General features: G+C 38.6%; 1 protein-coding gene across 1 annotated transcript; it reads left to right on the forward strand.

The window, feature by feature from the left end:
- The first annotated feature begins 26,326 nt into the window (after positions 1-26,326).
- ptbp2a (polypyrimidine tract binding protein 2a) lies at positions 26,327-43,678 on the forward strand. The gene is made up of 14 exons (XM_053342263.1): positions 26,327-26,410; positions 27,912-27,939; positions 31,303-31,363; positions 33,455-33,627; positions 34,986-35,126; positions 35,201-35,356; positions 35,821-35,931; positions 36,050-36,260; positions 36,912-37,027; positions 39,626-39,659; positions 40,264-40,356; positions 41,604-41,820; positions 41,962-42,039; positions 42,168-43,678. The coding sequence occupies exons 1-14, from the start codon at positions 26,403-26,405 to the stop codon at positions 42,295-42,297; spliced, it is 1,557 nt and encodes a 518-aa protein (XP_053198238.1). The 5' UTR covers positions 26,327-26,402; the 3' UTR covers positions 42,298-43,678.
- Positions 43,679-72,089: the final 28,411 nt, after the last annotated feature.

Raw genomic sequence — 72,089 nt, forward strand, 5'->3', positions numbered from 1 at the left:
ATAGTAAAGCATAGTATAGTATAGTATAGTATAGTATAGTACAGTATAGTATAGTATAGTATAGTATAGTATAGTATAGTATAGTATAGTATAGTACAGTATAGTATAGTATAGTATAGTATAGTATAGTATAGTATAGTATAGTATAGTATAGTATAGTATAGTATAGTACAGTATAGTATAGTATAGTATAGTATAGTATAGTATAGTATAGTATAGTAAAGCATAGCATAGTATAGTGCAGTGCAGCATAGTATAGTATAACACAGTATAGTATAGGAGTGTACATAAATGGTTACTGTATAGTATAGTTTTGCAATAATAATTTACAATGTGGATATATGAATTAATATAAGTTAATGTAGTTATAAGCAGTATTAAGCATGAAGGGACACGGGATGAAATTCTATGGTCTATCATTGATTTGTTGACCTTTACTTCATCAAGTAGAATCACTGACAACACGTTCTCTTTTACAGTGACGACCTGATCAAAATGAAATCAATGCATTAAACTTCAGCAAAGCCAACAGAAAATAAAATAAAAGGCAAGACATTTAGTTATGAACTATTTGTTTAGCACCTTTCTTACAGGAAATGCAGCTCAAAGAGCTTTACAACCAAGAAATGACACACACCAAGTGCTTCACATGAAAAAAGACATCAAATAAACATGTCCAAGAACATTCATTTAATATAAGATGGAAGATTAAACCCACTGAATAAAGATAATACATTTTTTTGAAGCGATAACTTCTAGCTGTGGAGCATAATTGATAAAGTCTGCATCCCCTATTTTCTTTTGGCAGTTGCTGTGAACCTCCAATAAACCAGCAGCAGGTGATCACAGTGTTCTTGAAGGTAAATAGTTTACAAGGCAGTAATAGCCAAGCTGCAGAGTTCTGAATGAGCCAGTAAAAAGTGCATTACGGTAATCAAGTCGGCTTGAAATGAAGACATGAATCAGTTGTTGAGCATCATTTTGATTTATAAATGCTTGTTACTCTAGTTATGTTTCTAAGGTGGAAAAATGATGTTGTCACATTGTCACTTTGTTAATGTGAGACTTGAAGCTCAGATTCACAACTCAAAACATTAAAATGTCAGCACCTGTAAATGGACAGCACTTCAACATGCAGCACCAAAGCTTTTACACTAAGTCAATGGAGTGCCAGACTAAAGGGAAAGCACCACTTTCTTGTAATTTACGTTATTTTGCATTTAAAACCTGAAACATGAAATTAACTGTTTAGTTACCAGTTAATGGGCGTCAGCCTATTAGAAGCCAAATTAACCCAAACTTACATTTTAAGTTAATAGCATCTTCATAAAGTAATAAATCATGTATAAATAATATCTTAATTAACATAATCACCATTACTAAATGATTACTAGACACATCAGTTAACTATTAATTACTGTTAGTTAATTCTTTCTGCATTAACTAATGTTAAGAAATGTACCCTTATTGTAAAGTGTCACCACTTTAGCATTATATAGTATAATGTTACTGTAGAGTACAGTACAATACAGTACACTACAGTGTTTTATGTTACTATAGTATAGTAGTTATGTTATTATTACACATAATACAAGCAATACATACACCCCAAAAAACAAACAAACAAAAACATAGGGAAGGACAGGCATTAATAAATACAACAGGCTACATCATACATAACCCTTTAAAAAAATGATATATATGCACTGAGATTTGAATAGGTTAAGGCAGTTAGGGACATGGCCTGGGAGGAAGCGAGAGATGTTTGAATGTATTTTCAAGAAAGTTGCTTTGTTGGTGCTACAGTAAATCAGTATTTGAACAGAATTTACATTTGATGATTTTATATCAAAATCCAGTGTTTTGTGAGGTTTGTAAATCTGTTATTCTGATTTGATTAGTTGAATTTGCATTCATTCTCACCACTGCAATATCACAGTTCCTGAAGAAACTGATTAACCTGATTGTGTTTAACTGCAGAGAGCAGTATACTGAGCAGAAAACTGACTTCTGTCTCCTTTAGATCTCTTCCAGCCTTAATAAAGAGCAACATATGGATGTGTGCTTGGCGAGACAGAGTGGAGGGAACAGAATGAGGAAATGAACAGATTCAATATAGACACCGGGATGAAAGATTGGAGGAAGTGAAAAACAACAAACAAACAGCAGCAGCAGCAGCAGCAGCAGCAGCGACAGCAGCGTGGATGTGTTCCGGCTCAGCTTCCTCTCACACTCACACACATAAATCACAGGCGGGACTGTCCTTGCATGATAGAGCCAAATTATTATGGCTAAACACACAAGAATACGGGATGATTAAAGTGTCTGGGGCCTTCTAAGAGGAGATGGAGACATGATTTATTACCTTCCACGCAGCAGCAGACTGAAATGTAAAAAAACACTGAATAGTCTGAGTGTTTCAATGAAAACATAGTACAGTAGGTGGGCAGCTGTGGGAACAGGAGCTTACTGTTTATGAACGCTGTTGGGATTTTAATATCGTTCATGTCACACTTCTGCAGTTCAGAGTGTCTTCATGCTTACCTCTTTTATTCAGAAGTGGATGGAGTAAAAGTAGTGTTTACTGATAACAGCCACGCAAAAGTCAAAAGAAATAATTACTTGTGAGAATCCAAAAAAATAAACTTTTATTATAGTTCTGGTCTTCGGTGAACTTCCTGTACCGTTGTGTTTAGCTGTGGTGCAGTCTTTTCATCTGTTAGTTAATCAGCGCTGGTCAATATATCATCCGTCCCTGGTCAACTGTGTTTGTGTCTCAGTCTTCCCCGTCTTCTACTGATCCTCCTCTTTTCTTCACTGGTTCTCCATCACCATCACCAGGCTTGACCACCACCCAAGATGATAAAGTTGCTTCTTGCAAACGCTGTGATGAACACTGTGATTTCAACTGAGCAGTCCACCTCCATGCCTCTCTGTAGTGATGATCTGTGTGATAGTTAGAGGCCTAACCATTCCATTTAATATGATTCCACCTGTCAACAATTCAATTGCACGATCGCATCCTCAGTCAAATAAATCTGAACTTTTAATGTATAAGTATGTTAATGTTGAACACTATATTCATCAGATGAACATCCAACCTATTTTGCAGCTGGATATCAACACAAATGCTGTGTCTCAAATACTTCTGTACTCACTCTTCATATTTTTAGTGCGTTCACACTGACAAGTATGGCAACATGCAGCACTATGAGTACCTACACTCAAAACAGTTAGAAGGTTGAGTGTGAAACTATGGATACTTCTCACCCTCAACGGTCGCCATCTTGGCTACGTAGCAGTAGGGGGAGGGACCATTTCTCAAGCAGGAAATGGTGGCCGAGGAGGTTTTAACTACAGTGTACATCATAGTGTTGTACAAATACAAATTCTACATGTGTTTTTGACACTAAGCATCAATAAACCATTGTCACATAGCTATAAGCCATCAGTAGTTTTATTGGGTTAATTTAACAGTCTGTAATGATTTGGTACCGTGAAAAATAATGCAAATGCAAACGCTAACTTACTAACGCTAGTTTATTAATACTAGTTTTTTACCACTAGCTTATTAACGCTAGATTTGAGACAACACTAACCCTGTCTAAATTTGCGTACTCTACAAATAAATACACAGTGTACTAACAGAAGTGTACTAACAGAAGTGTACTGACAGAAGTGTACTAACAGAAGTGTACTAACAGAAGTGTACTGACAGAAGTGTACTAACAGAAGTGTACTGACAGAAGTGTACTAACAGAAGTGTACTAACAGAAGTGTACTGACAGAAGTGTACTAACAGAAGTGTACCAACAGAAGTGTACTAACATAAGTATACTGACAGAGGTGTACCGACAGAAGTGTACCAACAGAAGTGTACTAACAGAAGTATACTGACAGAAGTGTACCAACAGAAGTGTACCAACAGATGTGTACTAAAAGAAATGTACTAACAGAACTGTGTTTTGAGATGCAACAAAATATCATAAATGAGTCTTTCTGATGTCATCCCTTATGGAGTCTGTGTAATGTATAGCTGATATATTACTGTATTGTTTTTTGTTTTTTTATACTTATATGATGTTATTATATATATTTATTGACAAATTGGCATTTACGCCCTTAATGATACTATTTATGTATGTGATTGTATATCCTTAACCTGAAATGATTTATTTTCATTTGGAGGCTGGAGACACGTAGGCATATAGCTCATAATCCATTTGTTTATTTTAATTCTGTGACATTTGGAGAAGCTGTGGGGTTACATGGAGGTTAGGATTTATCATTGTTATATTCTGACATTTGGATACCCTTCTAATCCTTTATGTATTTTTCAAATCCTTTATATGTTATTGTCTGACAGGAGACACGCATACATTTGCATTAGCCCTAGGTACTCACATGTATCACTCTAGTCCTATTGGATGATTGAGGTAGCGCCTGTGTGTATATATGTAAGTGTTGTGATGCTGACCACGATATGCCTGATAAAGGACGGACAGACAGAAACACTGTGACTCAATAAACATATAGCAGTAAGAGAAACAGTGTGCAAGAGCTTTTTTCATTCTATGATTGGATATTTACTGTGTGCAGAGATTTCTTTAAAAAATGTATAAAGGCTCTAATATAAAACTGCATCTTTTAAATAGCAGTATGTGTTTGACTTACCTCAATACATAAACATCACACAATCACACATGTAATACCTACAGTACTCAATCTGATGAACTCATTGATTCCATTACCTGGGCTTTGGTGTTGCTGTAAAGTGCAGAGTTATTAACATTGAGTATTGATTGATTGAAAATCATACAAAGTAGCTATTAATTGAAAAGTCTTATTAGGTGCTGTAAATGGTAGAGTAGTATGGTTTAGTATAATATAGTATTGCTTAGTATAGTATAGGAATCTAAAGAGTAGTATAGTTTGGTATGATATAGTATAGTATAGTATAGTAATCTAAAGAGTAGTATAGTATAGTATAGTATAGTATAGTATAGTATAGTATAGTATAGTATAGTATAGTAAAGCATAGTATAGTATAGTGTAGTATGCTGTCATATAGTAATGTGGTCTGGTAGCTGTAGAGCTAAAACAATTGCTGCCAGAAAATTAATCTGCAACAATTTTGATAATGCTTTCATTATTCTGAAAACAAAAAAGCAAACATTCACTGATTTAAGCTTCTTAAATGTGAGGCTTTGCTGCTTTTGCCCTGCCTTTATATGATAGACACTGAATATCTTTGTGTTTTGGACTGATTGTTATTGTACACCACCTTGACATTTTATGTGTACAGACAAAAATATGAACTTACTAATCGAGAAAGTAACCATCAGAGTATTAATTCATGAAAAGTGAGGCCAGGGGTGTTTTATCCATTATTCTACTGAGATGTGAAGAGTGTAACAAAGTGGCAAAACAGACCTGAGATCAACTGACTACAAACCAGCTTATGCAACATGCAAGGCTGAAATAAAAATATTGTGTAACAGAGTAAGAGTATACATTTTTCTCAAACTAACCCAACACTTAACTCAAAAAATACAAAGTGTATGTAAGTCATTATTAGCAACTTTTGATCTTATCTACCACAGTAAATCACAATCATTTGACACTTATTTCTTACAAATCTCCACTTCTCCACTTGTCTGATATCTGAAGTTTTCTCTGTCCTAAACTAGTAGAGATGTGATGGTCTGCCCTTTATAAGGTCATAAATGATCAATACGTGAAATGTCACAGGACGCTTAGAGAAATGGTGTATATTTAAGCCATCTTTGTGGCCTATCGGATAAACACTAAACACACCCAAATTGTAAATAATCTGTGCATCACTGCTGCCTGTTCCCATTGCAGGTGAAGATTTGTTAAAACATTACGAGTGCATCAGACAGTGTCCTGCATCAGCTTCAACAAGGGCGATAAAATATCAGACCAGGTGCTTTTCAAGTTCAGACAACAGTATTAGAAAAAGATTTGAAAAAATATATACATATTCAAATTCAAAGTCACATATTTACAAGACTCAAAGAGAAAACAACTGGACAGCCTTGTCCATAGAGTCCAAGAGTGAGGTATAAAAATTGATACCAAATAGGAAGCTGGAGCCTGAAGGCAATTAGCTTAGCTTAGCATAAAGACTGGAAACAGGGGGAAACAGCTAGCCTGGCTCTCTCCAGAGTTAAACAAATCCAACAAAAACCTCATCAGACATGTGATAAGGCTTTTGTTGTTGGGTCAAAAGTGTCAAATAAAAAAGTCCATCAGTAGCCAAGACAGTTTCTCCACTTGACTTGTGTGTATAGACTAGAGGAAGGAAAGTATCCAGCAGCATGCAGTTCAGCCACACTTCAACTATTTTCAAGAATTTCAGGCCCATTTTTTTTGGCTTACTCAAAATATGTGGATGATTCATCAACATAAAGCCTATGTGACAATTTACTCCAAAGATGTGACAACCCACTAACCAGGCATGACGTGAACTGGGGAGAACAATCCTAGCTTAGCTTAGCCTTAGCTTTCTAGAATAGTTTGGAGGCATTTTTTATGACTTTACTAAAGACAATAGATCATTAACAGGAAATAAGGAAGAGAGAGATGCAACACAGGTCTGTAGCTGGACTTGAATGAAGAGTTTTGAGATGTATTGATGGTATCTCAACCCCTAAGATACATGAGCATCACATGTTCTTTTAGGAGGATAAATGTTGTTCTCAGCTTTAGTCAACAATTCAAATTTTTGCTATTAAATTATTTTGACAAATGTTAAATTTGAGGTTGATGTTTTTGGGCAAAACACACTCATGAAAGCGAGTGGTAGAAGTGGTGTGGTGTATATAGTATAATGAATTTATGTATATTGTAGATTTATATAATCCAGATTATTTTACAAATTGTGTATTGTATATAGTATTTTATTTTAATTTTATGTTGTTCCGCCATTACAATACTACTGTATTATCAATTTTGAATTTCCCCCTATGGGGATCAATGTTTACTTTACCTTAAATTAGCTTAACTTACCTTAATTAGTTTTAGTTTTATTGTATATGCAAATATATGTTCCAGTTATGATAACAGGTATATCTATTGACCACATCCCATGATCGCTGCAGTTTGGATTCCAGCTGAACCAGAGATGTCAGAAAGACTGGTCCTCTGTTCTCTCAGGGCCATTTTTTCAGTTCACACTCAAAATAATGCAAGTTTGAATTTGGAGTATTGTGTAGTGAGAAAGGCTTCAGGTGTCAGGATGGAATAACTCAAACTGCATTCCTATATAACTTTAAACTACTGACTTGTTTCTGATGCTGTTTGTATGAATGTGTTTTTGTGTGACTGGCTACAGTGTGTGTGGATGTTTCTTCTTTTTTAGATGATCTAATTAAAGGTTATAAGAAACCCTTCATGTCAGAATTACATTATGTTATAATCTATAATCTAGTGTAGTAAAAACACACTCACGGACCAATCAAGGCTGCAATTTAGTGTCAAAGCAACTAGTTTCAAAGCAATATTTGGCAGAGAAATCACACAGTGACTGGTATAATGGGCTGCAGGTGTTGAGAGTTAGCCTTGAGCGCATGAAAATGGAAGTGTTCACAAGTACAAGAAAATATTTATTTTGCAAAGAGCGCTTAATGGCAGTGAGCGAGGGGGAAGAGAAACAGTACTGGTGGCACCTCGCCACGAGGGTGCTTCATATGACTGTGGTGGGATTTAGATGTGCTTCCTTCAAATTTCGAGGACAGCACGAGGAAGAATAACAACAGCAACAACAACACAAAAACATCACCCGGGTGGAGATGCAAATTGCACTTTGGAAAGATTATATTGTGCAGGATCACTTGCTTCTTAACAGATTGCCCTTATATCCTTAATTTTCTTTATGGGGAAACAATAGCAGAGATCACTTACACTGCTGGAAGCCATCGTCCTCACAGTGTTTTCTCTATTAGAAAATATCACGTTTAAAGAGGAGCCAATTGTACTGAGAGTGCTCAGGATCATTTCCAGCACTGAGAGAAATGTTTATGCATAAATCTCCACACACACACACACACACACATACACACACACACACACACACACACACACACACACACACACACTTTCTGTCTGATGCTCCGGGAATTCTTTTTGGCATTATTCAATTTTACCCTTCACCTCTCATTAACGTATGGCACTCTGTACATGAAGGAATTCAAACCTCCAATTTGCAGTTGCACTGATGATTTCTCAATTGGCATCTGGACGCACCTGCATAGAAAACACATGGAAATAAGTCTTATGATTATTGATGCAGTTCACGCGTGTATGTGTGTGTGTGTGTGTGTATGTGTGTGTGACACTCCTCCACAGACTTATATGGTTATAAGTCTTGGACTGAGAGGTTAGAATAGGAGTTTGGACAGTTTGAATTGAATTATCCTTTTTCAGGCAAATAAATTTGGTTGTAGACTTTGCATTAGCCCTAGGTTTATGTATTTATGTAATATTACTACTGTTTTGTTTTTTTCAATGATGTATTTATTTTGTAAAACGTATTGTAGATCTGTCATTAGTATTTGTATGTTTATATTTTATCTTTTATGTATCTGGTTCTATGTCTGTATGTGTTTTATATATTGAAATATTTCAATAAGAAAAATATATATACATATATTCAAAACCTCCAAAATAGCGTCCCCATGCCTCTCTGTGAGGGTGTCGAACCATATGGATATTTATATATAGACTTTTTGGAAAATGTTTTAACATAGACTGATGATGAGTCAAAAAAGTCATGTAATATGCCTCAATAAGTCTCTAGGGTTGAAATTCAATGAGGTACAGTATATCAACTATGTTACTGTACAGCAAAGTCTCCTTTTTATCACCGTTATGAGTAATCAAATAATGACGTGTGGAGCTAAAAGTGTGCCGCCACACTGCTCAAAATGAAATCATAAGCTCTCAAAGTGGATCATAAGCTAAAACACAGAGAAAATGTCATTATCAGGCCTTTCCTGCATCAGCCTGTCAACCCAGCAACTCAAACATAACATTACTTTCTGAGAGATAAGTCAGTCACAGTTAGATTAAATGTTGGATTGATAATAAACCAGGCTGATAATAAAAATCATATATCAGCAGGTTATTGACACCACCGCAGTGATGGATAGGATGATATTTGTTTAGAGATATTGTATATTTGCTGAAGAACTGATTCATATTTTACTGTTTTCTGAAATGTGACTGAGTGGTTTGAATTAATTACACTGTTATGACATTCTATGGACAGTTTGATCAATCATATTTGTTGTTCTCACCAGTAAAACAATACTTAAGGATACGTTTTCCTCTCTGTAATCATTCCTCCTGTTCATACTGACTATTAAAAAATCTCCTTCAAATGTGCTTTCAATGTAAAGTGATGGAGGACTAAATCCACAGTGTGTCCACACAGTCATTGAATGCATTTAAAAGTTAATCTATGTCAAAACTTGTACACAGTCTGACAACAATTGGCAACAAACAGTAGAAATAAACAACATATCCAGACTTGATGAGAAGAACATGTTGTAAATGATGATAACTAACGCAGTCTCATAAACTGTAAAAAACAGTAGCTGATTGGAAGGAAAACCCTATTCCTTTTTCAGTCAATTTATCTCAAACTGTGGACTTTATTCCTTCAAATAACAACATTTACCATCAACACATGTATGTCTGCTTTTACTTCATCATATTTCCTCTTAGTTGTTTTATTATTTAATTTCTTCTCATCTTTGCTTTGACCCACTTTTATCGTGACTTTATTTGATTATTTCTTCATTAATCTTTTATTTTATTTGGGTATTCAGATTTTTGACATTTTTATCCTACCTCTAGTGTTTCTCCATTGCACATTCATGAGAGTTATGATAGCATTTCCTCAGTTCCTGCTTTTATTGAGTCATTATTTATTTCTTCTTCTTTTTTGTCTTGTTTTGTTTGTTACATTACTATATATGAAAAGTGCTATACAAATAAAGCCTGATTGATTGATTGGTTGATTGATTGATTTATTGATCAACACTAATTGGTAAAACTTCCTTTTAAAGCAGGACTATTTCATTTTGGAAAAAGAACAACACAATCTTCCGCTAAAAAATGAAATTAGCCTAAAAGAGACATTCTATTACTACTTACTACTAACTAAAAGTATACTAGTATAAATATGGTGCTGGTTGATTGAGATGTTAAAGTCTGTGTAAAGTCAATTCATTGATTTACTTCTAAACATATTATACATGTTGGAAAATGGTTACAGAAAACATGTGAAAAGGCTGATAACTATGCAGTACTGAATTATGGAGATAGAGCCTTAAACTGTTTCTCACCCTCTCATTTTTCCTGATTTTCTGAGCCTGCAAAAAAGGGCTACTCCATGATGTAGTGGCATACTCGCGTGACCTTGATCCGTCCCCTACTATATAAGACCGATAGTCCGCTCTCCTCAGTGGTTAACCTGCCTAGTGGCCAGTTATTGTTACTACATCTAACACTACGACTACAACAGTCTACAGTTAGCCAGTTAGCTGAGTTAGCCGCCGAGCTAGCGGCTGAGCTAGCTGCCGAGCTAGCGGCAAAAACCTCTCAAACATAGCGTCCATGTTTCTGGTAGAGGTGGTGACTGATTGACAGGTGACAGTTGGTAGGAGGCGGGGTTTCAGCGAACTCGGCAGCTACGCCCACAGCGTTTGGGCTCAGAGAAAGAGGCTGATTTTAACACAACTTTGAAGCCTAATTTCATATATTTGGCGATTTTTTTAATCATTCATTGTGGATCACATATGAAGTTGTACTGAGATTGTTGGACTACACTTGACACACAGACATGAATACTGATCATTTCCATGTAAAAGAGACATTTTATCCTTGTGTGGAATAAGCCTGAGGTCACACAGAGAATTGGTTATTTTAGTGCCCAACTTGCTCTGATTGCAGCGTTGAGTGAAGCTTATGAAGGTCAGCGGCCTCATCTAGCCTCTGTCACTACCTAATGGCTCTACTGCTGCTCTGCCTCTGCCTCACACGTAGCACCCTGCTCTCCATACGCGCAACAGAAAGTCAGAGGTGGTAAAATGTAACAGATGGTGGCAAACACGATCAATACTGCTGCACAAAAGAGATCATTTACGAAAAAAAAAAGATAATAAAATATCTGTTATCTTGCCTTTTTTTTTCTCTTTCCCTTTTCAGCCAACTATTGCATCTGGAACATTATCGTTACATTCTGTTTGTTAGTGTTGATGTATATTCACGAGGGAGTACCTCTTCCAATTTTAAGGGCTGTTATCATTTTCCTTGTAGATGTTTTTCTGTCTTTCTCAAATCTCTGAAAAGGAAACATTTTTAGAACTACAAAATACTGTCACCTGAAAAGCTTTAATAGTAATAATTATGTATGATTTCTTTCAGCTAGAAAAAAGTGAGGGAAATAAACCTCATCCTCTTCACTATTTTATTCTTTTTTTCATGCCTGGAGAAAGTGTGTGGGATCACAGCTCTCCCATGATTTGAGCTGAGGGTTAGGGTTCACCCAAACTATAAAACTACAACCAGTTTCTTTTTTGACCTCCTGTACTTTCTGTAGTTATGTGCACAGTTTTTAAGTACAGTGAAGTGAAGGATTATTAGTAATAGTTAAGGTGTGCTCACTTTCACTTTGACATCCAAATGAAGTGCTTTAGATCATCTGGATAAACTGCTGGCTGAGATGGAATAAATGTACTCTGAGTCCCTCAAAGCAACATCTATCACTACCACCATCAACACCACTCCAACATTAGGTCAAATTAAGGGTTGGCCTTATGGGTTAGGGTTTCTTATTGTAATGATGCATATCTCCAAACATATTTCCACAAATTTCCACACACTGAAACTATGGCTTTTGTTATTCTTTTTTTTTTTTTTTGATCATCCAACTACTCTTTCAGACATTTTTTTTTCCTTTTAGAAATTTTGCTATAACATGTTCCCAGATCTTAACACTTTGGTGAGTAAAATGGTTAACCCGTACACTGTTCATATTCTACATCCTAGCAGTATGTTCTGGGTCAATTTTGACCCGGTCTAAGAATAGTCACACAATATCATGTCCTATTTGACGTAAGACATGAAAATATAACATAGCAATAATGATGTAAACGTATTTTATAACTTTATGGAAGTGTGGGGTTTATTGTATAACCATTAGAGCCATCAGTTTTCACTGCTACATCATAAAAAAGATGATGATTATTAAAACTATTAACTATTCATTTCACTAAAACACATGTCAAATTTGACCCAGAACAGTCTCAATGGACAAACATTTGTAGCATCTATACAAAAGTATAACATTTTAACATATTTTAATATTTGTACATTTATGAAAAGTCATCAAATTTCAGAGTAAAATACATTTTGGGTGTTTTTACAGCTGTTAAATGCCAAAACGGGTCAGATTTGACCAGAGTGGTATGTAAGGGTTAAAAAGCCAAAGCTCCAGCAATACTTATAGTATGCAGAACAACTTTATTATTAGACCAACACGTTGGGGCCTGTAGCCTTCATCATGTAACACATCACAAACAGCATTTAAATAGGGTCGCTAAAAAGTAGGAACAATTAAAAAAGGTTAAAAAATACACAAAAACAACCAAGAACCACTGAGATGGGTTGGGTATATGGTCATGTGACTTCAGGCCAATCATTGCACCAGAGGGGCAGGGGGGCAATTGGAGTATCCAATACATGACTTGGGTGACACCATACTTCATCCATACAGTAAGCCAGAAAAGTGCAACTACTTGAGTTAATACAGAAGAGGCTTAAATCTAAACTGTGTCTATTTGATATGACATATTTAACGTATATATACATACATATATGGTGAGTACAATGATGAGCAAATATAAATGATGGACAATGGTATGAAAATAAGATCAAATAAGAGGACAATGAACAAGAATTCATTGACACAAAGCTGCAAAACTACTCTTGTGCATCACAGCAGCGGGGCTTAGAGAGGCTAACTGGAAAAAAGATAAAGCTCTTTCCCATGTTTCTTATTGAATGATCCCTCTGTATGACAGAGCTACAGTGGGTAGTCACACACTGACCTTGGGTCTTGGTTTAATTACCTTACATAAGATCATTTGTTGTCAAAATGTATCAAACCCCAGGATATGGGACAGTTACATCACATCCTGTGCTTTGGTAAGGCACATTCAATTAACTTTGGTTTGCTGTAGAATATCTGCTGCAAAAAGCCTGTCTGCACACTATCACCAGGCTCCGCTGGCTCACAATGACTGCTGAGGCTGAGGTCTGCCCCGAAGGCTCCGCTATCACAAGACACCCAGGGAGCCTCAGCAGGATCCTCAGGCTCAATGATCAGCACACCTGGAGCTCACCTGTCACATGGCCCTCTGTGTGTGTGTGTGTGTGTGTGTGTGTGTGTGTGTGTGTGTGTGTGTGTGTGTGTGTGTGTGTGTGTCTGAATAGAATCTATAAAAGACTGAAATGGTTATTTCATTATCATTCTGGGGATTTTTCTTTTTCAAATGCCTTTTTTTGTCCAAACAACCATCCAAAACCTAAAGATGTTCCCTTTACAATAATACAAAGGCAAAAAGTAAAGAACCTCACATTTTAGAGGCAGGATTTAGCACATATTTGATATTATTGCTTGAAATTATTATTATTTTTTTTTAATTATTCTTAATTCTCAAAATAATTGTCTGGGGGTTTTATGTTAATTCACTAATAGATTAATCATAATCATTTTAGCACCAGCTTTTAAATTAATGAGCTACAACCTACAAGTAACGCCAGTGTATTTCAGCAGCTTACAAATCTTATAATAACTGCTAACACCAGTATTATGTTGATCAAATTATCAAATTTGACTTAAAGTGTTACTTATGAGTCCAGTTATTTTGGGCTCCCCTTTAAAGTTCCCATACATATTTCAGTTTCAAGTGTGTGTGAGGCTGGATTAGTAGACCTAGCACTGAAACTTATGTTCATTCCACTAGTTGATGACTTTTTCCCACACACAAACTAATCACAGTGTTATCGCCTGCTAACCAATCATCACTTGCCAAGCAAACAATCTATCATGACACTTATTTTCCTGGAACTTTTATTTTATTAAGATTGGATAACACTGCTGTTGGGTGAAAACCTTGTAACTCCATCTTTCATTTTTGACATACTAGGTTTCCAACAGCAACGATATCTATCATCAAAATAACGGGTCAAACGTTGTGTGGAGCCTGACCCAAAAAAAGGTGCACTTTTATTTTTGCACTGGCACCGACATTCATGGGTAATGTAGTGTTTAGAGCTGTACTCCATGTAACCAGATTATCATAGCCTCCTTTTACTCATTACTCTTATTTATTTGAATGTTTGGACAGATGACCCAATCAGAGGATCCCAAACCTTGTGCATCACTTTTCTTTGTGTGTAATAGAAATATTAGATTATGGTGCCATGTATTCAAGTGTAGCTGCCTGTAACCTTATTTTCAGGTATATTCATTAATCTTACATCTGTTGATATTCTGACTCATAATTAGCCTCTACACCAGTTCATATTCATAAATCCCCCAGTCAGTCATGAACACATTTTAATGAATCCGTAATGAAGCAAACAGAGTGTATTCTATTTGTTTAAGGGGAAAGAAAAGACATTCACAATCACTATTTTATGATCCAGGAGAACATTTTATAGAATGTCATGGTTCTTATAAAACCTTACAGTAGCTGTGTGTCATCACTGTAAAGCACGAGTGTTTTTTTCTACGTGCATTTTTTATTCATTTTTGGAGTTTTGAAAGGTGGCAGAAGAGGAAGTGATTGGGTCCCACACACACACACGAGCCAATCATCAACCGGGTGCTCCGTGCGGCTGCAGACTGCGATGCTTCAAAGTTGGAGAGGCACGCACCGGCTTCGTAATTACAGAGGTTTGCGATGGTGCCTGGGTGATTATATTACTCTATAAGCTTTGGCGCTCAGGCTTCTCTGCCTGTCTCACACTGGAAACGGGGAGTGGAGGGACCTTTGAAAACAGGAGGCTTGAGAATTATGGAAATTGGATCAAATTTTGAAAAATTGCTCTCAATTCATATGCCCCGCACCCCGAGCCCACCCTCCCTCACTTTTCATTCACTACCCCTACGACTCGTCTGTATTCAGCCCTGCTGGTAAACAACCTAATAAAGAAAGAGAGAGACGGGAGGAATATGAAATGCAGCAGCCCTCAGCACAGACACTTGCAAGCACATGTTCACACACTGACACGCATACATCACCAAATACTGTACGCTCTGAAAACAAGGGATGGAACAGGTGGCTGAGTATTGTGTGTTTATGGGTGACTTTCATGAGTTGATGAGACGAGCTCGTTGGTATTCTTCTGTTGGTCTGTCTCAATACATCTCAGTACTTTCTGACTTCTCTAACCTCTGACCTCTGAGACCAAACCCATTGGTTCCAACTGGGGATAAACATCTTTAAAAATGAGAAACAAATATGTATATGTTTTATAAAGGCTACCTTTAATCTTAATGTTGATGCATTACATGCTTTCTGTTTTAGGATAACCAGGGCTGAACAAACATTGTCATGAGTAGTTTCAGTAATGATGTATGGTGGATTTATTAAATGTAAAATTTACATTTGCCCAGAACGATCCAGTTACAAAATAAATGTATTAGAACTATGAGAGTCTCAAATATGACTACTCTACTTGACAGCTTGAAATATGCACCACGAAAGATAGATGTTGAAGATGTTGTATATTACTAAAAAAATGTATTTAATCAAATTATCAGACCATAAATCTGCAGCTAAATAATATTCTTCCATAAAGAAGCTGTATCGAGCACAGGGAGCAGGATGAACAGACAGAAGAGTTAACAAGAGCAACTGTGAGCTTACAACAGAATCTTCCTAAATATGAATATCATAAAGGTTCATGTGGCTGCAGGTTTTCATTCCAACCAAGCAGGAGCACACCAGGCTTGATTCATTTAATCAACTGATCTTCACAGCTGATTGGTTGAATATAGTGTGCTCTTGATTGGTGGAACCCAAACCTGCCAGCACATAAACCTTTATGGAATAGTTTATTAACAATAGGTATAGCTTCAGGGGAGTGGAACACAACTACATGCTTGGGCCACAAAAGCAAAATGCATGAAAGCTTTTCAAGCTCCTTTTGCTTGTAAAGGGCCTGGTATACTCCTTCAGAACAGCTTGTCAGACAGTCAGTTAGCTTCGGAAACCTCCTTCCCCCACCGAGCCGACGTTCACATCCACTTAATGCCGTGATTGACCAGCCTGTCTAGCTCTGCTCTTTCATTCTTCACACATCTGTCTCTGTCACTTTTTATATGAACAATCGATTGCAACACTATGACTGTCTTCCAGAAGAGACTGTCTGAAAATATGCACTGTTACCCATGGATTTAAAGAATATCACCTCTCCTTCCTCTACATGAAGATCAGCTTTACACTCTGCCTTTGAGTGTGGCAGAACAACTTCAAACACATTTGATATCTGACATGGTCATACAACATGTTGTAGGAACCACTTCTGATCAACCTTAAGAGCCAGAATGCTGAGTGACAGCTAGACCAATCAGTAATGTGTATGTCCACACCAATAACTAACACCTAACCCTAACTATAACGATAACCATAAATATATAGTTCTAAACTTTCTAACTCATGTGAATGACAGAGTCCACACCACAACTATAATAACATTGACAACCAATAATAATAATAATTAAAGCTGCAAGCAGCGATGAACAGGCCCTCGCCCCCCCATGCATGTCGGTTTACAGATACAATAGGGCTTTGCGCCGGTCAGCGCTCGGGCCCTAATAATAATAATAATTCTAATAATAATAATACATTTTATTTATGGAGTGCTTTTAACAATACTCAAAGACGCTTTACATGAGTAGGGTCAATTCAAATGAATAAAGCCATACAGAATAAATAAAAACAATAAAAACAATCAAACATTAAAAGCAGATTTATCAGTGATAAACAATATCATTGGATCAAAATGTGTATACATTTACAGTATGACTTCAAAACCTGCAGATATCATCTTAATTATGGAACCCCACTACTTTATTTATTTAAATTGACTTATTTTAATGCAGCTTTGCTCCTCTCTCACCTCAAACTGACGCACTGTAAATTGTAGCAGAATGACACCCAGAGGTGATTTCTTTAGATAGGTTTGACTCTCTTTGTTATACAAAGCTGCTGAAACTTTGTGCTCTATTGTAATGTGAAAAAACAACAAAATAAGTGCACTTTTTAGGCTTCAGGTCCGTGCTCACAACTCACAAATACTGAAACATCACAGCAACTAGTGTCTGAAATGCTTCTCATCAACACACTACATCAGCACCCACCTGTCAACCCTTCTGCCTTTATTTTCTTTTTTTCCATACAACGTACAGCAGCAACAGCTCATCAATATCCACTTTCATTAGCTGGAATATGCAGCACATGCTTGGCACCGCTGTTTACAGGACGTTCATAAGTGAGCTCACATCGTTATCTTTATAGTCATTGTTATAGTTATCGTTCTTAATGTCGACGGCCCACTGTGGATGCACACACAATCATTGTTCATAGTAGAATGAGTCAAGAGATCAGTTGGTATTCTAATTGGATTTGTTGACAATAATAGAAACATACAATATTGCCAGCGCTATCCTTTAATCAGTAGAGTGATAGTGCCTAGAGCTAATAGCCATGCTGTTACTTTATCTACACTAATAATGTTGAGATACTTACAATAAAGGCTTTTTAATTAATCATTTAACAAAAAAATACATTGAATAAATTAGAATCAGTGACTATTAGATTCAATTTTTTTGCAAAGTGGCACGAGAAGCTGCGGAAACATTTTATTTTAAGTGCATTGTGATGTCTTGCCAGCAGATTATAAAAGCTTTGGAAGCAAAGATCAACTTTCATCACACATCAGGGAGAACATCATCAGCAACATAAGAGAATCCCATTCACTTTAATATTGTGTCATTAACTAAACAGCTTCCTCATAAACTATTCAGCTTCTTACAGTTTTTTTTTTTTTGCATATTTTGTTTATTATATCTCATAGTACCAATTATCATTATGTGCTTATTATCCCATGTAATGCTTTATGAGCACCACTTTAAGTACAGTGTTAGCAACATTTCTGTTTGATGGCTGCTCTCCAATTTTTGGCCATCAATGCAGCTCCACAGCCAGCTGCAAATACAAAGTACTATTTAACACTGTTCTATAAAATCTACTTTAAATGTTGTTTCGAAGGGAATTGCTGGGCTTATTTATCAAATATATTCAATTATGAAAGCTGTTTTAATTGATTTATTGGCCACTTGGAGGCAGCAGAAGCTGAAAAAACAATATCTGACATATTATCAAGATACAACGTGGTTATGGCTAGCAGTTTCCTAATTACATATCATCTAGCAGTCACACAGCAACATTTAAGCATTTAAATAAACAGACGTAGTATTTAAGCATGACAGTTCATTCCTGGAAGGTCCATTTACTTTCTTTTACTAGAGCTTTCACCCTTATCTCAGTCTTTCCAATGAAGGGGCAACATTTCACTTCAGATGATTCATTTCAATTCAGTTCAAAAACTTTACAAAGGACACGTGACATGTGTGGTAGACCTGCCACGATAACTGCTTTTGTTGGACTATGTATTGTCTCAGAAATAATCGAGATAAACAATATTATTGACATTTGAAGATCATTTTTATACCACTGATATAATGATGATATAATATCATAATCAAGGGGGGGGGGGGTGATATTGATAATTACGTTATTGTGCGATAAGTCAATAACGTATTCATTGTAACAGGCCTAATCAGGGGTCCATATCACAATAAAATACAACAGAGAGATAAATATAAAAGAGAGAGAGAGAATCAATAATACACTGATCAGAAGTGCTTTCAGGCTATAACATCTATGGTTCCACAGTCTAGATGAGAACCTGGCAGAACTCAGCTCAGGGTTGGTTAAAGACAAAATAATACCACCAGAATCAGATAATCTGCATGAACACCTATATATAAAATGTAAATCATATTTAAGTGATGACACCTGAGCCAGTTCCATTTGCTGTTAAGAAACTGTGCAGTTGAGAGCACAAGCAAAGGTAGTCAGTGAACCTTGAGTTGAGATTATTGTGTGGTACAGGCATTGGGTTTGTGTCCACCTAGTGGATATAGGTCCCATATTCACTGTCCTATTAGCTCTGCTTTGATCTCCACCATCTCCTAAGGGGGAAACAATCTGGATTTTTAGCTGCTACCAAAACATACATTATGTGTGCATTGGTTTTTGTTTTGTTTTGTTTTTTTGTTGTTGTTGTAATACACTGCCTTGGCTTATCATGTCAGAGGTTAGAAGCTTGATAGAAGGGAGACCAAGGAGAGGGGGGTTCCATGTTGCTGTATATCATACATACATATATATAACAAATATATAATGATGTTACTCCTCTTTTATAAATATTATAAATAAATGAACACAAAAATTGATTAAAAAAACATAGAGCGGTGGGGATCTGCAGAGATAATACTGTGTGGATTCATACTGTATATGAGCTACATCTTCCGCATTGTATGTAGTGATTCAATCCATTGTTAATACAAATATATTGACTTGTGTAATAGTGCTGTCATTTTACAAAAGTGTGTATTTTAATGAAACTCAGTGGCGACAAGAATCAATGCTTGTGTAACCGCAGCGGAGTACAAAAGGAACTGTGAGGACAACAACAGGAGAACACGCAGCCCACTCCAGTACCCAGAGGCCCTGCTTGCACTCACAATACAAATGCATTGCTGCTTCCACAGGCCAATGACCAGTGGATAGACTAACGTCCCCACTGACAGCCACTCTCTGTGAAGACAACTGAAGAATGATGTCTCCAATCGAGCACCAAATTGGAAACAGAGCAGGGGAGAATATTGAAGCTATTGCCTGGATAGCGGCACATTGATTCAGTACAGTGTAGAGGCAAAAGAGACAGCTCTCTCTGAGTCTGTATCCCCATGGAGAGACATAGCAACTTCTATGCAGTCACATTGGAAATCAATACATGTTTATAATCACATGTGGAATGTGAGGGTGTTTTAATGTTGGAGTCAAGATAGGAAGGCTGGGAGAGGTAAGATATATATAACTGTGTGTGTGTGGTGTCCAATGTTGTACAATCAATGCTAACGCTAACATAACAGTAAAGGCTGTGTGATAGGATAATATTAGATTGTTGTACTTCATCATGATCTCTGTCTGTAGTAACACTAGATTCATAATTGACCCCATCTCTTTTAACTGTTCCTTCCTTCCTTCCTTCCTTCCCTCTTTCTTTGCTCCCTCCTCCTTCCATACTTCTTTCCTCACTTCCTTCCTCCCTCCATCTTTCGTTGCTCCCTCCTCCTTCCATACTTCTTTCCTCACTTCCTCCTTCCTTCCTTCCTTCCTTCCCTCCTCCTCTCCTTCTCTCCTTACTTCCTTCCTCTTTTCCTCCCTCTGTCCCTCTTTACTCCTTTCCTTCCTTCTGTCCGTCCGTCCTTCCTTCCTTCCTTCCTTCCTTCCTTCAACAGGAGGGTTAACTGATTAGAAAACATTATTGATCTTGCGCATTTACGTAATTATGATGATGGTGATGATGATGTTATGTAGTTTTAGTTTCAGTGTCTTATGTCTAATGTCTCAAAACACTGACATGAGTAAGAATCTGTAGGCAAAGTGTTAAAGTGAGAGTGTGACTTTCTCTAAATAGCGGACACAAGTGGATAATGACATATTGAATTTCCCAGGATTCTCTTGGGTCAGTTGCTTTATAGCTGTGCTAATTAACCCTGTAACACTGAGGGAATCATATGTGATCCATGAGTGTTAGAGAGCTCTACATCATCAGTGTAAAAACCTAATATACGCTGATGCATTGGTCTATCACATAGTGTACATGCAAGCTCACATTCCTTTGTAATGTGAATGCTGTTTACCTCATGTTGAAAGATTGAAAATAGTTGCCTCCATGACATCCTACTTTCTAGATTTACAGTCCTGTCTCTGAGTATTAAAAAGTTGTGTGCAGTGTTTCAATATCAAACAAATTGCAGATGTGTAACTCAAACTGAGCTTCCTGAATTGTATTTCATATCTCATCATGATCTCAACTTGCTTTGTTAGACAGGCCTCATCTTCTTCTACCTTTGTTTTACCTTAGTCATAAAATGCTGCATAGTCATAAAGTCAGTAATGTTAACTGTACAGCAATATAAAACAGAAATGTGCCAACATTAGCCTCCATGAGCTTCTGTTCAAATCAATCCAAATGGTTGTAAAGGTAGCATTAAAAGCTTTTCATTTGTCAGAGGAATATGGCATTCTTCTGTCTTTCACAAATACATTTTGCTTTACATATTTTTTTGCAAGGTTTGTCCATAAATAATCACAGAGATTGTCAATATAAGCTCACATTTTCCAGAATCAGCAGCTTTAAGCTCTTAAAAAAAGGTTTGTGTGTCAGGCCTCCACAAAGCCCATATCAGTCAGAATTTATCTGAAAGCCTCTTTGCCTTCGCTGTCAAAATGAATGAGTTTGCCTTGACAGTAACTTACGGGTTTGATCAAATAAAGTGGGAAAGTCTGCCGTTGCTCTCTCCTCATCTCCTCATCCTGCAACTCAGAGTGCACGCTTTTATTTATTTATTTATTTTTTATTTTTTTTGTGGCAGGCATTCAAGCAAACAGGTCAGTCCCACACCATTAGTTATTCAGCACAGTGTCAAAGCACATAAAATTCACATTCCGCAATGCACCGCAATCCATGAATGTTTGTGATATTCCTGCTGAATATATTTGCATAATATCACATTGACATTCTTCCTACAGCTGTTGTCAGCAAATGATGGATCGTTCAAATGCATGTAGACATGAAGAAACGCGGTTTTGAAAAGAGCATTTTGGAGTCGATATCCTCACACCCACCTCCCCTCCCCCATCTCTCTGGTGCCATCTTCAAGAAGTCTTCAGCTTCACGATCCTCCACCAGTAGCAGTGGGGCTTGCCTGGCACATCTGCCAATCCTCCTTGTCACCGGTGGCAGTGTTGGCATCCTGACACTTCTGACATTCATTTAGGATGGGCAGCTTTTAGTCAATAGAACACTCACACACACACACACACGCACACACACATGCGTAAGGCCGTGCGTGCTGTCACTCCAAGAGGAAACTGGAAAGGACAAAATGAGAGAAATCAAAATGTCAAGCTGGAGGGTCACACAGAAACATGACAGGGAATACTGTCTCTTTAGCACACAGGGGCACCGACGCTATGATTTTAATAAATGGGTTCTCTGACCCTGCAGAAATATTCATTCTCAGACAAGATGACATTTTATCTTTCTGCCGGTTGCCATGACACAAATGACATTTGACGACATTACCGTTCTCTGTTTAAATGTTTCAATTTCAACAGCGTGGTGCTAAATTACCAACCTGGATACGGACTGTGCTTCAGCTACAATGGCTTACTGAGGAAGCTCCACTGTAGCCTAGTGTGTGTGTGTTGTATGTGTGTGTGTGTGTGTGTGTGTGTGTGCAGCAGCAGCGTGTATATCAACTCACACTCAAAACTAATGTGGCTGATTAAAGGTGAGGGAGATATTGAAGGCGACACCCACTGACACACATCTCACACCTCCAGTAACACATCCAGTCCCCCCCACCGCACCGCCAACAGACAGAGCCGAGCGGGAATGGGGGGCCCCTCGTGCTCACAGGTCGCGCTGTGATGACATCACCTCCGACTGAGCCTGTCACCATCCTCCTGGCGACGATGCCTTTGCTGTCACACCTCTGTCAGCGAGAGATGAGATGCTGCGTGTTCGTGTGTGAGACGGAAACACACGGAAAGAATCTGCATACATATTCCCATTGACATCCTATTTTCAGACTGTAAGATAATGTAATATAGATTTTAATAATTTATAATCCCCCAAGGCCCTTACTTTAGTAGAAAAACAGAGTAGAAAATTAGCTCTATGGACAAAATTTCTCAAAATCCTTGTTGTAAAAATATTTTATTTACTTTCTGACAGTAATCAATACAGTAATGAAGCATGAAAAATGAATTACCGTTCAAATGTAAATACGTTTTGAATACCTAGCTGCCTGGTGAAGTTGTCATTTTTCTTAAAGTCTGCACCTATAAAAGGGGCATAAATTAACAGCAGGTCTATTAGAAAGGAAAATGGAAAAGGAAGAAAAATAAGATTCCATATGTGCTTATAATACATTATAAGAAAGCAATATGAGCAATTATAATATTACAAGCAATTTAATATAAAGTGACTAGAAACAATCTACTATTTGAAATTGTACACCAACATTAACACCTTTAAATAAGTCTCCCCTTATAAAGGCTTTGTGAATGGTTTATAATTGGTTAATTAGATTGTGAACCATTTCTAGATCATTAATAAGATGTTATAACTCATTGGCAAAAAAGGGTAACGGTGACCAGTTGCTTGCCAAATAGTGATCCCATATTGATCTGTGTTGTTAAATCTCACATTGGATTCTTAGCTTTGTCTCCATCAGGCAGCATCCTTGGTTTCCATTGTTTTTTGAGAGGATGCTATTCATGTTAGTATCCGATTGAATAAATGAGCATTTAATTATTAACACTAAAAGGAGCCTTATTCTGAAGTGTGTAAAAGCCATCACCATTTACTAATGACTTTTTAACATGCATACCTTCCAAAAGGGTGCTTTATTTTGAAGTGTAGAGCATATCACCAACATCTATTTAACCTAGATGGATAAAATTGCAGTAGTACACCTTCCTTCATCTTGCCAAATAGTGACCATGCATTGATGTATGTCTAATTAGGTTATAAGTGTTAATTAATGTTTTTTAAAGTGTTTAAAAACGAATGAATAACTCACTTACAACCATTTATAAACCCTTTATAAGGGGAGTCTTATTGTAAAGTAGTACTATATTGTTCATACATTCAAAGTTTAAGCAATGCAAGCGATGTACTGGTGTTTACAGCCTGTTACTAATTGGTAAATATCTTTATGAAATTTAAATAATGTATTTATTTTGACATCATTCCTTTGCATATGGAACCTAGACAGCTTAGTCACCTAACATTATTGGCCCGTATACATAAGCCAGCACATAAAAATGTTGCAGTGCTCCATTTTTTAAATGTTCAATCTGCACCTGTAATAAAAACTGCACTACACCGCAGCCTAATTTCTTCCCTCTGGCTGTGAGACAGTCATAAAACGGTGACATCACACACACACACATCCCTGACAGAAGTCGTCCTCTCTTGCTGAAAGTCGGCTTCATCAATAACTCTCAGCTCTGCTCTGAGATAGGACTGGTTTATACCTGGGTGGACTTTTAGTGGGACTTCTAGGACGGATTCTCAGACGCTTGATAAATAAAGAGCAGGGTCCTGTTCTGCAGCATTTAATTTTCCTCCCCTGTTTTGTTTAATTATGTGAAAACTCACAATTTGAGTGGCACTCATTACAAAATTCAGAGATTTTGATTCATAAAGTGTGCCTTTGTTGTGGTAAAATATGACTTAAGAGCTCATTTCAGCAACCTTTTCCCCTACTTAGTCCAACCACATTGTTTGTCTGCATATCACATTTGACAGGCTTGTTTTTTTTACCTACCCCCTCACCCCCCCCCCCCCCCCCCCTTGTTAATAACAATACGACTTGTATCTGAGGTGCACCGGGCGCCACGCAGGATGTCAGTCCACTGTTATTTCCTGAGCAGCGAGCAGGACTGATAAACGGCAGTGATTTGCTGAGCGTTTGACAGTTTGCTTATTTCCCTTTTGCTCAGAGGGCCCCTCATCAGCTAATTTCAACATGGCAGCCTCAGAAGCGCAAGTCTTTGGGGAAATGTCATTTTTAATTAAATCCCAGGTCCTTTAAGATAAGCAGTTAGGCGTTAATTTCACCCAGGGCGTGACGTTGTCAGGAGCCCAGGAGCATGACGTATGTCTGTCAAGATTAATTATTATGCAAAAACTGGCCTGTTTTTCCCCCCCTGCTCCTCTCCTTCCCCCCCCTGCATGCAGAAGGAATGCCCAGCTAATAAAAAACATCATCTGAATGGACCAGATTAACAGTCCCTGCATGGTTGTTAGTGTATATGGTTCCCTTGACGCCCTAAGATTGTTCTTCATAATACATGTCAAACATTTTGAGAAAGTTCGAAATGTCCAGGAGACAACTTGTGGATTCATCATGATGTTAAAGGGATATTTTCATCATCAGACACATAAAGCTGGTGAACACAGAGGAACATTTAGCAGAGGGACAGAAATTTAACTAAAGACACAGAGATTTTCCTCAGGAGGTGGTGAAGACCAAATTCAGAGCTAAAAGGAGCGTGAACCTTTGTTTGTCAACAGAGACCAGAAGCACAACTCTCAATGAATGCCAATGTTGCTAATGGTAAACAATTTTGTCTAAATATTGTCTATTGTAATAAATAAGGCATCTTTGCTAACACGTTTGCAATATTAACTTCATTATAGCTGATATGCAAAATTTACAGTGTATTTTGCTCCTTCCAAGTGGCCAAATAAGTCATTTTTATCGAATGAATGTTGTTTTATAATGAAAAACAATGAAACAAACAAAACAACAGACAGAAGTCCACAAAAAAGTAAAGGTTTGAGGAAAGCTTGCCTTTAAAAAAGAAAAAAAAAGTATATTCTAAAAAATTAGTAGCCATATGTTCACTATGTGTAATGTTACACAATATAACTTACACAATTTGCATGTACTAGTTAGCTTTAAAATAACTGAATAGAAAAAATGATAATGCAGTGGAGTTTAGTTGTCCCACATTAGTCAGTGTCCCACATTACCCTAATCCATCCTAGTAAAAATATGGTAAAATAGCCTAATAGTAACCTTATATTATAATATATATATATATATATATATATATATATATATATATATATATATATATACACATGTACCACAAAACACAAAAGTAACACAAGGCAGACGTGACTATACTTAACATCTGTCTGTGAATAAACTACATTCAGTTGTGTTTTCTGCTCGCTGCGCGCTCAAAAGATTTCGTCACTTTCCGCCTGTTTCCGCCATTCATCGTCTCGGTAGTAAAAAAAAAAAAAAACAGCATTGCCTCCATTTTGCCGTCGTGTGTGTGTGCGTGCGCAGCGTCGGTGTAAACTGGGGAGAAAACAGGACAGAAAACGGACGCACCGAGAAAATCCCTACAGAAATGGACGGGTAATATTTTATCAATGTCACTTGACACACACACACACAGATAGCGCCGAGTGGGCGAATGCATCGTTTAACGGGGAAGTTAAGCAGGAGTCGTTATGGTTTCCATAGCCACGCGTTCTCTGCCATTAAGGAAGTGCCTTATGTTAGCATGCTAGCATAACTTAGCCAAAGCCCGCTGTTAATAACAGTTGTTGCGGTGTTGCTTCATTTTAATAAACATTTGCACGAAGGACGACGTGCTATGGAGAGGCGTTGAATGCAGCCCTCACCAGTACTCCATATCCTACATAGTGATTTACAGCTGGGTGCTAACTAACGTACAGTGCCGTTGGTCCTTTGTGTTGTAGCTAGGTAGCATTAGCTGCTGTATGTGATAAGCATGAGGTCTGCGCTGCTTTTAATACATATGTCTTAGCATAGCTTAAACAAACACCTGCGTTAACTAACAGGAATGGGCTTAAATATTAACATTAGTTGAATTGTGACTGCAGTTAATATAACATTTGAAAAGCACACTTGTTAATATAATGCTTATTCAATGACATTTTATTGCCATTAGACATCGTGCAGGGACATACATGACATAAGAATAGACGGTCTATACATAATACTGGAAAAGAGACACGTTCAGTTCAACTATATATGTATATGTATGTATGTATGTATGTGCGTATGTATATATATGCGTATATATATATATATATATATATATATACATACACACACACACACACACATATACTTATTTATTTATTTCTCTTTAAATCTGCAATAATAATATGAAACTCAGGTATGTTGTCACTCAACACCAGTATTACTATTGTACATAATGTTATCATTATTTTTACTATTGTTGTTTTATTGCTTTTATACCTACTTATTATTTATTGTTCTTTATTCTTTTGTATTGACACTTTTCCATTTTTTCTATCCACTACTGCAACAATGTAAATTATTAATTTCCCCATTGTGGGACTAATAAAGGAATATCTTATCATAATAAAATGTAGTCAAAAATAGTAAAAGCAGAGTCGGAGAAATGTCAGTATATATGCAATTTTGTGTTATATATGACACGTATGTATACACATAACGAATGTGTGTCATTCATTAGAGGTTGACTGAAGCATGATCTCAGTGTTACTTTAAGATGTGATGAATCATAAATGAGCCCCATGAGAAATGAGAAGTTGTAACCTGACACCTGATGATGTTGATACCATGAAGAATAGAACACATACATATGAAAATATGTATGTGTTGAAAATAAGCATGACTTAGTAGAAAGTGGTAAAGTTGTCTTGTTAGATTGTGTTAGTTTGCAAAGGTGTGATTTAATAAAGAGCTTGTTGAGTGTATGTGATGAACATGGAACATTATATTATCACTCAGCCACTTAGAGTTCGTAATAGATGCCAACTCTAATGATGGATTGTGTAGAAAAAACAAAAAAAAAATTGTTTTTAATATTTTAACCAAACTATCAATATTTCTCTTTCAGCATCAGTGATGTTGCAGTTGGAGTGAAGGTGAGTTTTTCTCTTCTTCTTTTTATGTTCTCTTTCTCTTTGCTTTTTAGTTAGTGTTCACTGCACACAGATCACATGATCCTTCCTTGGCACTCTGTAGTTTGTTTTTGTTTTTTGCAATATTATGAAACAGCATGTTCATTTTCATTGCTTTTACACTGCTGTGGTTGCATAGAGACAGAGTGCAACACCTCATACTCTGAAAACCACGCCCACCAGAGGAGAAAACAATCAGCATCATAATAAGCCTGATATGTTAAAAACAAAACATTAACATTATTAAAAAGTCATCATCTACACACACATTATATATGAATGCACAGGCTGACATCACATGTACAGTAGATATACTACAGCTGTGTATATAAGTGCACTACATAACAGGCTGGCATGATACTGATACAGTTGATATGGTGACTTCAGCCTGTCAACATAGATAAGGAAATGACACGCACAGTCATGCCATCATTTCCTTATTTAGGCTCTTTGTAACAGTTGGGTCAATTACTAATAAAGCTTCTAAAAAGGCATTTTTACAAAGTATTTTCAGTATAAATGTAAATTGTATAAAATAATAAATAATGTGTTCAAACAAGTCTTGTTTGTTAAATAATGTTTCAAACTAAACTGTTTTAATTCATTTTTAACAGTATTTTTAACTTCACAACCCAAAAAAATGGCAGGTGGTTCCACCAAATATTTGTAAAAAAGTATATGTTTTCCTTATATTTATTTTAAGATTATCTTTTGCAAGTGTCTACACTGGCTAACACATTATTATCTTGTGTGTTTTGTATTTACAGTAATTTAGGATTTTTGCATACTATTGTCCACGTCTTAAGCATCTCTAGCACCCAGTGTTACATTTAAAGACGGGAGAATAATTACTCAAATACACAAATGAACGCATTCAGTACAATAACTACACATTACTGTTAAAAACCATTTGTTCACTTACCTGTTATTTATTTGTTTAAATTGATTGCACCACCTGATGATTATCAGTTGTGCCACCTGACAACATTAGTAAATATGCATTTTTATTTCAAATATGAACTTGTGTTTTAGTCATCAGTCTCTATTTAAGTTTTTTAGAGTAAAATAGTCAAATGATAGTAGTACATTTATCACAAACAGGACTCTTGACATTTGATTTCATTTGGTACATAGCAACTGGATTAGGTTTCAGCTGTATGCAGGTTAGCTATTCTCACGCCTACATTAGGGTGGAAAAAAATCCAATATCCATATGTTTATGTGTGTGTGTATATATATATATATATATATATATATATATATATATATATATATATATATATATAAACAAACCTCCTTTTTTGAAATAACCTCTTAAATGTGGTTATCAAACACTTGTGACAAAGATAAGTAATGATGGCTGTGATGTTTTACTGTTAAACAACAACAATAATAGTATATATAATATTTTATAGAATAATTATATAAAATAGTAAACTTCTGCAGGAATTTATTGATATATATATATATATATATATATATATATATATATATATATATATATATATATATATATATATATATATATAACTACAAATTAAAAGTCAAATTTACAAAAGATTGCTGCCTTTATGACTTATAATAAATATATTGGCGATATATCTGTGACATGATCCAATAATATATGTTGACTGATATAATCATTAGAGCGTTTAGACATGTTACTGTGTGCTAGCAGAGAGGAGTTATGAGCTTCAATGAAGAGTGATGAAAGTCACTTCCTGGTGGGCGGGTCTTAACTGTGCTCTGTCTCTATAGAACAAACTACATGATATTAAAGAAATGAGTATTCTCTGTTAAATTGAACTTCATTTTGGGCTGCAGCTACTATTTTCATTATCAATCTCTTTGGACTAAAGATTTGTTTTTAGTGTGTGAAAATAGAATAACATTGACCAGAGTGGAAGCTGATTGAAATTAAACATCTACTCCAAACAACAGTTCATATCCCAAACATGTCTACTATACTTTCATATAAGACATTGAAAACCAATATTGAGCTTTGAGACAGTGGAAATGGACAAGTTTGCTCCATTTCTGCATCAAAAATAACTCAACTGATGAATATCAAAATAGTTGCCAATTCATTTACTGTCAGCCGTGTTGATTTCAGCTTTAATTTAGTGACACTTGTTGGCATTTGCTCCATCGTGTGTCTCATAGTAAAACCCTTTTTAATTTCCTTTTTGGCTACACTAATTAGTGGATTGGTGCTTACAGTAGATTTACAGTATCATTCTTCTGGACTAAAATAAGAGAAATCTAGTGTGGAGAATTGGTTTAGAAGAAGAGAATGCTGCATTTCTACGCCTTCTCTTAAACCTTCTGGAACACACAACCATAAATATTAAACCACTTTTCATTTCAAATCCGTTTTTTTTCCCGACATTGCCCCCTCGCCTAAACATCTTAAGTCAGATTTCTTTGACTTGGTTTCCTGGTGTAAGTTAAGTTGTTTCTGGCAACCTAACCCGATTTTGACGAACACCAGCTGCATTTCCGTCTGCACAAAACAAAGTTTAACCCCCCCCCATAGGGGAAACAGAACAGTCATAAAATACTGATTCCTCTGATATGGTTGGGTGTTCGCCACCCCGTTTATTTCCTCAATATTTTAACGTGAGACACAAAGCAGAGAGACAGAGAGAGAGAGAACGGGGTCTCCAGCTGCTGGGGAGAGAAATCATTTGTGGGATTCTTTAGGGGGCTCGTGCGCAGCAGCGGGGGCTTTGCTCACACTTTGGCCTAAGTCAGACAACTTTATTACCCCTCTTCCAATTTATTTGTGTCATGTCGCCGTAGCAGCGGCACCCGCAAACATCTCAGTTTATCGTAACCATAAAGAATGTTAGTGACAGAAGAACAATTGGTTCAAATTCAGTCAGACAGAAACAAGGAGGGGGTGTATGAAGCTATTATAAAGTTGTGCGCGTAATGGCTCCCCAGCCAGGTTCCTCGTCATCCCATCAGTCAGGTTTAAGAGCACGGAGCGCCCCCCCCCCCCCCCCCCCCCCCCTCAAAGCAAGCCTTCTGGGACCTCGTATAGCTCAGGATGAAATGACACATGTTGACATCTTAAATTCAGCAAGATTAAAGCCACACCAGCAGAGGAGTAGCCCGAGCCCTCTTCTGCTGCTTTATGTCTCTTTCTACCTCCTCAACGCCCCCCCCCCCTTTGTTCCTTTTTTTCTTTTTAAACTGTCTTCAGAGAGATCAGTTTTTATTGTAGTCTTTGAGAGCCTGTCTGGAAAATGGAAATAGTTTTTCCCGCCATTATTTCACAACTGAGCCTGACTGTCTTTTGTCTTCTGTCTTTTGTCTCCACAGAGAGGATCAGATGAGCTGAGTATGTACAACAGTCCCAACTCTGGCATGAGCAGTATCAGTGGTGAGTTCGTTCCGACCACCCCGGAACTAGGACGAGGGGAGGGGGACGGAATTTGCATGAAGCCCAATTAAAAAAAAAATAATAATAATATATTTTGATCCGTAGCGACAGACGGCAGGGAAAAGAAAAATGAAAGGGATTAATAGGTTGTTTTTATTTTTTTGAAAAAGTGAAACAGGCTGCATCAGTTTGAGGCCGTTTCTCTCACGGGAGGCGTTTTAATGCCTGAATAACATCACGCTCCTCAGTAGGTGGGCACCCACACACCACAGCATGTGACTGGAACAGACATGGTGGATCCCACTGCATTTTAATGCCTCCTCACTGTTAGATCATATCTCAAGCAGCTCAAAGAAAATGTGCACAACTAACACGCAAGTGGAGCTTTTAAACCCTCCGCCAATAAAATAAGAGCAACATTAAGCCACACACAAGGATTTTGGGATTGTCTTATTAATCAAAGTCTGACTCTAGCATTCCTATACAAGATACCCCAGATGTCACCCCAGAGGCCTTTCTAACAGAGAGATACACAATCTCAGGCTGCTTTCACAATATCAACCATCATTGGTAATGTTCAATAATGACAAACTGTTCTTCTGAAGCTGGATTTTCAATTCAGATTAAAAAAATGCCTTGTTAAGAAAAAAAGTCAATAACACAAGTAAGTCAGGTGATTTGCTACAAAACAGAATTATTGATCATCTACGAGTTATTAAACTGGCAAAGAAGTGTGAAGCCTTTATCATCAGGAAAATTAAAGAAAACACAAAGGTTGAGATGTATGTGTAATACAGAGGATGAGGTCATGTTAAGTACTCTGTCTTTAGTGCACAGTGTTCCATTGATGGAGCACAGTGCTTCTAAAAAATAATCATACTTTCAGCAGTGCAGCTAAATGATGAATTTTACATCATACGTAATAATCACAGCCAATGTAAGCTGCACACACTTCAAAAGGGTGGAGTAACTACTTTGATTGATGGAGTAACTGTCAATCATTTTTAATATGGAATGTTACAGGTTTACAATTGTAGATCAATCAATCAATGAACTTCACCAATATGCTGCCTGAAGCCAGTGGAACCAGCTGTCCATCACTTTCTAATGCAGCTCATTTAGAAGTGGCTGATTCATCAAACATACTATATTTTTGACCAATTCCATATTTTGACAATATTGTAGGAATGACTATCGGTGCTTTCACAAAATATTGACACACAAGATTTTTGTAAAATAATCATCAGTAATGTGGATGAAGGCAAATAATGGAACAGTCTGATAAGGTCGGAAAGTTTTTACCGTAATGCAGCCTTTAAAGACTGGAAAATACACTTATTCCATATCACCATATTCAAAATCTAAGACGATATCTATAAACAATATCATTGTAAAATCGACTTATTGCCCTCCCCTAATCGCAGCTCTATATTTTATTAAATATAAATAGTTGCGTTTTGGCTTTTTTAAGCTGCCAAACATGAAACCTGTTTTGGCATTTGGCTTCTGTCGCTCTCCACCTCTCTCACACACAAAGAAAAAACCCTCACATACTTGCGTCACACACTCCTCCGCCCATCCAGAACACTCCAGACCTCTCTCTCTTGGGCAAACTTGCAAAGTCCTCACACACACACGCGCAATTTGCTGAGTGTAGTATAAACTAGCTCCAACAGTAACATGCTGCTCTAACACTGATGCTTCACTATTGTACTGGGGTGCAATATATTGAATTTTAGTTTTACTAATATTTTTTCTACTCCATTAATATACATGAGGGGTGCAAAATATTTGGAACAGTTGAAGCCTGTATTTATTCCAGAGGAGAGTCTCCCAAAACCTGAACACCTGTTACACACTGAATGTTAAACATGTTATACAACCCAAACATTTTGGGCAGTGTGACCATTGTAAGGGAGAAAAGGTAGAAGTGTGGGTGAGCTTTTTTGGGTATAGAAGTCAAAGTATTGGGAGAACATGATGGTTTTTGGGTTTTTCACAGGATCTCCAGCCTTGTCCCCTTTAAAAAAAATGAGGACAATGTCATTGTTTTGCTCAGCACAGTTAATCAATGCTTGTGCTAAATTTTAGACGGGGCTTCCAATGGCAGTGACAGTAAAAAGCAGAAGGTGGAGGAGGCCCCACCTTCTCGCGTGCTCCACATCAGAAAGCTACCCAACGAGGCCTCAGAGACAGAAGTCATCGCCCTCGGCTTACCTTTTGGCAAAGTCACCAACATCCTCACACTTAAGGGGAAGAACCAGGTGAGTGGTGTTTGTAGAATTCTTCACTTAACAATGGCATGCTGTCATTTCTAGTGTAGCTGGTGAGAATAATGCTTTCATTCTAGATTTGAGGCCAGATTTTAATTTTTTTGTCTTGAGCACCACAAGAGCACATTGGATACATTCAGCATTGCTATCTTGAGCAGCATCTGAAACACGCCCACAATTCCATACAAAAAGCTGGCCAAGAGCCTATTGTGAGTCTGCAGAGGAGGGCTGGGAGGGCAGATGACATTTGTCCCTTCCAGTCTCGTCAGGCTCAGCTGCTTTGTTCTGCTCAGAGGAGCGGTGTCACTGCATCCATCAGCTGCTGCCTCATTTCAACATTCAGATCACTTCATCTGTGTTGCTCTGATAACACTGCTGCTTCAGTGCTGGATTACATTTCACTCTGTGGTAGTGCTTGTGTTACACCCACTTATTTCTCTATTACTCCATTACTCAATAAATCATATTATAGCTTGGCCCATATATCCTTCTATTATCTCAAATATATCCATATCAAGGTATATGTGCTTTTTTTCTTTTTTAAAGTTATATAGGCAACATTTTATATATTTGATACTATTTCTTAATTCAAGTTAAATATACATTTCTTTGGTTGTTTTTTAGATAGTTATTTATAAAAATAAATTCTACTTACCTCATGCTACACCCTTTTTCAAACATTGAATGGTTGTTGTTTTGTTTTTTATGTACAACTTTGCTGTTATTTCTATTTTATGTTTTGCTGCCTATATATTTTATTTTATTTTAACATCGAATGAATAGTCTAAACTTAAACGTAGCTAAACTAAATCAGTGACGTTTACTGTGTTAGTGCACTGATGCCATTTTATACAATAAAGTGTATTAACTGATTACATATCTTTGTGTCAAGTGTTGAATTACCAGATCATTGCAAAATAAAGAGAGTTTCTGTTCCTATTCTGTATATTTAATCATTAGTTGACATTTTTTAACTCTCTATCATTGGTATGGGCATCAGCCCCAAAAATCCAGTATTGTCAGGCTCTAGATTATATTACAGTTGAAGGTTCATTCAGATTTGGACTGAACAGTTAATCCACATGTAATCAAAATAGCTAACATCTTTGTTTGGTAATCACACCATAATCATTTGAATATGCCTGTCAATGAAAATGAGAATAATGATTTGACAGATGCAAAAATATAATCCCCCCCCAATATCACAAATTATATCACAATTACATTATTAGTCAAAATAATCACAATTAGATACTTATTCAAAAAAGTAAATCCTTAGTAAAAATGTAGTAGTTATTATCAGAGGAAGGTAACAGTGGTGGTAAGTTCACTTTTCTCTCTTCTTGCAGGCATTCTTAGAGATGGGCACAGAGGAGGCAGCCATCACCATGGTGAACTACTACACCACAGTAACTCCTCACATCCGCAACGTTCCCGTCTTTATCCAGTACTCCAATCACAAAGAACTCAAAACCGACGCTGGCAATCAGGTTAGTAGAGCTGTTGAGCTTAACGTGTCCGTCAGCTCCTGTAATGGTGACTGACAGCTTGTGTTTGGTCGTAGCGGACCCAGGCGGTGTTACAGGCGGTGTCAGCTGTCCAGTCCGGCGGCTCACCTAGCTCAGACGTACAGGAGGCTCTGGCTGCAGCCTCCAGTCCTGTGCTGAGGATCATCATCGACAACATGTTCTACCCCGTAACACTGGACGTACTGCAACAGGTACAAAGGATGCTTTTATTTTGACGGGATACATTGTACAGTGAGCACTTCTACTTTGAAAGCACTGCTTGTCATTTACACCAACAAAAGTAATTTAGTATGACAGATCTGCATAGAAATACAGCGTAGTTATATTGTATCATTAGATCCAAACATTTGAATTTCATATTTACATTCTTACATTGCACAACTTGTTTACACCAGGGATATTTAGCTTTGTGGATGTTAAGTGACCTCAGATGAAATAAAAGGCTAGTTGTACTGTGTTACAAATCATTACAGCTTTGATCTGTATTGTTTTTCCATTGAATTGTAGGCTACATTCTCTGATGTGGGTTATATTTACACCCCTGCAAATAAAGGATTTTTCAGTTGTGGTGATCCCACCTAGTCACAAATGGTCCAGTTGGCATGTTTGAGAACATATGCTGTTAAAGTTAGTGGTTTCTTTTGTTTCATTGCAGATTTTCTCCAAGTTTGGCACAGTCATGAAGATAATCACATTTACCAAGAACAATCAGTTCCAGGCTCTTCTGCAGTTCAGTGATCCTGTCAATGCACAGCAGGCCAAGCTGGTGAGAGATCCTCCTCATCTACTGTATTAACTACTAATCACTCCTTAACTGTCCAGCTGTGTGTCACTGTCTCACTATGACAGAATCTTTGAGCTCTTCCCCCTCCTCTTCCCACCAGGCTCTGGACGGTCAGAACATCTACAACTCATGCTGCACGCTGCGTATCGACTTCTCCAAGCTGGTCAACCTAAACGTCAAATACAACAACGACAAGAGTCGCGACTACACGCGACCCGAGCTGCCAGCTGGAGACGGCCAGCCCAGCCTTGACTCCACAGTGGCTGCAGCCTTCAGCAAAGACTCCAACTCCCTCCTCGGTAAGATCCCAGGTACATGACACTTTTATTATTCCTCTTTTTAAAATATCTCTGATCTTTAAGATACAGTCTAGACCAGAGGTGTCAAACTCATTTTCATTCAAGGGCCACATACAGACCAATTTAATCTCATGTGGGCCAAGAGAAGGATGGAGGGAGGGAGGGAAGGAAGTAAGAAAGGTAGGAAGGACAGAAGGAAGGAATAAACAAACAAAAAAAGGGGAAGGTAGAGAGGAAGGACAGAAGGAAGAAAGGGAGGAAGGACAGATGGAAGGAAAGTGGGGCTGGATTGCACCCCTAGATGGACCGGTTCTGGCCCGCGGGCCGCATGTTTGACACCCCGGGTCTAGACTAACGGGTGCTTTTAAGTTGTGTTCATGACCAGCTTGTTTGAATGAGGACACCATGTGATTCTATTTATTTCACATGGTGGGAATTTATTTGAATCAGATTAGAGACAGGACTGTGTTAATGTATAAGAACTGTGACTAAAACAGTTAGAATAGAGTTGTAGATATTTAATAGTAGCTTTTACATTAAGGAGCATACAGTGATTTTAGGTAGCTGTAGTGTACAGTAGTCTGTTATGGTAGAGTTGTATTGCAGTGGTTTAGTGGCAGCGCTGCACCCCACTCCATGATTGTCTTGTCTACTTCCTGCCAGGAGCCCTGAACCCTCTGAGCGCGGCGGCGGCAGCCGCTGCTGCTGCAGGGAGGGTGGCCCTCGCTGGACAGGCAGGATCTAGCGGGGTGCTTCTGGTCAGCAACCTCAACGAGGAGGTCAGTAACTTTCACACACACACACACACACACACACATATATGCACACACACAGTCAGAAGAACCATCTAAAGCTTAAACTCCACCACCTTCACCCACCTCCCAAGCCTTCTGTTTTAATTCATCCTTCTTTATGCTGCCATCTCCATGTTTCATTACCTTGCATCAGCCAGTCAGGATACACTGAGCTTATTGGTGGGATTAATTGGTACATATTAAACTTACACACATTATTTTAGTAGTTACATATGACGTTTGTGTGATCTTGGGCAGTGAGTTTGAGAACATTAGAGGATGGTTTTAACCCTCACATACTGTTCATATTCTCACTCATAATTAGTCTCTACACCAATTCACATTCATATTCCCCATCAGTCATTAATAAATGCTTGATTAATATTATGGATAAAGACATATTTGGTCCAGAAGAACATTTTATAGAATATGATGAAAACATGTGATTGACATTGAATGCTGATTTTTTTTAAATAAACACTGGTCACATTTGTACATTTGCACAAAAATGATATTTCCAATGTTGTATACTGTGAGTCACATTAGGTAATGTCCAGCTAATAGAAATGTGTATAGGGTGTTTTTCTAGCTGTCACATGTTGAAATGGGTCACCTTTGACCCTGAACAGTATGTAAGGGTTAAGCTTGTTACAGCACCAAATGTATTATTATGAAGTTAAGTTAAGTTAACATCTGGAGAAAGTCCTCCTGAGTTGTCATTTCAAGTGTTTCCATGTGAGTTGGTGTAACATTGAATGTATGGTGTGTTTCTCTGACCTCTCTCAGCACAAACAGGAAGAATCACAATCAGTGTTTTAATGTGAAAATCCAAACCTTGTTAGAAGATCTCATTGGATCTTTTGTAATTTTAGACTTTTTTGATATGAAGCAACATTTTTTTGTCTAACCTTTTCTTTGCTGTATTTTCTAGAGTCTTTACAGTACATGCCCAGAGCCTCGCTGTTGTTGTTTTATTTCTTTTTCTTTTTTACGGTCAAGAGTCATTATGTCCTCGTAAGAGAGAGGGGTGGGGGGGAGAAGGGGGGGATTTGCTGTCTCTGTCACTGCAACCTAAACCTCCCCCTCTTTCTTTCCTCATCCAATGTTACTCCCTCCCTCCTCCTCCCTCCCCCCTCCTCCTCTTCTCCTCTTGTCAAAACTGTATCTAACTGTAGCTAACTGTCTGTCTTCTGTTTGTCTCTCTAAGCTGTCCTCACCTCCCCCCATATGAAAAAAAACACATGAAATCATTCTGTGGTCTCCTAACCTGTGTCTCTGCTCTGGGGGAAACAAAAAAAAAACACTGGCCTCTCTCAAACTTCTCTCCCTCTTCTTCCTTCCTCTGCACTTTTATTTTATTTTTATTTTTTTCTCTAACTGCGACTTCAATAACACCTTAATGTGTTTCTCACCTTAATGTCTCCTGTCTCTCCCCTCTCATCAAGTCTGAATGTGTCACACCAGAGCCTCTTTTTCATATTTTTGACAGTATCAACTAAAAAGATACTGTGCTTTTCAACTGTTTTTTTATTTTTTGTTAGCTTTTCAGACTTGTGTGAATGCCACCTTTTTTTTCCTCCACTTGAGTGGCCTTCACATCAACTCTCGCATGCCAAACTTTGTACCGCTGAGCTCAGATATTGAAGTTGCATGTTTCTCTCTCTCTCTCTCTTAACTAATTGTTCCCTCCCCTCCTCTTCAGCTTGTGTCCCGTCCTGTAGCAGCAGCATCATCATCCTCCCTTCGCTGAAAGATTGTAGATCTTCAGATTTCTGACCTGCTGCATGTTGTTTTTGTTTTGATTATGATCCCATGGTTCTGACTTTTATATTGCTTATTTATTTATTTATTTATTTTATTATTATAATTATTTTGACATGAATGTACCTTTTTTACCCCCATGCCTGTCCAGGGTGAAATACAAGTTATTGCTGTATTTTTTTATTTTTTTTTTAACTAAAGAAAAAAGAAACATTGATCCAAGCCATTATTCTCTGACCAAACTACCTGCATTATTCCAGTGTACTGACCTATATTTTATTTTTTGTCCCTCCCCCCTCCCCCTCCTCACTTTTTATTTCCCCTCCTCCCTCCCCCATCCTCTTCCTCCCTCCTCAAATTTGCATTTGCCTCCCTTTATACATCCTCTCTCTCTCTCTCTCTCTCTCTCTCTCTCTCTCTCTCTCTCTCTCTCTCTCTCTCTCTCTCTCTCTCTCTCTCTCTCTCTCTCTCTCTCTTTCTATTCATTCCCCCTTTCCTCTACTCCACTCCTTGCTGAGGGGGATTTTTTATTTTTTTTGAAACTCCTCAAATCATCCCTTCTTTCTCCTCCCTTACATTAACACCCCCTCCCTCCCTTCCTTCTTTCCGCCCTCCCTCCCTCCACCTCCTCCATGACCCACCACCTCTCCATCACTCTCCGGGGGAAAAAAAAAACACACAAAAAAAACCCAAAACAAACCACCATTCCTCCTACCTACCTCCGTTCTGGATCGATCTGTCCATCTCTACCTCCGCTCCGCTCCGACTCTTCTACCTCTCTACCTGTCTCACGCTGCTTGTTGCTCTTCTCTCCCTCTAAAGATGGTTACGCCCCAAAGTCTGTTTACCCTCTTCGGTATGTTATCGTTAGCTCTCTCTCTCTCTCTCCTCTCTCTCGCTCTCTCTTTCTCTCTCTCTATCTCTCTCTTTCTTTCTTTCATCTACCTTCTCTTTTTGTTCTATTTCCATTCTATCTTTGAGACATTTGTCATTATTATGATTATAATTCTAAGCTTATGTATATTTGTTTGCACACAGTAGCTTGTTTGGTAATAATAATACATTTTGGCCCCCTGTTTATTGGTTTGGGTTAATGTTGAGATTCACTACATATAATAACTAGCTATTGCACGGTTAAATGATTAATTTTAGCATGTATTTTCTGTTTATTTCTAGTCATCTGCCACAGCTTGATAACTTATCTGTTTAGAGGGTGTCTCTTCTCTCTTTCCCTCTTCTTTTCTACACATTCTCTCACTCTCAAGCCTTCTGTAAATTATCTTGTGTGTATTCTCTTCTCTTCTTTTTGATTCTTGTCTGAAAATATCCTTGTTCTCCAGCGCTAACTTTATTTTTTTTGTCTTTCTAACTGTCTGCTTTCTCTCCACCTTACCAACACAACCAACCACCACCCCCTCCTCCTGCTCCTCCTCCTCCTCCTCCTCCTGGCTCTGACGCAGGAGTCTACGGTGATGTCCAGAGGGTGAAAATCCTTTACAATAAGAAGGACAGCGCTCTCATTCAGATGTCAGACGCCAACCAGGCTCAGCTAGGTGAGCAGACTCCCTAACTCTCACACTGAGTCATGCAGCTTTAAATGATGATGGTGGATTGTTTTATAGATGCTTTTAAAACTCTGTCACCTAAATGTAAAGCAAACTCTAATATCTTATGTCAGCTACAGTTAGGCCTGTCACCATAATTATTGACAATAACTTAATTAACAGCATCATCATGTCTATATATGTCATATGATACAGGATCATGACCTTGTTCATTTTTTTGACCTCAGTATTGCCACACTGAGTTAGCAGCTGAGTCTATTCATGTCACATTGGCTAAGCTAGTAGTGTCTTCTATCCCTCACTGTGTACGTCCTGAGTGGAGACTGTAGAAGAATTAAAGGTAAATAACTCTGTCCCCAACCATTATATCATCATCATTATATCAGTGGTATAAAATGATCTTCAAATGACAATAATATTGTTTATCGCGAGTACTTCACAGACAATATCATCTAATAAAAGTAGTAATCATGACCGATCTAGTTGCTGTTGACCGAGAGGGCAGAACCAGGTTTGACTGTTTCTATGATTCATGTTTACTCCCTGTAGATGGAACCTGTCATCAATGTATCAGGGATGTAAATGACAAACCGAAATCATCTAACCCCAAACCCTAAAATTCCCCTTACAAAAAGACATTGAAACAAAAGACAAGGTGTGCAGAGCTGGATCAGCTGGTGCCCCCCCCCCACCCCCCACCCGATTAACTGATTACTGAAACTGTCATGTCTGTTCCTCTTGAAGTCATGGAGTGATACAGCATGGAGTTCTTCTTAAAGTCACAAACTATCTTTTTATCAAGTTCAGACAGCAACTGTGAGAGAGCCTGTTAACCAAACATCTGCCAGATGTTTCATTTCAGCCACAGACTGAATGTTAACTGGCTACAGCTGATCCAGTCTCTCATCAGTGTTTATCATTGTAACCAGTAAAAGTGACAAACTGCTGCCTGTTCTGTATATGGCTCATGGCTTTTAAAGGTTTGTTAGGCTCTGAGTGCAGACCTGGAACAGGATCCATGATGAACTGACCGCCCACAATGACCTAATGTATTGGTTATTGTGGACTATCTCTAAGCATTTTCTCAACTTTACTAAAACACCATAATGATCTGTTGTTAATGGATCCAGTTTTAACAGTGTAGTGTAGCTGTGTATTCAGTTAGAGCAACCATTAAACATCACATGACAGACCACTGACCCTCACCGGTTTACGCTCCTCCTCCTCGTCCAAAGCAATGAGCCACCTGAACGGCCAGAAGATGTACGGGAAGATCATCCGTGTGACGCTGTCCAAGCACCAGACGGTGGCGCTGCCTCGCGATGGCCTGGACGACCAGGGCCTGACCAAGGACTTCGCCAACTCCCCGCTCCACCGCTTCAAGAAACCCGGATCCAAAAACTTTCAGAACATCTTCCCACCGTCTGCCACACTCCACCTCTCCAACATCCCGTAAGTAGCAGAGCAGTCAGCAGAGCAGGAGAACACATCTAACTACTTTATGCCAAAGAATTATGACAACTCAGTGATGTGTGTGTGTGTGTGATAACGTTGCTTGAATTCATGTGTTATGTGTGTTCTTCTTTGAAATAGACAAGATGTGACGGAGGATGACCTGCGGCTGCTGTTCTCCAATGCTGGAGGCACTGTGAAAGCATTCAAGTTTTTCCAGTACGTATCTAACAGTGAAATAAGTCTCATTTCTCCACTGTACAGTAACCCTTCAGGATTGTGGGTCTCTTGTAGTTGTGCCCTCCAGTGTTCCCCATGACACCACCGCTTTGTTTCATATTTTCCAGGGATCGTAAAATGTCTTTGATCCAGATGTCGACAGTGGAGGAGGCGATTCAGGCCTTGATCGACCTCCACAACTACAACATGGGCGGCAACCAGCACCTGAGAGTCTCCTTCTCCAAGTCCACCATTTAAGAATGTGACCCACAAACCAGAGTTGAGCGTGTATGGGGGAGCCGGCCGTCAGCAGCCTTTCAGACCGTGTCTGGACACTGGGGGACGGGGGGGACGGGGGAGGGGGGACCACATCGATTGAATCAGTTTTGTTGTTGGGGTTTTGTTGATCCTGTCATTCCTTGAGAGAGACTGAAACCTTTGACTTGCATCCTGTTTTTTAAAAAAAAAAAAAGAACAATTGAATACGTTACAGATACTGGATGCTCCCAGCTGATCTTAACTGTACCTCTGTATTTTTATGTCAAGCAAAATATTGACATGATTGATTGTTCCCCTGTATGATAGTTTGATGTAGATCAGTGTGTAACTCTTGATTTAGTTGAAAAGATACAGTACTTATGTGCCTTACTTGACAATATCAACTGTTTCTACAGCTGGACATGTTCATTAATACCCTCCTATGCTTTTGAGGCACATTGGTATTGGATATTTTTATGTTTTTGTCATCTTCTAGATGTTATTACATTTTTTTGAAGGTCTACCACCAACCAGGCGTTGCTTTTTTTTGTTCCATTTCAGAGTTTTTAGATTCATAACATTTTCCTTTTTAGTTTAGTAAGAGAGAAGAATATACCTGAGGCAAGAACATGTAACATGAGTTTTTACAGCAGCCTGCAACGCACAGTTGAACTTGAATTCCATTATTCCACAAGTACTATGTTTCAGTGTAAGATTGTTCTCCCCTAGTTTCGAATTCACAATCCATGCTTCAGATAAACGATCACAACTGGGCTCGTGGCTAAATATTTCTTTCTTTCTATCTGTGTTTCTGAAGCCTTCCATGCGTTTTCCATTAGCAGTGAGGTGTAATCGTCGGTGACCATGGTTTTCTAAGCATGTATAGTAACGATAGGATTTCACATCACAAAGTGTTGCATGCTGTGGAAGCAGTTAGAAGATTGAGTCCACTGTGATTTCATTGTCATGTGACAGTTTATTGGAGAGGGCTACTCGGTTGGACCAAAGTTTCTGTGCCTTTAGTGTTCCTTTTAATTCATTTGAACGAAAAAGTATTTGGAAACACTGAAATTTTGCGTTTCAGGGAAAAATGTCCACAATCTTAAGTGTTAATTCCCTCATGTTTTTTAATACAAGACCTCTTGACTGGAGGTGTTCATTCAGAAATAAGGTTTATGTATATTTTCTTTTTTCCTCCCAAGTCCGATTTTCTACAGCTCAAAAAATGTAAGGATTTGGTATAGTCTGAAGAGGCACAATTAAAGGTTGAATTATTTTCTAACAAGGGGAGGTGCGACTTGGTTTCCTGCTTTTTGAGTTTTCCCTCTCATGGTCTCTCTTGTGTATTCTTGCATTACCTCTGTAGCATGCCTAATAAAACTCTTCTGTAGCTCTGCATTCACCTCCTCTGCCTCTCTTCTTTCTCTGTTCTGTCTGCTCAGCTCACTTCTTTCAGTCCCAGGGTGGGAAGAAAGCCAAAAATCCATTTTGGAGCCACTTGAAAACAAGCTCTAATAAGCCAGATTGAGCTCTCTGATGGTACTAATTCACAGGACAAGAAGTACATTTTCTTGATGTGTTTCCCACCCTGCCAACTGACACAATCTATTCCTCTTGATGTCTTGCTCTTCTTTCCTCTGGTAGTTGCCTATTTTCTAATCAGTCTCTAAGGGCCTCCTCTCCTGACAATCTGTCTGATCTATCTACTTGCTCTCACACCTTTATCAATTACATAAATGGCCTCCGTTGTAATTTTTCCAAGTTTTCAGCATCTCACTGTACTGCTAGCTTTGGAGCATTTTTTGAGTACTGGCACAAATATAGATAATGTGATGTGTAAAGCCAATTAAAGCTTCATTGTATTACTAGAGGATGCCACCGAGGGGCATGATGGGATACTTAACCCAATTACAGATGTTCTGGGAAAAGTGTAGGTCCATCCATTTTCTGCTGCTTATCCTGGACCAGGAGTAAGGAAGCCCAGACATCCTTTACCATGGCAACACCCTCCAGCTCCTCCTAGGGGATCCTGAGGCATTCCCACACCAGAACAAGTGTGTAGTCCCCTCCAGCAGGTTCTATGTTTGCGGCCCCAGGGTTTCCCAGCAGTGGGACGTGCCAGGAACGTCTCCAGAGAGGCATCCTGACCAGGGGCCCAAAACAACTCAGCTGGCTCCTGTTCCCCTCTGGATGTCCAAGATGTGGGTGGCATCCTTCTTCAGCCTGTTAGCATCCTTCAACGTTGGTGTCCACCACAGTTCTGAGGATCTGAACATAGTCCACTCAGACTACCCAACCCCCCCTGGGATGCAGGAGAAATTAATCCAGTGGTGGGACTTGAAGGCCTCGTGCACAAGGCCTTCTGCCAGACATTCCCAGTCCATCTGCCTGGCACACTCCCCTGCCAACCATCAATACTAAATCAATCTAGTTTTTCTATTCAAGGCATCAGCAGTCACATTTAGACAAATCAAGTACAAACCTTCCAGAGTTACAATGTTTTTAGTCTAAAATCCCCTCACTGTATATTAGATACAGATGTTTCACTGTATATTAGATACAGATGTTTCACTGTATATTAGATCTATAAAATATAGAGCATGATACCAATGTGTGCTTTACTGTATGACTTCAAAGATGCACAACCCAGTCCATCACTGCTTACAGATGTTAAGTTCTGATTGCCACCCAGCAGTTCTGATACAAGTATCAGATCAATAACAGAAAATGTAGCTGTGTAATAATGGATCATGTTCTGCACATAAACACTCTAGTCAGTGTATGTACTCTGCTTTTTTGCTGCGATTGTGCTTATGCCTGCAGAAATCACATTGATGGTTCTGTCAATTCACACACACACACACACGTCTTTGTCACCTAGCATTATGCTGGTACTTTTATTTTCAACAGCAAGGTGTATTCCATAGAACATGAGAAGAAAAATAGTCCAATAGAAAAAAGACATTTGAATAGAATTTAAAAGAAATAAAAATAAAATAGAAGATATAAGTAATGTCAAATGTAATAAGAGATAAAACAGGAGGATACAAATTCCATTGTTACAGTGCAGTGTGAGATAGCAATAAATAGTTCCACATTTAATCTAATAAAAGTCAGTGGCAAACAGAAAAATCTGCACCCTTGATTTAAAAGAGCTGAGTTGGAGCACGCCTCAACTTTTCTGGGAGTTTGTACACATATCTGATTCATCAACATTAATCTGATCAGAAAAAAGTAAAATGACTAATGTTTGCAAAATGATTTTAAAATGATTCAACGATTCAAAATTATAGCTTGTCAGTAATACATTTACCTCACAAATGTCAGATTGATCTCTCCTATATGTGATACTACATTAGCTGCTTTTTATAATTGTAGCATCACCTACTACATGTAAAATATCAATATTATTTATTATTCATATAGCATCAAATAACAACAGAAGTGATCTCATAGAGCAGGTGTAGACTGTACTGGTTATTTAAAGAGACCCAACATTCCCACATGAGCAGCATTTAGCAACAGTGGCAAGGAAGAACTCCTTTATTGAGAAGAAACATCAAGCAGAACCGGCCATCTGCTCTGACCAGTTGGGTTGAGAGAGAGAGAGATGCACAGCAACAACAATAATTATGGAAATATTCAAGATCTAATTAGAAAACACCTGAAGACAGCAATAGAGCTCGTGCTTTTTTGTTTTTGTTGTAAAAACAGCATCACAAAAGCTCTCACATGACATTACATCCATCAGTGCATCAGCAAACACTTGAGTTTGAAGGGGTAGAATATTGTAATCACTCTATATAATTCAGTCCACTACAGCAGCATCAGTACAGCCTCTTAAATAACCTGAGGAGTGTCAAGAGACAACAGAAAGCAGGTACAGGTAAACAGCATTTCTTTTCCAAGGTTAATGTATGGCATTGTGTTAGAGTGTATGGTTGTAGCTAATAAACTGGAGAGTCAGTGTATCTCATATGAGTAGCCACTGGTGACCTCCATTAAAACAGCAGCTTCTCACTGTGGCAAATACTGTAGAAGATACTGTAAATGAATGGACAATAAAGGAGCAAGACAACAAGTGACCCATACAAATGGTTTGGTAGGGAGCACTACTCTCTGTCTCTACAGTACAATAGTTTTTATTGGCGTTGTACATATAGAACAACATTGAAAGCAATCATTATTGGTCCCATAAGTAAAAAAGAAAGAAGGCACTTGAAAAAGAATAAATCAAATATGTAATAAGTACTGCAATTAAAAGAAATGAAAACACATAATACACACACACAAGACAGTCCACATGCTGCAATCAATATTGCACGATTCCTTTTATATTACACTTCAAATTGTTGTTGCAGTTATTACAGGATTATAGCAGTTGTTACTTTAGAATAAAAACTGTTTTTAACCTGCTTGTCTGTGTTTTAAGTGTCCTGTAATGTGTGCCTGAGGGATGCTGTGGGCTTTTTTGAGACAGCGGGAACTGTAAAGATCTTCCGGGGGGGGGGCAGCTGATGATGTTCCTGATGGTGGTGACACACATTTTAAAGCCTGGTGCTTTTTCTACTATAGAAGCCATTGTGAGTTCTTTTTTTTTCTCAGCTTTAAAGATCAAACTAAAATGAACACCTTTAAAAAGTAATCACAATCTTAATGTTAGCCATTAGCATTTTATGTATACATTCATAGCAGATCTGCCTCCTGAGAAAATGCTTATGGGTTCAATAGAATGTAAACTCAAGGATAGAAAATGGACACAACTGAAATGTGAACACTATCAGTAAGTATGAACACAGCAGGTTTCAGTCTCAGATGAAGACATTAAGCATCAGTTAAGTATGAACTCTTACGATGAGTGAAAATAAGACTGCAGCCAATGAGAGTGCTGCTAATGAAGCTAATCATTCAGCCGTGTGTGATGCCGACACTTTTATTCATTGCACGCCTTGCAGCACAGAAATAAATTAATTGATAAATAATTGATACAAATTTAATCACATTGTAATGAAAAATGACCTTTTCACACGTTAGCTATAATGTTATGTTAAACAGCTCTTTCACAAAGTGGGTCACATTTTTAAATGTGCTCGTCCATTGAAATCCCATTACTTTGAGTTGCTGTGAAATAGTGGATATTTTAATATGAGCAAAGGTACCAAATAAAAACTCTAGAAATGGACTGATTATCTCTTTTCATTTTAATCACCTTTTTTCTCTATAGCACCATCATCATGAAGAACTTCTGGGCTCCAAAGCAACTTCAGACTGTTCATATAATTCTCATTCTAGCCAATGCTTTCATAGATGAGTAATCAGGCTACATTAAAGATGCAAACCATATAGCATTCCATTTAAAATCCGTCTTTGTGTGAACAGCTGACTATATACTGTCTGAACATGTGCAACAGACAGTCTATAGTGACAAAAATGACTTCTTATTTATGTAACCCTCCTGTTCCCATCAACTGGGCAACCTTTGTCCTCCAGGGTCAAAATTGACCCTGTATGATTTGACTGTTTATAAAGCAGAATGTATAAATGTGTTAGACCTTATTACCACAGGTTTTACACATCATTATGGACATGATAGTCAATAGGCCTCATTTAAATGAATGACTGATGTTGGAAAGGTGTTGGTAGAGGAAGTTTCTAAAACTGATGATGATGATGATGATGATGACAACGACGATAACGATGATGATAAGGTGTTGGTAGAGGAAGTTTCTGAAACTGATGATGATGTTGGAAAGATGTTGTAGCGGAAGTTTCTGATGATGATGATGATGATGATGATGATGATGATGATGATGTTGGAAAGGTGTTGGTAGAGGAAGTTTCTGAAGCTTTTCAATCATGGCACAAGCAGTTCTGTTGAAGCATACAGCAGCCTTAAGGCCTCCATCAGCCCAGTCTGAAGAAAATGTGATTACTATCCACATTCCATAATCTGTCATATTGTGTAGCCTATTCAGCCTGTTGGTTCAGATGATGAACAGAAAACAAAGAGAAGTACAGTACTACACTCATATCTAAACAACAGTTTTGGACCCTGGAGGCTTGAACCCCTGATGATTACGGTCAACCACCGAGGTTCAATTTGTGTCGAGCCGTAAATGACTGAAAATGATAAAGCTGGCTGCTGCCGTGTAGATGTAAGCAGGCGTCTCTCCGTCGGGGGACCGGGCCCATCGGCGTGACTTTGTGATGATGGACGTCCTGTCAGGCTTTGTCTGATGAAGATGACGCTCCACAGTCAGGCCCTGGGACCAGGCATATGACCTGATCCATCATAACGCAGACACACTGCTGCTTACTACCAATGCACAGGGCTTTTATTTTGCAAGCTTTCAATGGAAGCGCTTGCGTCCTGGATCCCACTCTCTAAACACAGATGACATGATGTATCAAGGCAGAAGGGCAGAGCCAATCAATAGCTAGTCTAGCCAATGCATCAACCAGGGCAGGACAGTGTGATCCTGCTCTCCATCACTCCAGCACACAGACGATGGGACAAAGGCTTCTCTTTCGTGAGTCTCATTCCCTCATGGGGGTTTTCAGCAGCCTCCTCACTATTAAAACGTTTGGCTATCAGCAGCTTTTTAAATGATGAATGGCTTGTGTTTGCATTTGGACCTGAGGAGTGCATTCTGGGATGAGAAAGTCCCCGATTCCTCTACAAGTACCATGTTCATTTTCTGCCTTGACATTGCAAATAAGTCATTTATCTCATTATATTCAATCACATGATCTGAGCGTGTGACATTCATGACAGATGGAATCCACAGCGCTCCTACGATGAGCTGACATACCTCGAGGTGTTTCTACCAGAGGAAACAAAAATTCCCATTCCAGTCGTTTAACCTTTTGGAAACATCTGGAATGGGAACTAAGCAGGTCAGCTTCATGTGTGCTTTATGAGAATAGAGGTGCTAGGAATGAAAGGGCAGCTTTTTCCCTGCACTGAACTATTTTTAGTGTAATTGACAGTGAAACTAGATGTGTTCAGACACAATGAGAAGTCAAGCAGCAGATATTTACAGAAGTTCTAAGGTACAAAACACAAAACCATTTCAGAAAACAAACTAATTTCTGAAAACACAAAAGTTATGTTTTGTAAAAGTTCGAGGTGTTTTATGGAATGTTGTGTTTTCCAATATCCATTTATCCATTTATCCATTTATCCATCCATCCATTTTCTGCTGCTTATCCAGGGCCGGATCTTGTTGGCATTAGGCTGAGCAATGAAACCTCAGACCTCCTTCTCCCTATACACTCATCAGCTTCTCCTGGAGGATCCCAAGGTGTTTCCAGACCAGGAGAGATATGTAATCCCTCCAGTGTGTTCTGGGTCTCCTCCCAGTTGGAATAGCCTGGAACACTTCTAAAGGGAAGCATCCTGACCAGGTGCCCAAACCACCTCAGCTGGCTCCTTTCAGTGTGAAAGAGCAGCAGCTCTACTCCTAGCCTCCCCTGGATGTCTGAACTCCTGACCCTATCTCTAAGGCTGAGCCCAGACACTCTCAGGAGGAAACTCATTTTGGCCGCTTGTATCTGCGATCTCATTCTTCCTGTCATTACACAAAGCTGGTGACCGTAGGTGAGGGTTGGGATGTAGACTGACTCGTAAATTGAGGTTCAGGCTCCTCTCTTCCTTCACCAAGATGATCCCTGCTGATGCTGCACCAATCCACCGGTCCACCTCATGCTCCATCTTACCCTCACTGTGAATAAGACCCAGAGATCCTCTGCTTGGGGCAGCAACTCCACTTTTTTTCCAAAATGTTATTTCCTGAAACTTTGTATTTTGCACCTCAGGGCCACCATAATCATTGCAGATATATAGTTAGTACAAAGTATGATTGAAAACAGTTGCAGCATCACAAATAAATGCAAAGACATGTTCATGTGATTTATTAATGTTTCAGTATGAGCTGAGAATTTACATTTACTGTGAAGCTTTATGTCTCCTCTGCATGAATGTTCACAGCAGGAGGGAGAAGAAAGCCGGGGGAAGAATTTGTGTTCCTGGAGGGTTCTGAGATCAGACACACACACACACACACACACACACACACACACACACACGTTGGTTCTAACATTTCCAGCAACCTAATGTCTGTATAGTGGGTTTAAATAAAGAGAGAAATGATCCTTGTCTTTGTGTGTGAACAAACCTGACATGTCACACAGCTACGATGACAAACTAAACTAACCACATTAATATTTGATACACACATAGTGTTTTTGTAATAATGATTATTTTAATGAGTCAAAGAATGATAATGACTTCCACAGTGTTTAATACTAGCAGGCACCACTAGTCCACTGACCCCTGCAGGCCATTTACTTAACGTAGTGTACAACCACCAGCACTCATTTCTGTTTCAGTCTTCCTTTGCTAAATATCTCCAACTTGTTCTTTTCAAGTCAGAACTTTTGCAGTGACATGAGTCATCAGTGTACATTGTTTGAACCCTCCTGGATGTTTGTGCAGAATGATGTACAGTTTGTTTTTACACTCCTCTGCTGAAGGTTAAAGTTTCTCTGAGCTCATTAGAAATCTGATTTTTAGGGGCGGGTCTATGAGGATGATTTGTGACATCACAACTAGTTTGGAAGCCAGTCCTGCTCCAATATTAGACTTAACAAGTGTGATGTGGAAACTTGGACGCCTCCAGTGCACAAACACTGAGCATTGACTTTACAGTGAATTAGGAGACATCTTGTGTTTAAAAATGTAACTTTTTCAAATGAAATATATTTTCATAGATTTTGTTATTTCTAATGAAGAATGAGTGACGTCATTTGAAGGATTACAGATAATTTCACTTTTTTTGTGGATCAGACACAAAATTATTTTATACAATACATGTGTGATTGTGATGTATGTGAGGAAGAAATGTTTCTCATCATCTGTAGCATGATGATGGTGATGATGATGATGGTGATGATGATGATGATGATGATGATGATGATGATGATGATACTGGAATCTGTCAAACTACGACAGACATTTTAGAAGCTGGCAGCAAGTCTCAGTCTGTCGTGTCATTTCTTTCTTTCTTTTCCTGCGTGTCTGCCTGCGTCAATAACTAAAGCTGAGAGGTAATGTCAGTGCAGTAGTGACTTAACATCCTTTAGTGTCTATAAATACACAGTAAGGAAGCATAAATAGTCCCGTTGAGAAAGTGTTGAGATGAGATGAAAGTTTGTTGACCTGACTCCCAGACAGAGACTCTTCTATAACCTGAGGGTCAGATGGCATTATTCTCAATCCAGGAGAAGAAAAGAACAATGGATGATTTGTTGTAGCTGTTGTAAAGAGAAGAAATGATTGTAGTACTAACCCAAACAACAAGACTGAATGTGGCACTTTCCTTAAAGTTTAGCTGGAAATCAAAAATGACCCACAAGTTTACTGAGAGCCAACTTTGAGTCAGCAAAGTACAGTACAGCCACATTCAGCCACTTTATTGCATTGCATAACTTCAAATTTAATATTCATATTATTTATAAATGTATTTCAGAACATGATGATCTGATGATGTTTTAAATTCTTCACATGCCACAAATACTATTCTGTTGGGGAACCTGCTTTAAACATGCACTGAAGAAAGATCTTCATCTCGTCTCATCACTGGATGTTCCACACTCAGCATGATCATTCTCTGTGGGTGTCCATGCATATAAACATGATTAGTGACCTAAGCTCCACCCAGACCTCCTTCCCTTTAACAAAATTTGGATTTGGCAACAAAGACAGTACACTATCTTCTGGGGAAAATAACCATCTTAACTAGAGTCCAAACTTTAAATAGTCCATTCAGAAACACATCAGTGAAACCACAGAAACCTGCTTCTTGTTTTTTTTTTTTTATAATCTGTGTTTTCTGCAGCCCAACTTATGGCATAAAACATGGGTTAGGGTTTGGTGGATATCTTAAAGGGTATTGAGTATTGATACTCAGCCCTAGACACTTGTGGAATGCACTGCAGCAGAAACCACTGCAGTAACTACCAGTGCAGCTCAACTGCAAAATATAATTATAATCTCCCAAAAGCACATGTTGAGCAGACCTACTGTCAGCAGCATCACAACAAAGCAGGCAGGTGTGAAATTATAGAACGCATCCATACAAATGAATCTGCATTGGAGCCCTTTTAAAAAGCTTACTAAGAAAACTGAGCTGTAAACTGTAAAAAAAAAAACCAAACAAACAGAAATGAAAGTGATGATAAACACTGTGTCATCTCATCTGTGTTCTCCAGGCTTTACCTTGAGTCTGCGCTCCCTGAAGACATTTTTATCAGAGTAGAGATGGATTCTGCTCACATTTCACCAAATGTAACACGTGTGAATGCAGTCGGTACATTGGGGCCTCGTGGGCTTCATGCTCCACAATGTTAGTTTTTCCTTCCCGCCATCTCTTTATTTCCACTCTCATGAAAGGAAACATGTGGCGCTTCCCTCAGAGAAGGAATCAAACCAGCCAACAGTTTCCTGTCACTCCAACATCCTGAAATATTAAAAGCAACATTGAAAATGCAGGAAACGTTTTTCTCTTGTTAACAAGTAGAGATTTGATGTTCAGCGTTTGCATATCATGATGTTCATGTGTGTGTAGGATGTCGGCCAACTTTGCCAGAGTAAGTCACTCACTCACTTCCTCTCATCTCAGAAAGACTGCAGTGCAAACAACAGGAAACATAAGAATGACAAGTATCCTCCCTCTCTTAATACATCTACAGTGAACATGAATAAGACAAGTATGTCAGCTTGCATTTCACATTAGCAAATATGAAGGATATGAGCCAGTCTCAAAACTTACCATTTTTGCTCTACAGCTGTTTTGTGTCACCAAATGTACTTTTTTTTTTAAAGAGACAAGTTAACTGTTAACATGTCAAATATATGGTTGATTTATCCAAATAATGTCCCGTTAAATTTCACAGTTATCCCATGAAGAACAGTCTGATCTCAGCAACCTTTTGGCCAGCGTGCATCTGCCTGCTAATATGTACAGATCTCACCACACTTTGATCAAATGAAATGGCAGAGAGGTTACAGGATTGGTAATGTGTAAGTAAGGAAGTGGTAGTAGTGTGTAATTATATTTATAATAATAGTTGCCAGTCTATTGGAAAAGAGCATACATTATGCATGAATCAAAAACACCTCAAACTGACTCAAAACTCATTTTAATGCATCTCACCGTAGTTCACTAAAAGTAATGAGATGAATGAAAATGATCAAAGGCAGTGTGGTGTATGATATTACATTTGGTTTTATTCTAAACATCTGTTACAGTGATGACAGATGAACTGTAAAAATGTCAAATTGTGTAAACGTGATGTCACAGAGGACGCTCACTGCTGCCCCAACTCAACTTACAACACATACAACTGGAGTTTATGGATGCTATATTTAGTTCGTGACATGACAATCATACACTGCTGTACACACGTACACACACACACACACACACACACACACACACACACACAGCTTTATCCATCATGCAGCAGTCTTAATGTTCAGATATGTCAGATCCCCTCTTTAACCTGCAGGCAGTATGACATCTAATTCAGTCTTACACGCAGCCGATAATGACAGTATTGATTTGGCTTTTCTTCTCTTTCTCTGTCTTTCTGTCTGTGTTTGAGCGCAGACAGGACTGTGTCTTTTTAAAGCTTTGCTTGGCCTCACTACCCCCCCCCCCCCACCCCCTTTCCTCTCCTCCTCTCCTCACTCCCCTGGCGCCAGTCTGCCACCACCTTCGCCAGTGGCTGTCACCACATGTGGGGCTGGAGGAGGACCAGAGGAGACAGTATGTATGACTAAATACAGTGACGGTGCAACATTTGTCTTACTTAAAGGCTCCGCTCACCCAAATGACAGGAAACAGAATTTCTCACTTACCTCTTGTGCAGTGCTTCCTGAGGTTGATCTATCTACATTGATACAGATGGAGAAAAATATTATAAACACAACTGAATAGCACCACATAGTACAACATTTCAAAGTCATCATTAAAGACTGTGCAAAGTGAATTCAGACATTTTCTTCTAAACACATTAAATAGGTCATAAATGTATTTCTGAAAAAGGTGTAAAAAGCATTTCAACCATCTAGATTTGAATTGTGGAGCTAGGCTTCACAAACTGTGTTTCAAGATTTCTGTGTTTAGGTTTTAGTGGTCGGGTCTGAAAATCATTAGCATAAACCCGCCCCTGCTGCTGTAGAGGTATAAATACATTCAGCACACACTACTACTACTACAGTCTACAGTTAGCCAGTTAGCTGAGTTAGCCGCCGAGCTAGCAGCAGAAAGCTCTCAGACGTAGTGTCCATGTTTCTGGTAGAGTTGGTGACTTTGATTGACAGGTGACACTTTGTAGGGGGCGGGGTTTCAGCGAACTCAGAGGCCACGCCCACCGCATTTAGGAGCAGAGAAAGAGAGAACTTTGAAGCCTAATTTCATATATTTGGCGAGTTTTTTTTACTCATTCAAATTTGGCAGGGTGGTTAACAACACACTTTTCTGTGATATGTCAAACTCAGAACACATATTTATTCTTACTTTACACAGACTTTAAGTTGAATCAACATCTTTTAAGAAAGCTGTGACTATTAAAAACAAAGCTGTGACTGTTATGATGCTGTTAAGGTGTGTTGTATTAGGTTTTGTCTTCTGTTGGCTCATATGTAATCTGAAGACAGTAGATTGTGATTTAAATCTTAAAGCCACATATAGAAAACACATCTGTACTGACTTGAATTTGAGGCACAGTTGTCAGATTGAGTGGGTTTTTCTACCATATGTGCTTTTTATTTGACTGGATGGATAAAAATGTACTTTTTGTACCATCTTGACAGTTTAGTCCAGTGAAATAACCCCGTGTATGGGCTGCTCCTCCTGCACTTAGAATAAGTATGATGGAGACTGACACATTTGACAGTGTCCAGTCTGCAGATACAGAAGAAAAACATAGTTTGGTCAGCTCAACACATAATGACTGATGATTGCTGTTCAAATTTGGTTCCAAAATCCTAGATTTGTGATAAAAGCCTTGCTCAAATAAGTGGAGACTTTTTCTGTCTGATCTAACATTATCCAAAGACTTTGATTTTGCCTAAATGTACTTTATACATTTAGAGAGAGACCCATCTCAGGACCAGATGCCTTATTTTTCTTCTTTCATTCATATTCCACCACAGTACATAATGGAGAGACTCCAAGCAACCCAACATGGATGGACAGTTTCATCTCGCCTGTTGGAAGCTCTGATTGGCTTATTTGGTGTCAGTAACATCTGGCAAGATAAAGGTACTTTATGTGTCACACATACAGGTGTACAGTGAGATTCAGTCTCCACATTAAACTCATCCTAAGTATTAATAAACAATAATAATAGTAGTTTTATAGCTCCTTTCAAAATAAAGTTACAAGGTGCTTTGCAGTAAAAACAGAATGCAGTTAAAATATCCAAAGTAAGAACATTGACAATATACAATAAATAATAACACAACAAATATCAAAAAGTTAAGAAAAACACAGGCGATAAAAGTGAGTTTTAAGAAGATAGTGACCCTAACCCAGGCAGGGAGTTCCACAGCTGAGGGGCCCCGAACAACAAAGGCCCAGTTCCCTCTACAGGAGCAGTGGGCAGCCACGGTGCAGCTCCCAGGAAATATTGGCGCTTTTCCATTATACAGTTCTAGCACGACACGACTTGACTGGGTTTTTTTTTCTGTCTCCATCAGGAATAGTAGCTGGTACCTGCTACTTTTTTAGTATCTGCTCTGCTGAGGTTCCAAGCGAGCCGAGCCAATACTAAATGTGACGTCAACAAACTGCCGGCCACTGATTGGTCAGAAGAGTTGTCGCTGGAAGAGTCATGAGCCGTCCCACACAAGAATCAAACCCGGCATTTTTAAATACCGGCAACAATAGTTACAGTCATTCAGCAATTTTCTTGCTTTGTGTCTGACAGAAAGACACATACAGCAGCTAGTACACCATCACCTCCATGTCCTCCATTGTTTATGTGTTTGTGTCATGTATAAAATGAAGTCACAGCAGTTTCATGGAGCCGTGCTATGACAACCCCACCCACGTTGAGTAGGTACTTCTTTGTAATGGAAAGGTCCGTCCTGGAACCGTACAGAGTCGAGCCGAGTGGTTCTAGAACTGTATAGTGGAAAAGCTCCATAACTCCAGTTCTATGTCAGCACCTTGGTTATGGGCACTGATAGCAGAGTAAACCTAACATACATGTTTTTACCAATAGGAGGAAACCGGAGCACCTGGATGAAACCCATACTAGCATGTGGAGAAAATGCAAACTCTACACAGAAAGGCCCTTCCTCAGCCGGCTATCAAACCCAAGACCTTCTTGCAGTGCTAACCACTGAACCACTAACCTGGCAACATGATTCTAAGCAGCAGTGTGGAATGTGGAGGGTGCATTAACTGTGAACCTATATCCCATGATTCTTTAACACAATTCACACGTCTACTTCTTTAACTAGTTGTAAATCCAATGAGTCCTCATCATTCTTATAAACTACAGGGATTGGCTGAGTTCCCCTCAGTTCCTGATACTGTAAAACCACACATTCCTGAATGGACTAAGGTAAGCACTTACAGATATACCATGTGGGCACAAAGAAGTTGTCCTATGGATCAATGCAACATCTCTAACAGACCACTCAATAAACTCTTGAGGGCATTACATACAAAGGGTTCTCATCATTGTGAAGGATATGAACCCTCTGTCTGGTTCCTTCCTCTAAAACGAGCAAATCAGGAGTCACGCCTTTTACAAAACCATCTTTTATGCTTAGTTCATCCAGCTTCTATCATTCTATCAACATCCTGGATACCACCACAGTGGAACAGGATGGATTTTCAGCTTTGGGCTCTGCCGACTGGGAATGACACACTGTCCAAAAACACGATTGTTCCGCCTGTACAGATAAAAAAAAAAAAAAGCAGCGCCTTTATAGATTTAGATGACCTGAAACGTGCAGAATAAACAGCTGACTTTATCACATCAACAGGACAATAAGCATAAAATGAAAGAGAATTAGCATGTATTAGACGGTCGCGTGTCCACCTGCATGACAAATAGAATCAGGGACATATCTGGCTGCACAGAGGCCGGCTCAGTGATTAAGTCAGCCCACGATACTCGCAACGGTGGAATGAGCCAAACTTAATGCTGATTGCTCTCTTTTATGTTCGCATCGATCTACATTATCAAATCAACAGAATAAGATGTCCACTAGACATAACATCAGTGCGATTCCATCTTTACATGCCACATTACTAATAGGATTTGTCACAGATGGGGAAATATAATGGTCTTTTTTCCCACATTCTGGCACCATTAAGCTGCCAATGCTATTTTTTTTTTTCATACGAGACACCCGACCTTCTGAGGTAAAAATTTTATTACATGGTAATTTAAGACATGGTTCGTTCATCTCAAGTGTCGCCGCTGGACATACAAATCAAAAAGAGGCCCGCTGATATTTTCATTCCTCATCTTCCAAAGCCCACACATTATCCTTTTTTTATAATCTGTATTTTATTTGCATTTTTTTCGCCCCCGAGGTGAGGAGAGAGATCCGGCAATAGCCATGAAAACCCACGGCCGCCTCCTTTTATGTGTCTTGCTTCACTGAGGACCTGAGAGATTTATCACTTCTTTATGTTACTGTGTCTTTTATGACTTACATTGATCATCAAGGTGTACAACCATTATCGCGCAGAGTACATTATCATCGGGACGTTTTTCACCCTGCTCCCACTGCCACAGGACATGATTCACATCTCACTCTGCCTCCAAATACAGTGGATCCCTGCTGAAGAGCTAAGAGATAAAGAAGGACAACAGACAGAAGGCATGTGGTGGGAGGAAACATCTCACTTAAACTTCCAGAAGTTATGTATCGTTAGAGAGAAACGATGAATGACAAAAGTCTGAGACTGGATCAAAAACAAATATCAACTCAAACTGAAGGAGTGCAGCTGACAGCAGGGGAGTGACTGATTTACTAATCATCAACAGCAGTTGTCTAATTAGAATACATGAGTGACAAATTGGGTTCATACTGTGCTTCAGGACTACATGCTGAAGAATGGAATCATGTGGAAACAGTCAAATTAAATAGTTAGGTGTGACAAAATAATCTTAATTCTTACATATTATTCAAGTCAAATTTGACCTGTTATGACATGTGACAGCTATAAAAATACCCAAAATGTAATTTAGTCTGAAATTTGATGACTTTTCCTAAAGTGGCCCAAAATGCACTTTAATGAAAACATTTAAAAATGTTATACTTTTGTATAGCTACAAATGTTACATAGCTAGAGATGTTTGTCCATTGAGGCTGTTCTGGGTCAAATTTGACCCTTATCTATTAACATGTTTTAGTGAAATGAATAGTTAATAGTTGTAGCAGTGAAGACTGATGGCTCTAATGGTAATACAATAAACCCCACATTTCCATAAAGTTATAAAATACTATTAATAATATTTTGACACACATTGACACAGTATGTAAGTACTCAGTACATCACAAGGGTGAACCAGCCAAAAAGAAATCAACTTGTGTTCTGATTGTGTTCAATTCTTCACCTTTCGATTGCCAAGAAATCATCCTTTCAGGGATGATTGAAGCGCCACACTTAGGTCATGTGATCACACCTGAACCAGTTCCATAAGAACTTCTGTCTCTGTTTAAAGATGGTTTTTGGCCCCTGGATGTAAACCTGGTTGATGATCTCTGACCTATTCTCAGTGATTTTGTGAGAGGTTTTGGTGTGGTGTTCACAGACGATGTTATTGGTTTCCTGCTGTTTAGTCAGTGTCTCACACTGACAGTGCAACATGAAAAACAGAGTTTAGTATGCTAGTATGTTTTGTACAGTTTCCATGATGTCATAGAGGTTGTAAACAGGACAGTCTTGCCATTAGGGTTGCTAACCGTCCCTTGAAAAACGGAATTTTCCCCATATTTCAGTGAGAATCAAAATAGTCTGTAAGATGGAATCAATGAATGACAGGCCGTTATATATGAACATTTACGGTAATTTTATTGCCAGCCTTCTCCTGCTCTGTGACCAATGAGCTGACAGCACACTCACACACAAGAATGAAAATTCAGAATCTGGCTCTTCTCATTGGTCGAGGTACTGTTGCTTGCAAGAAGATACCGTAAGACAAGAGGCTGGGTAAAGTTAAGCAGGACTGAGTTCTGTTAGAAGAAAGAGATTTATTTTATTCTGTTAAGTTAAGCAGGACAGATTTCTGTTAAAAAGATTTGTTATTTTGCACTAAATAATACTTTGTTTTCCATGTATCACTCAAAAACATGCATTGAATTAAATTCAGGTTCGAGTCAAATAATTTAAAAATCATTTCACACACAAAAAAGGCAAAACTTTCGCCAAGCCGGGAGGGGTGAACGCAATCGGGTCGGCCGGCCCTGGTGTCCCTTATTTATTTTTCAGCAACTGTACTTGCCATGATCCAGTTTCACTGTGGGATACAACATGAGCCCTCTTTCTTTGGTCTGTACTCATACATTTTGCAAACTGAAAAATAAATAAAGAAATACATGAAGCATGTCGACGTAGTCATTAGCACCTTCTGTTTGTAATGTACCCATGAGTGCACAGACAACTATCACTGGATTACTTTGATACTGAACACTTCAAAAACTTCAAAATGTGACATTTCTGAGGCAAGTTCTGCAATAAGGAGTCTCTTTTTTTCCAGGATTTTTAAGCGGATTAATGGATGTTAAAGTTTTAGAGGTATTCTCAAAAAGCATAAGTCACATTTAATCTAAAACATCAGTGTATCATGTCCTCTGCTTCCAGTTTTAAATGAGTTATTAAGACTCCAAGAAGGAATGTGATTTGTGAAGCTAATTGATACAATCAGGTTAAGATACATTAATTGCCTCCATGAGCTGTAACTCACGGCCGCTGCTGCAGCTGCTAACTGTTTAATCATGACCCAACTTCCAGCTGTTTTCAGAACACCAGTGTGTGACTGTCTCTGTCACCTCAAGCTGTATCTTTGCCTCATGTCTCAAAGCCTAAATCTCTTTTTCTGGTTTTAGACTGTGCTTTTTTTCTTCCTTTTTTTTTTTTTTTTTTTTTTTTTAAATACCAGCTTTTATTTGAGAGTTGTGGTATTTTGGATTTTAGAAGTGGCTGAGACTCACCAGTTGTACTCATCCTATCTCAATCCCCTGTTCACCAACCCCCACATGCTAGTGGCTGATATGTATGCGTGTGTGTGTGTGTGTGTGTGTGTGTGTGTGTGTGTGCGTATGTGTGTGTGTGTGTGAGACAGTGAGAGAGAGAGAGAGAAAGAGGTTGCCGGGCAGCGGAAAGAGAGGTCACAGTGGTAATGGGAAGCTCTGAGAGAGACTGACAGGAGTGTGCATGTGTACATAATCTATTAATTAAAGGCGAGGCAGCAAAACGAATGGGGAACCTTTTCCTGTGTGATATCTCCGCCCTCCCCTCACTCCCACCCCTACCCCCTCCCTCCGCCACCTCCGCTCGCCCTCACCCACTCACACACTCCAGGTAGGCAGAGGAAACACACAGCGAGACATTTATTGAGAGATTAAAACCAAATCTTCCAGATTGCCATATAAAAAGGTAATTTACAATATTAAACTGACTTTTATCTATATGCAAATGACTCCCCCTCCCACAACCTATTTGAATAATTTATGTGAAGGTTTTTGGGAAAGTGAAGTGAGTGTCTTTTTCCCCTCCATCTAAAATAACCCAGTTATGCTATAAAGGAGACTATTAACTTCCTCCTCCTTTTCCTTCATCTTCCATTTCAGTTTTTTCCCCCGTTCTTCTTCCCAGAGTTTATTTCTTTCAATTACACACAGTTTTCCCTTCAGGTAGTGGAGTGAGGAGAGCTAACATTCACAGCTTATTGCCCTGCTGCCTGAATATTTTCTTTTCTCCCCCTGGGCGTCTCCCTCCCTTCTTTCTTTCGTTCATTCTTTCTGTCTTTTAGCCATCAAGTGTAGTGAGGATTAGGGTGCAGCAGGGTTCCTGCAGGCGCTGTCCCAGTGAATGTCATACATTGAGACATCAGGCGACTGCTGGTAATATCACCCCCCCCCCCCCCCACCACCACCACTATCCAACCCTCCCACCTCTGTTTTCTCGTCTTCTTATCAGATATGGCGATGATCTTCAGTACCTGCACTGTCAGTCTGGTGTCTGCTGATCTGAATGAGAGCAGCTCCAGTGTCTGTAGATTATCATCCAGCTCTATCTATCCTCCATGTTAACACACCGACTGCTGCTGCCATCGCTGCTACTGTGAGCCTAGAAAGCGTGGATAACTGCAGCTACTCTATATTAGGTTCAGCCATAGTGAGGATTAACATGCTGGGGCTACTGATGGGCACAGGCCAAGGGAGCTCATAGAATAGATCTTTATGGTCATTGCAAGTATACAATGAAACCGTTGGAGTTGTCCAATTGCAGCATAAAAATAAATAAATAAAATATACACACGACACTAGTACACACACGTGCAAGCTCAAGCTCATCTCACCCGTGACCAAATACACATTCATACCCAAAATACCCAAAATGTATCCACCACAGATGATCTGGTATCTCACGACAATGATGGACTTCATGGACTGCTAAATACTCTTGCACCTCTGAAAAATAGGTCTGTTTCTTTTACCCACTCTCGCCATGACTCGGCTCGGTTCCAGGAACAACCTTTTCCATTACAAAGAAGTACCTACTCAACGTGGGTGGGGTCGTCATAGGACGGCTCTGCGAAACTGCTGTGGCTTCGTTTTATATGCGACACAAACACATAAACAATGGAGGACATGGAGGCAGTGGTGTACTAGCTGCTGTATGTGTCTTTCTGTCAGACACAAAGCAACTAAATTGAGCCGTATGGCTGTAACACTGTTGTTGGTATTTAAAAATGCCGGGTTTGATTCTTGTGTGGGACGGCTCATGACTCTTCCAGTGACAACTCTTCTGACCAATCAGCGGCCGGCAGTCTGTTGATGTCACATTTAGTATTGGCTCGGCTCGCTTGGAACCTCAGCAGAGCAGATACTAAAAAAGTACCAGGTACTATCCCTAGTGGAAACACAAAAAAAAACCCGAGTCGAGGTGACCCGAGGCAAGTCGAGTCGTGCTGGAACTGTGTAGTGGAAAAGTGCCATTACACAGTGTGTGACCTTCTTCAATGCCAATATTGAAAATATCCACCAGACATTGACTGCTACAAATAACTCTGCATCCTCTCTGCACTCTTTGCCTACATTTTCCTTCAGCTCTCCACTCGCCAGCTTCATACAGCCAACTGTCTCTGAAGTAACTGGTCTCATCCATAAATCCAAGTCATCTACCTGCCAGTGAGACCCCCTACCTACCCACCTGGTAAAAATCTGCCTACCTGCCCTGTTCGCGTTACTAACTGAAATCATTCATTCCTCACTGACTTCTGGTGTTGTTTCATCATCACTAAAGCCTGCTGCAATAACACCAACACTCAAGAAACCTGGCGCCGATCTGAATGATTTGAACAACTTCCGTCCCATCTCAAACCTGCCATGTCTCTCCAAAATACTAGAAAGAACTGTTGCAGCTCAGGTCCACACCTGATGGCATCTGACTCTGGACTTCTCTCCGTTCTGGTTCTCCTCGACCTGACTGCAGCTTTCGACACAGTTTCTCATGACATCCTCCTGGACAGATTAGCCTCCATTGGAATCACTGTCATCCCTCTGGCTTGGTTCACATCATATCTCTCTGGCCGCACACAGTTTGTTCAAATCAAGAACCTGAGATCTGGCTCCTCTCCAGTCTCTAGTGGTGTTCCCCAGAGCTCTGTCCTTTCCCCCCCTCCTGTTCATTATTTATCTTCTGCCTCTTGGTCACATTCTCAGAAAATTTGATATACAATTTCACTGTTACGCTGATGATACTCAGCTCTATCTTTCCACTAAGCCTACTTCCACTCTGCCACCCATAGCTTTATCCGACTGTTTACTGGAAATTAAATCATGGCTCTCACTCAACTTTCTTAAACTCAACGGCGACAAAACTGAGGTCCTCCTCACCGGTACCAGATCAACCTTAGCAACACTCAACACTTTCTCCATGTCCATCAAAAATTCCACTGTTCCTACATCCCCTCAGGTAAAGAGCCTGGGTGTCATCCTGGACAGCACACTATCTTTTGAAGCCCACATCAATAGCGTTACTCGGTCTACATACTTCCATCTACGTAACATCAATCGTCTCCGTCCCTCACTTTCACCAACCTGCACCGCTATCCTGGTAAACACCCTGATCACATCCCGTCTGGACTACTGTAACTCTCTCCTCTTTGGTCTTCTGCGGAAATCTCTCCACAAACTCCAACTGGTACGGAATGCAGCCGCTCGTATCATAACCAGAACTCCCTCTATTGAACACATCACTCCTGCCCTGCAGCAACTTCATTGGCTCCCTATCAAATCCTGCATTGACTTTAAGATTGTACTCTTCACTTTCAAGACTGTTGACAACCTGGCACCATCATATCTCTCTGAACTTATTTGCCTCTTATCTCTGCCCCATCTGCCAACTTAACCACCATGGGGTTAAGAGCCTTTAGCTGATCTGCCCCCCGCCTTTGGAACTCTCTCCCACCAGACATTTGCACTTCTGACTCTGTCTCCACCTTTAAATCCCGCCCGAAAACGCACCTATTTTTTATTCTCATTGGATAACGCTGCTGTCAGGTGGAAACCTTGTAAATGCCTATTTTGTTTAAACAGGTTTCTGACAGTGACCATTATTATCAACATCAAGAGAATGGGTCAAGTCTTGTGTCGTATTTCTGTGGAGCCTGACCAAAAAAGAAAAAAAAAATCCATCTTTGGAGGGATTTCTGCTTAAGATTGGCATTTGCCCAGATTGGCAGTATAATAGATCTGGCCATGCTAATAGTGGTGTAACCTTTACTTATTTATATGCAGCTTTTTGGTATAAAAGTAATCAGATTTAAATGTCTAAAATCACTTTCTATTTTCTTCTGTTTTCCCATACACTATTCACAATGTAAAATGTACACTCTACTATAAATAGAGCCTTTGTGTTTTATAGATAAGAAAACTACAGTCATGCCTCTCTGCACAGTGATGATTCACCACAATGATGATGATTCCCAAATGTGTGAAATCTCAAATTACTGCTCACTATAGAGTAAAGTGATGAGTGTGTGGGGAGTAGTGAGTGAGTGAACGAGGGCGTTAAAAATGCCAGAATAAGCTTAAGAAATACCAAATGTGGCACCTACGGGCAGATTTTTGTTCATACTATTATTTTAATTCCAAATTTGGATTGATAATAAACTCATATCTAGTTGTTCCAGTAAGATATGTGTATATTACTACAAACGATATAGAAGACTAATTTCAGTTGATAGACTGAGCCCATGCCCTGAATGGTGTGATACCAACTTATTTACTGCATTTTGTTTAGAGCCATGGTTTTCTGAATGAACACAATTCCTCTGAGACTGCTGTGAATACAAGTTTGTCTTTAACCCTGTTACATCAAGGGAATCATATGTGATCCATGAGTTTTAGAGAGCTCTACATCATCAGTGTAAAAGCATGATGTATAGGATCAGGTACATGTAGTTCACAGATAAACCACCAGGGGGCTTTTTATTTGAACGTTGTCAATCAGTGGGTCATCATTTTGAAGCCTGGATATTTTTTACCAGTTTAGAAAAAGTTAAGATAAGAAAACATTGAAATAGTTAGTGATATTTCAATAGGAATAGATACTGGATTGATGCAATGTTCAATGACTACATATTTTGTAGGTTATTTGATGGTAAATTCCTGTTGAAAATGTGTGTAAACTTATATAAGCTTATTTATCTGTAAATCTGTCAACTGTCATTGTATTGCATTTCATGTGCAGGACCTTTAAGGGCTTAAAAAATGTTTTTGTTTAAAAAATGCTATGAATAATAAATTGTAGAAATTCTGGATGTATCACATACGATACAAAACTCATAAATGCAAAATGTCATTTAATGAAGTCTTTAAATTATTTGTCGGAAGGTCCAATAAAACCTCCAGTTTCATAGAATTAGACTTTTTTGGCCATTATTTAATGGTTCAGAATTTACAGGGTTAAAAGTGACTGAACTACCATCTATGTCCACATTTTGAGCAGTTTTTATATTGTCTTTTATATCTCACGTCTCTCTAAATGAGAATTTCTGCTGCTTCATTATATGTAACAGCCTAGTCTCTGCTGGTTAGATGATAGTACAGCCTTGTTTTACAAGAAGAAGAATATGTCTTATTTTTCACTTCCTCAGATATTTTAAGTCTTGTCTCTTTTTTTCTGCCATGAATTCTCATATTCATCCCCACTTACTGACCATTGTTTGAGCATCACATTCACAGCCTGTGAGTGAACTCAAGTCTAAATCCTCCATCATTTAGAGATTCCAGAAGCTCAGAACAAATGAACGCAGCTCAGGTTCCATTTGACCAGCAGAGTAAGAGCTTTGAGAAAAAAAGGGAAAAAAAACATATTACTGCTGAGTGCCTAAACACAAACAATCCTCTCCATCTAGCACACATCACAACTGAAAAGCAGCTGTGCCTAAACTCCCTCCATCAGATTTCATTTCTATACAAATCAAGGTTGTTTCTGATAAACACACAAGTGTCTCTTAAAGCTCCACTCATATACCTGTGATGATATTAAATGGTGAACTGTGCAGGGTGCAGTGAAGCACTCTATACGCTGACTATGCAGTGTCGTATTGCAGGAAATGGTTAGCATTAAGAGCAGGAACTGTAACACAATGTTGAATAAGTGCAGCATTTATGAGTTCTTCCCAGTACAGCTCCTCCTTCTCTACTACTGGACTATATTACTGCTTCACAACCAGTGACCCTTAAATGTGAGCAATGTTAAACCCCTCAGTATAGACTATGAGCTTCATCAGAATATGAATTGTGACCTCCTCAGAATGTTTGATTCTGAGGATCAAAATCTTTGTTTTCTTCTCCCCTGACCTTATTAAAAAATAATCTGTATATGTATATTGAAGTGGCAAAACTGTCCTGAGCATGCACATTTGATGAATGGGAAACATACAGAAATGACCATAAAGCACTGTTATAATAAGAAGATATTAATATGGTCAGCAGTGCACAGAGATATTTTATTTATAGCTTTATTTTATTTGTAGTGGTGGCCAGGAGTTTAGTCCTCGCTTTCTGGTGGCAGAAAAAATTGGTATCAATTACCAAAAATTGGTAATTTCTCAAGTGCCCAGAGGCCCTTAAGTACTAATTATATGGCGGTACATGTTTTGCATATATATGTTTTCCTAATTGTAATGTTTTGTATATGAAACCTATATTTATGATATATTGCAATTTGACAGACAAGGACACGTGTGTTATGTCACATGGGATGTTATTCCTTTATGATGGAAGACTTCTAGTTACAGCTACTACTTGTAACTTTTGTGCAGGTTTCTTTAGCTGGCAGGAAGAGGAGCAGCTATGTGACTTTTTTTAACTTCTGGTTGGATCAAGCAGGTAGCACCAGGTCTGAAAAGGGAAACCAATGCAGAAGTGCCTTAAACCTGCATTCTCTCTAATGGCCAGCAGGAGGCAACTCCAATGGCTCCAAAAAGAAGTCCAATTGTATTGAAGTCAATGGGGAAATTAGCCTACTTCTCACTTTATTTACAACCTTAGTAAACACTTCTGTAATGAGTGTATGGTCCGAATCACTAGTTTTCAAGTTGTCTTCAATACAGCATTTTGTTAATTATGGTCCCATTTAGAGTAAAATAAACAACAGTATGCTTTAGGGCATGGCTACCTTTTGATTGACAAGACACAACTACAGCGGTACATGAGGTGCTACAGTGGAGCTCCTCTCCAGCTCCACGCTCTCATCAAAATAGTCACTTCTCAACACTTCTGGCTCCAAAAAACCAAGATGGCAACGGTCACCATGCCAAATTTGAGGTTTCAAAACGGTAGTCCACAGACCAGTCTAAGGACTGTATCACAATGCAAGCCTGTGAACACCTAACCCTAACAATAACCACAATGTGTTCTGAGTGCATCTACATCTAACATGTTTTTCTTTATCCAGACAACATATCCTGATACAGATTGTTGATGTTAATGACAGCAGTAATGCTGTAGATGTTCTCTGCAAATTTAAACTCAATACTTCCTGTTGCTACACCTTTTCAATGTGAAGCAGACACAGGAAATGCAAGGTAGTTGTCACCAAGATTAGCACCAATTGCTATTATTAAAACATATACATGAAACGTGGACATTTTGGCAGCTTTGTTCAATGAATTACACTGAATTTGAAAGAATAGACACAGTAGGGCTGTTTTAGAGTTCAATGGAAAAGAGTGACATCAGATATCACTCAGCATAGTCTTCCCAGATGTATGAAAAGCCATTAGCTCCATTACACCTAGCACGTTCAAAGCCGTCCGTCACTATAATAGATACATACATACAACTAATTGAAACCACAGTCATTAAATCATCTTTCTAATACTTGTATTGATGTTTTGTGGTTGTTCTTACATGTGGGAAGCACACATTGTCACACAGAGCTACAATTATTAAAAATGAAGTGGATCTGTTCAGTTAGCATGAGAGACTAATAAAAGATGTGTCTGAAATCAGGTACAGACATCCTGTCTCTGTCTGTCTGTCTGTCTGTCTGTCTGCTAACCACAACCTCTTGCCCCCTCTCCCCCTCCATGATTTTCTAATTGTATCATTTAAAAACAAACCAAATCTATCAAAGCCTCCTCTCATTTAGATCATCAAGCAGCTCTAAGATGCTGCATGCAGTTCATTTCATTGCACTGTGGGAATCTCATGAACATGAAGCTGATGTTTCAATTCCCATTATTGCCCAGAGACTGGCTGTGATCATGAGTGAGTCACACTCCCCATAATGAGGCAGCAGCAGACTCTTAGAGGTTAGCAGAGGTGCCATCTTGACGCCAGTGGCTAATTGATGATTATGTACAGTACACGGTCTGGGCAAAATCATTCATTTTAATGGGGTGATTATTGGCAGGAAAGACATGTGGCCAAGAGGCCCCTATGGTGGCCTCTGAGGGACAGTCTGACACCAGAGGGTTTACATCAGTGAGCGAGGTGAGTTCACCATGGTGACCTAATCTCCAGGCAGGAACTATCAGGGGAACGAAAAACAAGTTTAATTTCCTGTGTCTTAGAGCCAGGATATGTACTTTGCTGTAGATAGGTGCCACTGAGGGCAACAGGGGAAAAAAAGAGAAAGAAACAGCAGCCATGCAGGCAGACATCGCTGATATTATCACATTTTAATATTTCTCTCCATATAACTGCAATGCTCTTCTAATTGGATCCATAGCTGCAATATGGAGGGTACCTGCTGTTTTATTATCTATGTGTGGAGCATCAGATGCACACAGGTTTGTGCTCCAGGCTGATATATTTTACTCTGTGAACATGGGACAAACAAAGATGTGATTTTATAACACTAGCAGGATGGAAAATGCCAGTTACCCAAACACAGATAACCGGTTGGTTACATGTGAAACTTTGCAAAAGCTGTCCTCATTAAAGCTGTATTGTTGGCTTTAACTTTATATTCTGTTTAAAACAGGTCAGCTGACAGGGTTATTTAACACCACAGTTTTAGACATTTGGAACACTGATATCATTAAATTAAATAGACGTGTTCTTGTGTCACATGTGCTTAAAAAGAAAGAATTAATCAAACTAACTTCCTCGTTTCCATGGGTCGATGACTCTGATCTGCTGTATGTTTGCATGAAAGTCAAATCAATTTAACATTTCAAATGTAATGAGAGATGACAATTACTATTGCATACAACACAAACATATTTAGGAAAATCAATCAATAAATGAATAATAAGAATAAGAATAAACTATATTTCAGATACATCTGTATGTCCATATCAATAATATAAACATAAGACAATACAAGGACAAGACAGAACAGATAGGATTAAAACAGATACAGACATGTTGATAATATCATAAACACAGCAGCATAGCACAGAAAATATATACATCTTTAAAAAGCTGTCATCCTTGTATTTTAATAGTATAATAATAATAATAATAATAATAATAATAATAATAAAAATGCATCCTCAGTCTTAATGTTTGGAAATTGGATGGACATTTGTCTCTTAAAACACGCTGTTCCGCCTTCGGGACGGGTCGGAGGTTGGGAGGTAGCAACAAGTTCTTCTGAATGTTTTAAACACCAACCCTTAAACATATATATTCATGCCGTACATTGTTAGAAAGCTTAGATTCTCCTGATTCATTCAAGACCACTCACGGATTATATGGTTGCTCACAGCCGTAATAGTATTAGCGGTTAGCTCGGCTAGCCACTCAAGCTAAAGTAAGCTAACAGCTATAATGCTACATACCTTCAAAGTCTTCCCTTTATCCACAACGATCATCTTATGACTCAGGACTTTCTGTGCAGCTCACCAAGTATCCATTCTTGTGAAATATGAAATCCGTTTCCATAAAACCGAAATACTTTCCTCAATATGTCAACATGTATTTAGTCCAACACATAATGTAACACACACTGAACTAATCATATACGGTCCCTTTTACGTCATTTCCTGACCTACACGTGCATCTGTGGGACACGTGCTGTTTTGTTTACGTCCGTGAGCTCCTCCTGTTTCATACACCACACCTCTATGACCCACACACACGCCATATCGTTTAGGCAAAAAACATAAAAATAGGGGCGTGTTTTAAGAGGTTATGGTATTTGTGGTAAATTCACTGTAGATTGCTAGTCTAAGCATCCATCTCTCTCTCTCTCTCTCTCTCTCTCTCTCTCTCTCTCTCTCTCGTTCAGCTGCACTGCTGCAACACATGGATGACAAAAACAGGACATGGTTGTCCTTTCAAGCTGCAAGCAGTAACACAAGCTTTGCATGGTGAGACTGCCCACCATGCACTTTTATTCTTTCAAATACAAATGACACTTGTTGCTTTGACTGGCAGTTTAATTATAATTTGCATTGTGTGTATAAGGTTCAAGTCGTGCATGTCTCCACACTGTTAAAAGCTAAATGATGAAGGATGTTTCTTCCTCAATGTATATTAAACTAAAATGCTCATCTCAGGCCATAAAAAACAAAGGTTGCTTCACTGTCACATTGCTTTTAAACTTAACTAAAAATATTGTGTTATTGTTATTATATTATTATTATATTATTATTGTTCACATAATTGTGAACACGCTGACTAAGAGTCATGCTAAAGCTGCACACTCCGTCTCTGTAATAGAGATTAGTGAAACAGACACAGGCAAGACAACACAAGCCTCCTACACTAACCACATATAAGTTAGTTTCACATGAATAATCTCAAATATGATTAATAATTAATAACAAGGAACTGGTTAACATATGATAATGAACTCCAAAGGGAAAGATCTTGTAAAGGATATATATATATATATGAAATGGAGAAAATAATTGAGACTCAGAAATCAAGTACTTATATTTGAAGAACGATGGGAAAGTGGGTGAGGTACATACAGTAGTAAGTAGTCGACTTAACTATTAATTTACTTAACTACTATATCTGATGAACTAGTATAAGTGGTCTTTTTTTATTGTCCTGTTTTTGTTTTGTTCTTTTATTGTCTTTCTCATTGCTGATGATGTTGTTTTCTATTGTTTTTCCATACTATGTAACTCCAGCTTAATTCTGTTATATAATATCTTAAAATGCAATAAATAAAATAAATGTATCTGCGAATGCACTTTTCTATTATGTGTGCAATTGTCATTTTAGCTTGTAAAGAAGGAGTGAATGAGAGGAGGCAATTTGTTTTTAAAACTTTATTAATACGAATAACAAATATGTCAAAGCAAGTTGTGTCCAACACATTTTCCTTTAATAACTTGTTAATCTGCACAGTCTCTCAGTTGTAATGTATCATCATGTCATCATATTTCACTTGATTTGCATTTGGAGCTGTGATCACCTTGTCCTGTCTGTAAAGCTAACATTAGCTCAAGCTGCGCGCGCACACACACACACACACACACATATATATATATATATATATATATATGTCCCTCAGGTTTGTATCTCTAAAGTCACTAATGTGGAGCTATCTGTAAAAAGCAGGTGGGGTTGTAGATAATGATATATATTTAATGAGACTGTGTTTGCTCACAGCTGCCACTGGGTGTTACTGAATACTTGAATGTATAATTATATGGAATGTGATCCAATTCTTATTATAATCTGTGTTGTTAAGGGCTCCCTTTACCATAGCAACAGTAGATATGTAATAAAAGCTCAGTAAATATTTTGGTCTAAGCCTTGTTCACACTTCCTCAACTCTTGGAGCTGTTTTGCTGTCCACCACATACTAGAGGCCTTCTGTTTCTACGCTAGTTTGGCGATGCCTTAACAAGGTCTCCTCGGCAATACAATCCAAAACAAAAAGTTGGCCTAATTGGCGCTGGTTAATAAGTTTATTTCAGGCACATGCTCGGGTGCCTTTATTATAGCTCAGAGGGGTCTTGTATTCTCTCAGGGCTTTTGTGAGAAATTAAATGAAGAATACATTGTGCTAATGAAGCTGCAAAGGGAATATTAGAGAAAGAGATTG

The sequence above is a fragment of the Scomber japonicus genome, chromosome 21, assembly GCF_027409825.1.
Source record: "Scomber japonicus isolate fScoJap1 chromosome 21, fScoJap1.pri, whole genome shotgun sequence".
Lineage (NCBI taxonomy): Eukaryota > Metazoa > Chordata > Actinopteri > Scombriformes > Scombridae > Scomber > Scomber japonicus.

Coding starts and splice junctions, on each gene's coding strand:
- ptbp2a (XM_053342263.1), top strand. Junction 39,660..40,263: donor AAGTCTGTTTACCCTCTTCG/GTATGTTATCGT, acceptor GCTCTGACGCAG/GAGTCTACGGTGATGTCCAG. Junction 40,357..41,603: donor CGCCAACCAGGCTCAGCTAG/GTGAGCAGACTC, acceptor CCTCGTCCAAAG/CAATGAGCCACCTGAACGGC.